Source organism: Poecilia reticulata, linkage group LG4 (genome assembly GCF_000633615.1).
Source record: "Poecilia reticulata strain Guanapo linkage group LG4, Guppy_female_1.0+MT, whole genome shotgun sequence".
Lineage (NCBI taxonomy): Eukaryota > Metazoa > Chordata > Actinopteri > Cyprinodontiformes > Poeciliidae > Poecilia > Poecilia reticulata.
The window spans coordinates 20,756,076-20,817,322 of NC_024334.1; the positions used below are offsets into that span (position 1 = coordinate 20,756,076).

General features: G+C 42.5%; 5 protein-coding genes and 2 long non-coding RNA genes across 13 annotated transcripts in view; 3 read left to right on the forward strand and 4 right to left on the reverse strand.

Moving 5' to 3' along the window:
• The window catches only part of myoc (myocilin), a 13,037-nt gene extending 5,224 nt beyond the window's left edge, over positions 1-7,813 (forward strand). Inside the window, exons 3-5 of the mRNA XM_008407353.2 lie at positions 351-443; positions 5,513-5,724; positions 6,406-7,813. Coding sequence (XP_008405575.1) covers positions 351-443; positions 5,513-5,724; positions 6,406-6,987 — 887 coding nt within the window. The 3' untranslated portion in view covers positions 6,988-7,813. The remainder of the gene's footprint in view (positions 1-350; positions 444-5,512; positions 5,725-6,405) is intronic.
• A 2,911-nt stretch (positions 7,814-10,724) lies between these two features.
• On the reverse strand, positions 10,725-36,952 carry prrc2c (proline-rich coiled-coil 2C). Of its 3 annotated transcripts, none has more exons than XM_008407351.2 (34): positions 36,575-36,952; positions 33,017-33,186; positions 32,136-32,310; positions 31,896-32,005; positions 31,068-31,193; positions 29,768-30,081; positions 29,612-29,691; positions 29,347-29,483; positions 29,155-29,242; positions 27,570-27,735; positions 26,871-27,477; positions 26,627-26,799; positions 25,006-25,258; positions 24,566-24,776; positions 22,012-24,477; positions 20,081-20,244; positions 19,817-19,971; positions 18,290-18,689; positions 17,883-17,968; positions 17,603-17,797; positions 17,261-17,518; positions 16,540-16,632; positions 16,346-16,447; positions 16,087-16,258; positions 15,056-15,283; positions 14,858-14,979; positions 14,112-14,266; positions 13,796-14,027; positions 13,604-13,714; positions 13,327-13,521; positions 12,847-12,947; positions 12,349-12,475; positions 11,510-11,752; positions 10,725-11,421 (listed from the first exon to the last, which is right to left on the reverse strand). In XM_008407351.2, exons 2-34 carry the CDS (start codon positions 33,129-33,131, stop codon positions 11,173-11,175), a joined length of 8,409 nt encoding a protein of 2,802 aa, XP_008405573.1. In that variant the 5' UTR covers positions 33,132-33,186; positions 36,575-36,952; the 3' UTR covers positions 10,725-11,172. The 3 variants fall into 3 exon arrangements, with proteins under 3 accessions (XP_008405573.1, XP_017159941.1, XP_008405572.1); XM_017304452.1 differs by having other exon boundaries at positions 15,056-15,280; positions 29,347-29,492; XM_008407350.2 differs by having other exon boundaries at positions 29,347-29,492.
• A 4,882-nt stretch (positions 36,953-41,834) lies between these two features.
• On the reverse strand, positions 41,835-48,878 carry LOC103463767 (dimethylaniline monooxygenase [N-oxide-forming] 5-like). 2 transcript variants are annotated; one of them, XM_008407347.2, is made up of 10 exons: positions 47,708-48,878; positions 47,146-47,286; positions 46,295-46,483; positions 46,034-46,199; positions 45,014-45,156; positions 44,452-44,648; positions 44,132-44,279; positions 43,843-44,050; positions 42,744-42,816; positions 41,835-42,662 (listed from the first exon to the last, which is right to left on the reverse strand). In XM_008407347.2, exons 2-10 carry the CDS (start codon positions 47,275-47,277, stop codon positions 42,248-42,250), a joined length of 1,671 nt encoding a protein of 556 aa, XP_008405569.1. In that variant the 5' UTR covers positions 47,278-47,286; positions 47,708-48,878; the 3' UTR covers positions 41,835-42,247. The 2 variants fall into 2 exon arrangements, with proteins under 2 accessions (XP_008405569.1, XP_008405570.1); XM_008407348.2 differs by lacking the exon at positions 47,708-48,878 and adding an exon at positions 47,463-47,658.
• Positions 48,879-49,217: 339 nt separating this feature from the next.
• Positions 49,218-55,072, reverse strand: LOC103463764 (dimethylaniline monooxygenase [N-oxide-forming] 5-like). 3 transcript variants are annotated; one of them, XM_008407342.1, is made up of 10 exons: positions 54,965-55,071; positions 53,230-53,408; positions 52,913-53,101; positions 52,658-52,823; positions 52,431-52,573; positions 52,146-52,342; positions 51,269-51,404; positions 50,787-51,006; positions 50,575-50,647; positions 49,218-50,472 (listed from the first exon to the last, which is right to left on the reverse strand). In XM_008407342.1, the coding sequence occupies exons 2-10, from the start codon at positions 53,359-53,361 to the stop codon at positions 50,082-50,084; spliced, it is 1,647 nt and encodes a 548-aa protein (XP_008405564.1). In that variant the 5' UTR covers positions 53,362-53,408; positions 54,965-55,071; the 3' UTR covers positions 49,218-50,081. The 3 variants fall into 3 exon arrangements, with proteins under 3 accessions (XP_008405564.1, XP_008405565.1, XP_008405566.1); XM_008407343.2 differs by lacking the exon at positions 54,965-55,071 and adding an exon at positions 53,760-53,849; XM_008407344.1 differs by lacking the exons at positions 49,218-50,472; positions 50,575-50,647 and having other exon boundaries at positions 50,805-50,948; positions 54,965-55,072.
• Positions 53,989-56,795, forward strand: LOC103463765 (uncharacterized). Its single transcript, XR_533545.2, has 3 exons — positions 53,989-54,315; positions 56,147-56,610; positions 56,706-56,795. It is a non-coding gene; the product is annotated as an uncharacterized LOC103463765 (long non-coding RNA).
• Positions 56,604-60,638, reverse strand: LOC103463766 (dimethylaniline monooxygenase [N-oxide-forming] 5-like). 2 transcript variants are annotated; one of them, XM_008407345.2, is made up of 11 exons: positions 60,611-60,638; positions 60,269-60,402; positions 59,617-59,805; positions 59,373-59,538; positions 59,156-59,298; positions 58,865-59,064; positions 58,132-58,365; positions 57,872-57,993; positions 57,196-57,268; positions 57,048-57,117; positions 56,604-56,969 (listed from the first exon to the last, which is right to left on the reverse strand). In XM_008407345.2, exons 2-11 carry the CDS (start codon positions 60,398-60,400, stop codon positions 56,631-56,633), a joined length of 1,668 nt encoding a protein of 555 aa, XP_008405567.1. In that variant the 5' UTR covers positions 60,401-60,402; positions 60,611-60,638; the 3' UTR covers positions 56,604-56,630. The 2 variants fall into 2 exon arrangements, with proteins under 2 accessions (XP_008405567.1, XP_008405568.1); XM_008407346.1 differs by lacking the exon at positions 60,611-60,638 and having other exon boundaries at positions 60,196-60,281.
• On the forward strand, positions 57,064-57,965 carry LOC108166261 (uncharacterized). Its single transcript, XR_001776571.1, has 3 exons — positions 57,064-57,139; positions 57,633-57,686; positions 57,890-57,965. It is a non-coding gene; the product is annotated as an uncharacterized LOC108166261 (long non-coding RNA).
• Positions 60,639-61,247: the final 609 nt, after the last annotated feature.

The following is a 61,247-nucleotide window of genomic DNA, read 5'->3' on the forward strand; positions in this document are numbered from 1 at the left end:
AAACAGGAGCTTGTTTTGAAGCAATAATTCCTCAATATTCATTAAAAAATACTAATTCCACTGGCAGATTGTTTCACTTGTATGATGGGGGAAATGTTATAAGTGACAACAAATCTGCCAGTTGAATAAAAGCATATTTTAAAAAAAATCAATATTGAGGAATTACTTACACTAAACAAGGTCCTATATGTTGCTGAAAATGTACTTGTAAGTTAATTGTCTTATTGCAAACTTGACTAAAAATACTTGGTAACATTTTTTTTTTCTCAGATGTTAATCCCTAACAATTCTTATTTTAATGAATGTTGCAATTATTTGTATGTAAATCAGTGTATCTCTTGTTGGTTCAGATTCAGCCTGGCCACATGGAGCCCAGGGCTTTCAGGAACTGAAGGCTGAGGTGACCGAGGTGCCTGCACCAGACGCCAATGTCGACAACACAGGTGTTTATTCTTTAGCCTAAAACTAGCTAAACACACGGGATGTTCTCCAAGCGCACCAACCCAAATCCAGCTTTTTTTTTGAGAGAGAGAAAGAATATCATACACAAGAAGCCAATGTGTCCATAAAAAGACATAAAAGAAGCTGAAATTTAAATACAAGCCCCGTTTCGTCCTCCTCCGTTGGTGTGACCGGGCAAACATGACACTCACCCCTCCTGCTGACAGCCTCAAAGCAAATACGACTATTAATACCAAGGCATTCAGGGTGAGAATACCGACGTCATGCCGAACCGTCGGTGTGAGGCGCCCTCTGAGTTTCATGTTTGCCTCATAAATGAAAAGGGAAAGCACCTTTAACAAGGCTGTCGTTTAAAGTAGCTGTTAAGCGTTTCCTCGGGTGGGCTCCCCAAACCACACCCTGCGTCTCCCCTATAGGGGAACGCAAAGAGTCGACGCGGCGCATCTTTCCATCTTAGTTGAGACCAAAGCGCTCCGAGGCAACATAGTAATGGGTGTATTTATAAGACGTATTGCCATCCAATCTTAAATCTGGGGCTACATCCGGAACCCAAGAGGAAGGTGGTATTTTAGGAAGAGATAAAAATAAAGCCAACCATCTCGTTTTCTCTGAAACCCGGGATGAGTTGCGTCACGCAGCCTCTCCTCTGAAGGCGGTGACTCAAGAGAAAACCAAACGGTTGTGTTACCTCCTCGACGCAAGTTTGTTTGAGGATGAAACACGTATTGGCTTAAAAACCACTCTGGTTCCATATTTGGTTCTTAATTTAGAATTATTTGTATATTTATGAATGGAAATTGGGTACAGCATTGACTATTTGTAGAGTATTTTGTGGTTCAATACAAAATTGTGTATATGTGCAAAATATTTGGTTCAATAATGGGTTAGTCTGATCCCGGTCCTTAGCCTTGTTAATTACTCTTGTTGGCCTTTTTTGAAGTTTGATTAATGACCGTTTTGTTGTTTTGTAATTAATTACCCAAAACTTCTCTGGAGTCACTTAAATAAGGTAAAACTAAAGAACAGTGCAGGATGTTAGGATCAGGCTTTATGTCTGTGAGAAGAAACTGTCATGATTTGGTGTTGACGTGGTGAGGAGACCATGCTAACCAGGTAGACATGGTTAAAGTTGATGTTTAATGAGAAATCCAGGAACACAAAAACACAGAGAGCTGACAGACAACATTTGATGAGGACCCGACAAGGAACAAAGATAACAGGTGGACTTAAATACACAGAGAGGGTAATCAGGGAACTAGACACAGCTGGGATCAATCAACAGGGAGGACAGGACATTACAGAGACTCACAGGGGAAAACGGCTCTAGACACAGAAAAACCCCAAACTAAATACACAGAAATACACAGATCCTTTACAGAAAGGTGTTTTATACTGAAACTATGATAGGTCCACTTCATGAACTGTGAACTGAAATAGTAAAACCCTCATAATGTCCACTTTTCCATAGATGGCCTTTTATCTTTAAACAAGAATGTTTGTCCAACAGCAGCATAACGCTCAAATAAAAATAAGGGTAATACAAATTCTTAGTATGATTTTCAAATAAAGTTCAGGTTAATGACTCATTTTCACTAGTCATTATCCTGAACTTCTACCTTGATAACTGGTTTTAGGTTTATTAATCCTATGAATTTAGTAAAATGTTCTTCAAATGTCTGGAAATGCAAAGTTTCGAGTAGATTTTCTTTTAATTTCTGGGGGAGGAGACCACACTAGGACTGTGTCACTCCACAGCTGCTTGTCATTAAAGTTAGCAGATGTTGGCAGGCATGATGTAGTCTTGAGATTCTGTTCCAAACAGAGTTTATGCACCTCTGGAAAACTTCAAAGTTTCTCTGATTTTACTCTTTATAAGTATATGTTTGAGTAAAATGAACGTTGTTCTTTTATTCTATGGATTACTGACAACATGTCTCTTAATTTTGTTTGTGAATGTATGTAAATAAGCAGTTAGATTTAGAAAACTGCACCAACAAATATCTTCTCATGGTGGGAGTGAAGATGGAGGACAGGTGGGAGATTTTCTGGATCTGTGGCTTTTCTTCAGAATCTGAATAGATTTCAGTTCACCTGTAACAAAAACATTTAATTAAAAACCTGCATAATCATCAGCGTGATTTATCCAATCAATCAAAGTTTTGTTCAATGGTACTTGATTATCATATTTCTAAGTGGTCTGTAATACTGTAGTAACTCCTAAACACATTGAAGCAACATAAAGGGATCAAACTGAAGGAAACCATGGACAGCTCTCTCTCTCTCTCTCTCTCTCTCTCTCTCTCTCTCTCTCTCTCTCTCTCTCTCTCTCTCTTTGCAGCTAATAATTCTAATTACTGCCTTACAAAAACTTTTTACCTGATTCTCTTGGGTTTCTGCTTTGAAGTCTGACATCTTCAGCCAGGCAACATTTCTGTATTACTTTCAAGTTGTCACCTGAAATTACGTGAGAAAAAAACAATCATTACTTTAATCAAATATATTAAAGGAAACATTCAAACACAAACATAATAACGTAAATTAAAAAAAAAAAAAAGTATGACCAACTCTGAGCGTCCTCTTCATCAGAAAAACAGTGTCTTCAGTCAGACACTGTAACACAGACTGCTACAGGAGGTCCTTCCTGCTCACAGCCATCAGCATCAACAACTCTTTGAAGGACCTTGAAATAATAAGATAAACATTAGATCTAACTGGCAATGTAACTAACACTGAATTAAACAGAATATCACCCAGTAGTTTGTGCTGCGATACCAACGAATGTTGTGCTATTAATATGTCCAGCTGCATATTATTTTGTAGTTGATGATCCAGAGAGAAGGAAAAGACAGACAGTGTTTACAGTAGCTCAGGATAAACCACAGGCTCAACAACAACATGCTACTGTGGATCAGACTGAACATTTAGATTTTTTGTTCATCCACAAGAAACCATTAACTAGACAACTTCAGTGCTTACTGGTCCTCTAGATTCTGCTGTCAGTTAGATTCCACCTATGGATTAAAAAGAAATTATTAAATTCAAAAATATTTAACTGATCCCAAAGGAAAATTAAATGGTGTAACTCCCATTACCAGCTGCCTCTCATGACTGAGTTGGAAAATGTCAGTAAGCTTTGCACATTTGACAATACAAAGTATTAAACCTCTCTGTCGTTAGGGGACCCAAATTTGGGTTTATTTATTAATTAAATAAAATAATAAATTCATTTATTAATATATTTGCATTTATTTTCTTTAATCTGGCTTTTTAAAAAGGACAACGTAGAACTCAAGTTTTTAAATGTTATCATTTTATGCGCTGAAAAAGTTAATTCCCACTCAGCTTTACTCGTTGCCAGCAGCTGAACTTCTCCTCAATAGTAGACATGCGGACTGACGCCATGATGTTTTTTCCTACAGCCCTCAGTATATGAACGAAGTGGTCCGTCCACAAACTCTCCTGATTACCTGCTTACCAGTTATGTTGACTCGGTGGCTCAGGACAAGTAACATTAGGGAAAAAAGAGCAGGACTCTTCACGTAGATGAATATTTCTGGTCGAGTCAGACTTGAGAAGTCATGAGATAATAGCGCCACGTGCTCGAAACGATGGAGGACGAAGCTTAGCGTGATACAAAAGCACACAAAAGGCATCGGCAACAAATTATGTGGCTTTTTACGCTTTAACCACGTGCCAGGTTAGAAAAAGAGATTTTGTCAGAAATATTAACCACCATAAAGGTTTTAAATATATTAAAATTCGGCGAACGTCAAGTCCGAACATTTGTTTATTTTTTATTAAGACATAGAATAGACATGTGCATTGGAATAACAGCAAGAGTAACAAAAAAAAATCTTAAAAATTTATTTTGTAGGGAGAAATAAAGCTCTTTGTAATGCCTCCGTTTTTTTTTTTTTGTTTGTTTTTTTTAAAAGTTTTTTAAAGCAGCATTTATAAAAACGTCCGGAAGACGTTCAAGAACGCTCAAACAACATTCGGAAGTATGCACTTTGTATAAGAAGTGAAAAAAAAAAAAAGATAAAAAAATAAAAAATAACAGTCATAAAAGTTTTAAAGATATAAAAACTAAATCGAGTGAAATGACAGCAAAAAAGAAAATTAATTGGGAACGAATGTTCAGGGTGAATGTTCAGACAAAGTTTGCTGAACGTCAGGTCCGAACATTCGACGTTCGACTTTCAGACTACGTTCGCGGACGTCGTGCGAACATTTTCTTGCTAGCTGGGTCGTGGCGCGGTGTGCTGCTGTATGATAGACAGAATGGACCAGGAGATGAACTGCAGACCCGTTAGAACCAGATATCAGCGACTCTTCATCCTCAATCATCTCCTGAGGCTGATATGGTATAAAAAAAATAAATAAAAAACAACAACATTTGGCTATGATTGATTCAGTTTCTTATTGTGATTTTAGTTGACTATTGTGGTTTGATTATTTGCTTAGGATGTTGAGTTTGTATATTTAATAACATTAGCCAAAGTAAGTGGCCATTTAAAGAACAAATCATACTAATAGATTAACTGTGAATAGATAAATATTTCCTACATTAAAAGCGTTTGTTAGGACTTTCTGTGTGTTTTATTCAAAAATGTTTATATATTTTATGAATAATTGTTCAGTGGTCATTTAATGTATTATTTAACTAATATTTTATCAATGTGGTTTACCAGTTTTGATCATCTGACTTCCTATCAATGAAGAAAAATCATGCTATATACATATTTTAACCAGCTAAAAGAGACCAGACTTGTATCATCAGCACCTTTATTCAGAAGGCAATTTGCAATGCAAAATATTATGCTTAGTGATTTTTTGCAATGGGCAGTTTTAAGTGGCAATGCATCTATACCGCAGGCCTGCCAGATTCGGGCCATCCAATGAACGTCAAAGTCTTGTAGAGTGAACACCCCAAAGCTTTGACATGATTTAAAACTTGTCTTTCATCACGGCTTCTGTTGACTTGTGACAACTACATTGAACCTCTTCATCGTTCCCCTCTCTCCCACGTCTCGTCTACCTTGCCCTGCAGGATGCGGGGAGCTGATTTCCGTGGGCGAGCCGGTCACCCACAGGAAGGCTGACAACATCGCAGGTAAATACGGTGTCTGGATGCAGGATCCTGAGGCCGTTTCCCCCTATGGGGCCAGCATGCTCTGGCGCATCGACACGATTGGCACCGAGGTCAGGCAGCTGTACGGGTATGATGACATGGATCAGCTCTCCAAAGGCTTCCCTTCCAAGGTACGTGTAGCAGGGCCTTGCAAAAGTATCCATGCTCCTACCACAATCTAGTGCACTACTAAAGCTGTGCACGCTTATGAAGGGGAAGGGAAATTATACGTATGGTTTTCAGAACTACCTATAATTAAAATCTGAAAGTTGTGACATTTGTGTTGAGCTTCCAAACACAGATAACACAACATAAATCTAGCTTGGTAAAGAGCTTAGTAGTGCCAAGCTTTTTAGTACTGCTATGTAAAATGTGTAGTTTTCCTTTGTACATTTCTAACACGATGCAGGTCTTAAGTTTGTTCATAATGGTCTTAGAAAGGTCTTTAATAGCCTTAATTTTGAGTTAAACATCGCCCTGAGCTCTCTACCACAGCAGTGAGACATGTTGGTGGCAGCATCATGGTAAGCAGATGCTTTTCTACCAAAACAGGAAAACTGGTTAGAGTTGCTGTGGAAAATGAAGGCTGCTAAAGGTTGCAATTTATCTGCAGCTGGGGCAGAGGCTCACCTCCCAACAGGACGTCAACATGACATGTATAAAAATACATTGTTGACTCTTATGGCTTTCTTCTGCAAAACCTCTTGAAAACCATGGGTCTCTTCCCTTCCACTTCATAATTATGTCCTAATTTGTGACAATCAATGCGCTCGGATCAGTTCCAGTTATTGCCTCATGTTTTGCTGTGACAGGTCCTGCTGCTGCCAGACTCACTGGAAAGCACCGGGGCCACGATGTACCGAGGGTCCCTGTACTACCAGAGACGGCTGAGTCGCACCCTGATCCGCTACGACCTGGTCTCTGAGAACGTGGCGGCCCGTCGTGAACTCCCCCACGCTGGCTTCCACGGCCAGTTCCCCTACTCCTGGGGCGGCTACACGGACATCGACCTGTCTGTGGACGAGAAGGGGCTGTGGGCCGTGTACTCCACCAGCAAGGCCCAAGGGGCCATAGTGATCTCGAAGCTGGACCCACACAGTCTGGAGGTGAAGAGGAGCTGGGAGACCAGCATCAGGAAGGCGTCCGTGGCCAACTCCTTCATGATCTGCGGGAAGCTTTACACCGTGGCCAGCTACGCAGCCCGTGACACCACCATCAACCACGTGTACGACACAGCAACCGGCCAGCTGAAGGCCGTGTCCATCCCCTTCAAGAACAAGTACGGCTACAACAGCATGATTGACTACAGCTTGGCCCAGAGGAAGCTGTTTGCCTGGGACAACTTCCACCTAGTGTCCTACGACCTGAGGCTGGGTCGTCAGCAGGCTAACTGAAGCCAACGCCAGTGACTGTTTGCTCACCTGTTCCTGCTTCAGAGACTCACAGTTTTAGACCATAACATGAGCAGCAGTAGCAGAAGTTACAAAACATATGGAAAAGCAAAAAAACTCACAAATAGTCCGTTTCCACCCAATATGTGTAAGAAATTATGCAAAAAAAAATCCTTGTTTAATTAGTCAGGGTGATTTAAAATAGAATAAAATAGTGTTTTGTGACCTGATGCTGTTTTCTGTTTGGTAACTCTAGAGGCATTCTCAAGCAAACCAAAAAAAAATAAAAATTTGTTTTGCCATATTTTACAGCATCCTGACTTAATCCATTGATTTTGTACATAATCTCTTAAAGTGAGTCGGACAAATTGTGGCCCTTTTGTCTTTCCATAGAAAGCTAACGCCAGTTCACCTGTAGGAAAACTACCAACCTCCATAAACATTGGAGACACGGTGCCTCCTGCAGGCCTGCTTTTCCTTTATTCCCGTTCCTTTTTTTGCTGTGGCCTGGTCCACTATGTTGTTTTCAGAGGAATTATTTTTGTACCGCCTTTAATCCATGTATGTGATTTTGTTGTTTTCCGTGTAAAGCTATATATTTGTGAATTAAATAAACCACGAATCAGTTTAACCAAAAACAATGAGATGCATTTGATTCAGTAATGCTATGATGCCAGCTCCTGTGGTTTTACGTGCCCTGCAGTGATTTATCAGCCAACATCCCTCTATAAATCTGCTCCAATACAGCATGTATTGAATATCGCATGTTTTTGCACAGTGTAGTCAATATGTGTCCACAATCCTCATAAAATAAAGTTTATCAACGACGGCCCCGTTTATTATTTCACTTTGAGAAATGTATAGATGGATTAATCAAAGATCGGAAACAATTTCATCCAGCAGGTTTGAACAAGAAAAGGAATTTAAAAGATAAGATAACATGCACCACTTTGTATTTCAGGGTAAAGTGTCTGGCAAACACTTAGTTCACACTATGAGTTTTGTTTAGTGGTGTATCTTCTAAGTTTCTGTAATGGTTTACTGCAACTATTTACAAAGTGTTTAATTAGCATTTTGTTAACTGAACAAATCTCAAAATTAACAGCAGAAAGGCGGATTAAATAGAGATCTATACGACCAAGACTCTTTAAATAAAGTGAGACGACCTCAAAACATTTGTCTTTTTAGCCCATATTAATAATATATGTGCTAAAATTCACTTCAAACTTATGGCAAATATTTATGGGGACATGTTTTACAAATGAAACACGCAAAGACCAGAGGACGGAGACCAGGAAGGGAGGAAGACAGATCGCCACAAGGGGACAATATAAATGAAGATGGAGGCGATGGGACAGGAGGGCCACAAAAATGTATTTGAAAGGATAGAGAAGAAAGGAAAGATGGTATACAAAAAGTCAGAAGGAAGAAAAGATGGGGAGGTATATAAAAAAGAAGACAAGGAATAAGGAAGGGAAGGAAAGGATAGAATGGAGCACAGAGCTGAGGTGTGAGGATAAATAGAAAGGAAGGTGAAAGACAAGAATGTACAGAGACAATGAAAGAAGGGCAAAAACAGAAAGTGATGAGGAAGAAAAAGAAAGAGCAAAGGAACAGGTGTAGAGAAAGACAGGAAGTGAATGACATACACCAATGATAAAAGTAGGAATAAAAAGGTAGAAGCAGCCTCTTGGCGACCGCGGGAGCTCCGGCGACACCGCCCGCCAGCCACTGCACACGCTCTCGCGCAGTTTCCGCACCACCGATATGCCGATATGGAGGCGATATGCACCGATGCGTTCGGCAGCGCTGACGACGGTGGAGATCGACTGATGCAGTGAGGAGATATAGCTGATGGAATAACCTCGGGGGGTGCAGTGGAGTCAAATTACTTCATTTCTGTTAGACAAAATTAAATATTTGGGTTTATTCATCAGAACGTCAAGGTTCTCATTGCCGAGTGTGCCTTGCAGCTGTGGTCAACTGTTCACTGCAGATCAGTAGAGAATTCGCCACAGCTGCTGCTGCTCACGTCCCGCCCAGTGAGGAACTGAGCAGATAATGGAAAAGCTCACTTCTTGGGGTAGAACTGAACCAGATATTAAGTGGTTAGTGCACAAATTCCAGTGGAAAAACTCCTTAAAGGTCTGACATGTTTCATGCGAGGTGCCAAAACTGGCGCTTATTGAGCCAATTTCCACCTCTTTAGGGGGGCAGAATCGTAAAAATAAACAGTACGATTACAATAAGCCTTCGCAGCGTTTAGCTGCTCGGGCCTAAAAATATTAACTATGTTAGGAAGGAAGGAAGGAAGGAAGGAAGGAAAGAAGTTTTCAACATATAGAAAATAAAATACAAATATCTTTCCTTCCTCTTATGTTTTAAGATACGTATCCAAATTTTTGAAAAAATAAAAAAAACAGGATTTATGTTATCCCATCCTTAGCCCGCATAAATATTAAGTTTTAGCTCCCAGTCTCTTCGCATCACTGCACATGGCACGCATGTCGATGTGACATAAAGGCACTCTACTGACACCTCGTGGTCAAGTGTGGCACATCCAACAAAGAGAACATAACGCAAAACTCAACAGTATATTATTTTTATTAGTTTCTGTAACCAAACCAAGAGAATGTAAATAAGACCGTACATATCTTAATACAGTGATGAAACCCCTGTACAACAAAAAAAGAAAAAAAAAAAGTCATTACCCTCCCTCCCTCTTCCATTCTCCAAATAAAGGAGTCTCCCCCCAGCTAGGGCAGATGTGAAGGGAGTCCCCTCGCCATCTCGGGGTGCATACTACTATACATTTCTGAAGGACCGTCTTGTGTCTGCAAGCCCCCCGGATGAGAGCGTTGCTGCGGGTAGGACAGCTGGCAGGACCAAGGCAGAGAACGGAAAACAGCGCTGATTGCTCTCATCAGTAGAGACAAAACGAAACAGCAAGTGTCCTTCTGCACAACCGCTTTAGTACTTGTGGCTTTGCATTTCATCTTTTTTCCTTGTTCTTCGTCCTGACCCTTCTCGTTATGAAGGTCAACATGCACGCTCAAAAAAAAAAAAAAAAAAAAAGGAAAAGAAAAGTTAACACTCTGCCTCATTTCCTCTAAACAGCCCTGTCCTGCTAAAACACTAGCTAAGGGCACTGAAATCAGTCATTAGCAGCAGCTCTGGATGCTTTTTTTGTCTCATTACAGTGAGGTGTGTGTATATGAGTATTTTGTGTGACCACACTGGGATGGGTGTGAAAGCGGTGCAAAGTTGTGTGTGTGGAGGACTGCTCCGACAACGGAGCAGCTGTAAATAAACGATCCTAGTTACTGACTCCGTCCTGCACGCAAACTGCTGCAGCGGGAACGAGCGACCCTGCAGGGTTCTGATGTCACCTCTGCGCCGTTTTAACCTTTGGCTAAAAGAAAACACGCGTGAGTCCGGCGCCATGCTTTTCCCCTCCCCGTTGAACGCGCACACACACACACACGCACACACACACACACACACACACACTTCTCAGGTAAGGAGATGAGAGCAGAAGGCAGGAGCAGAAGGCTCACAAATCAAGAAATCGATCATTACAGTCAATCAAATGCTGCAGATTTTCACATTTCCATTCTGATAAAACAAAAGGACATTATTTCTGATTTCATGTCTTCCTGCAGCAACATGTTCCAACCGTTCAGCACAAAATTTTCTGGATTAGTTATAACAGGTCAAACAAGAAGGTGTGCTTCAATAAATGATATCTTAAGAAAACAAATTTGATTTATTTATTCTTGTAAACAAAAACATGTTTCTCCAATAATACGTCTCAAGCTATTAGGTGGGTTGGGGGGAGGGGAGAACTAAAATTCGCTATAAAAATGGCTAACTCAGCAGCAATTCTCAGATTTCTCTCCAACTCTCAGACGGTGGATTTCTATGGAACAACTTGAGCAGCAATTTTATCAGCATCTAAGTGTGATGAAAGTCGCCCCGCCTGCAGCAAGGCGAGGCAGGGAGAGAGAGAGAAAGAGGAGGAAGAAGATTACACTTGTATATGACAGCGCTTCCTGTTCGTGACACCAACTGGTTTGTCCTCCCCCACACCGTCCTCCAGGGCTGATATGAGGCTGTGATTGTGGAAATGGTGAGGGGGGGGAGGGGCGAATAGAGTCTCTCTTCCATCCAAGATGTTCAATCGTCTCTTTATTTGCCCTCTTCTGGTTTGATGGCCTGCGGTTTAATGGGGCCAGTTCGGATGGGCTTGGCCGTGGAGACGGGGGGTTTGTCTGCGTCTGGTCGTTCGCCGCCGGCCTGGTGGTTTGAGGCCGCCGGGTCGAGCGGAGCTTTTCCTCCCTGGTCGAGCCGAGGCTTGCTGACCGGAGGCGCCTTCAGTTGCTGCTGATCTGAGAAGAACTTATGAGTGGACTGAAGAACCTCAGCTCGCTGCTTTGCCTTTAGAGGAAACGAGGAAATGCATCAACTAATTGGGACAGAGCGACGCTTCATTAAAAAAAAAATAAAATCACCAGCAGTGCCTCACCTTGAGGTCCTGCTCGGCCTTCAGAGCCGCCTGTGTGCCTCTGGGTGGAAGGGAAGAACCGGGAGGCCCTCGGGGAGGGTGCTGACTGTGCTGCGGGTGCTGAGGTCGCGGGTGAGGCATGAGGCCCCCGCTCAGGTTGGGTGAAATGGGGGGACCCATGGGAGAGCGCTGAATGCCTCCACCGAAGGAGTTCGCGTGAGGAGGGCGAACCAGAGGAGACACGATGCTGGGCTGAGACAGAATCTAAAAAAGAAAAAAAAAAAAAAAACTGATATTAATGATTCAGGTGGTGAAGAGCACTGCCAGTCAGCTGGCTGAAAGAAAGCAATCAGATATTTCCTTTGTTTGCAAGAAATACAAGTTTGGCTTTTTTTTTTTTTTTGCAAAAACTCAAGGAATTATGGGACTAAATCTAAATGATCAAATTATGTTATGAATGTAAAGGTTGCAGGTTATCAGGCTCTGCTGGACCAGATGGTAAAACTAAATACCGTGCTCATGTTAGCTTGTTTTACTTGCTACGCTACAAAGAGCAGATAATATTCTGCACAATCAATTTAATTTAGAATCATAATTATGCAGGTGTTTATTTTTGATTTCTATTTTGACAATACCAGACTGCAATCCACCTCTGAAGATAAAAAGTCAATTTAATGGTTATTAACTGTTTGTACTACACACCAAATGTATCATGAGATGCTAAAGCCCTCAGAAATATGGTGGGGAAATATACCAGTCAATCATAACCCTTGAGTATCATTTCCATTTCTTTTTTTTTTTAACTAGCCCACAAATAAAAAACACATAAATATGCTGATCCATATTATTTAATACATTACCTGTGGGTTGAACTGGCCAGGGAAATGCTGAGTCATTCTCATGCCTGCAGAGCTGGGTGAGAACTGCTTCTGGTAGAGCATGCTGTTCATCTTACTGGACTGGCTACTGGGAGAAGTGGAGCTGGCCCTGCAGCGAGCAGACAGGAAACCATTACAGTGACACAAAGAGCAAAACAAAGGCAGAGGAAAGGCTTTCACTGGTCTAGTGTGAGGGCTCTGTTGCTCAGGAACTGAGTTTATTTTTATTCTCTTTACATGTAAAAGACATTACAATTCAAATAAAAAACCTGCTTCCTCCAATCTTTAAAACAAACCATCTAAAATGATGAAGAAAAAACTGCATCACGTGAGGCCTCTAGCTACTTCAGGTCAGTGTTTTTGGCAGATCAGGCCATCACTTAAACACAATTCATAATGGACATTTATTTTGAAAGGGAACTCATGAAAAGAGTCCAAGGGAGGTGCTATCCTCCAGATCCACAGGAAAATGATGATTACCTGTAAGGACTGGAGGTGGGTGTGGTGCTCCGGCCACTGACCGGAGGAGTTCCTGGCTTCACGTCCATCCCGCTGCCGAAGAGTTTGAGATCCATGTCCAGCTGCACAAAGAAAAAAAAAAACAAAAAAAAAAAACAGAAACTCATTAACCTGATGCCCAAACTTGGGCACTTGCAGGTTTCACTGATAAATTTAAACTTGGGAGATTAAACAAACAAAACAAAAAAAAAGCTAGCAGGGCTGTCTTAGCAGCTAGTTAGCAGTAGCTGCTATTGTATTGAGTCACAGAACACACTGAAGAGATCTACCACAGTGAAGTCCTGCAAGAAAACAAAACAACATGGAATAAAGAGATTACATAGTTCTTCTACCCCTGCATTTAAGACCAGTGATTAATGTATTTAAGTACAATTTATTGTTTTAAAGACTGTTTAATGGTGTGCAGACACTGCAGGGTGAGACCCATACAAAGCACAGCACCTTGCTGGTCGGCGGCTGCATCATGTTATGGTTGGGACCCATGATGCCTCGGTAGGGCTGAGAAACGGGGGGCTGCCGGTTGATGTTGGGAGGCTGGGCTTGGGGAGGAGTAGGGGGCAGAGCCAGCAGGGGCTGACCTCCCCCCGACCCAAAGTTAGGCAGAGACAACTGTGAGCCTGGCAGAGGGACGGTCACCTGCAGAACAGAGAGAAATTAACGACCTGAAAAGAAACGTAGCAGCTTATCTGACAAACAGTTCAGTTTATAGCTGCATTACCTGCTGCATTGCAGAGCTGGGAGACTGCGTGTTGCTGTAGTAGCTACTCTGACCGTGCTGCTGCACCTGCCCCGAGTACATGTTCGAATGTTGATTCATGCTCTGTCGAGCCTGAGCAGAAAGCAACGCTTTAGGTGGAGGAACGTGACGACGTGCAGCAGCAGCTTTGCGACACAGTAAGGCGAGGTTTACCTGCAGCAGGTGGGTGTCGATGAGCTGGGAGCCTCCCATCCCTGAGGCCTGATTGAGCTGCGGCTCAAACAGAATGGGAATGTGCTGGGTGGAGGAGTGCTGCTGGTAGGCCAGACTGGACTGAGGCTTGCCCAGTTCGGGAGCTTGCACTCCGGGGTAGCTGTGCAGGGACGGGCCGGAGACCATCATAGACGGCTGAGACAGGCTGCCCTGCATGAACGCCTGCTGTGACCTGGGAGAGGACGGAGCGGAGGGATCAGAGGACAGAGACGATCAAGTCTGGAGGAGCCTGAACTCGAGAGGAGTGGGTTTTTACCTGTAGGGCTGAAGCGAAGAGCTGAACAGGTCCTGTGGCTGGGAAACCGGTGGACCGGTGCCGAGTCCGAGCTGAGCCTGGTGGGTGTGTTGGTGCTGAGGCTGGCCTTGCAGGGGAGCGTAGATGGGAATGGGAATCTGCTGCACTGCTGTTGGCTACGGAAGCAACATGTTTACATTCAGTTATTTTAGTTAAAGATAATCGATTGTTCTGGATGGGGAAAAAAAGGGCACATTCTGCAGATGTTTTGTTTAACCACTCGAGCCTTTTTATACAATATTAGAAACATAATAAAAAGATGCAAATAATTCAGTTCCTTTTTTAAAGAAAATTAATATTTTAGTGTCTGAAATGCAATACTACAGTATAAGCTTAATTATCTTTAGCAAAGGATGCATCTGCAGTAAAAAAAACTAATTCCAACATGTGAAAACCTCGACCATTTCTGCTTGATTTACCAATATAATCTAATCTGCTCAACCACTTGAGAAAAAAATTGGTTATTTTTTGATGAACCAATTAATAAATGGATTGCACAAGGTGCTTAATATGAGATAACTTGAGAACATATTTACAGACAAGGTTAGATTTTTATTTTTATCTTAAATGGAAAATGTATACATTTGTTGGGCAGTTTTGTCTGTATGCTCCAGTTAATGATTATTAAATTAGTTGATTATTTTAACAACTGATTCAGCACACTTAATCATTTCGGCATTGTAACTGTGAAGTGATAAAAGTCCCACCTGCGAGAGGCCAGGCTGAAAGCCCTGCTGCTGAGCCAGCGAAGGCCCCGCCAGACGGGGGTGCGGGTTACTGAAGAGGTGGCTAGTGTCCATGTAGAAGGCTGGAATCTGAGCTGCAGAACCTGAACAGGCAATCACCTGGTCACTAGAAGCACCCAATATGCAGCAAACTGCATTCAAGAAGCTGTAGTTTCTCACCTGCTGCAGCCTGGGAGACGTACACCTGCGGCGTCTGCTGCTGCTGGGGCAGGAGCGGGGGCACGCAGCCGAGCTGGGAGAAACTGCTGCTACTGCTGCTGCTGGTGGAGGAGGACAGGCTCCCGCCCTGCAGCTGCTGCGGCTTCACCTTGCAGATGTTAGGGGGGTCGGAGGCTGAGGTGGTCTTCGTGCTGAGAGATGAGGTGGTGTAGGTACCAGAGCCCGCTGTTTGGAAAAGAGGCAGCATACATAATTTTATTTATTTATTTATTTTTTTACAGGTAGGGAAAAGCTTTTTTTTTTTGTGGACATCTTCAGAATGAAAGCTCAGCCTATTTTACAAAGCAGCTCAAGTTCAGTCGTTCAGATGGAGAACGTCTGCAACCTGCAGCTCTGGAGCCACAAGCGGCTCTTTGGATCTTCCACAACAGCTTTTAGTAACTGGATAAAAACTAAAAGGAACCAGTTAAAGTATTTAAATACATATGCAATAATGCAGCTATTTAACAGCTTATTTTTTTTCCTGCAATATGTGCATTGAATTATCACAAGGAATGACACCAAAAGTACCAGTTATATGTTTAAGGATGGGCTTTCCTTGTCATTAGGTTGGAATCTATGATTAAAAACAAAGATATCCTCCTATTTTTTATTTATTTTAAATCCTAAAAATAGAAATAAAACCGTTTCTTTTTTTAAACATGACAAGAAATTTACTAAAGCAGATATTTGTCTAAAAATTCACATATGGCGTTTGAAGCTCTGAGTTTTATTTTGCAAACCGCAGAACAAAATTGATGTTTAGGCTTTAAAGGTTACAGATCTTCTGGCTCAGACTCATTTTCACATAATAGATTTAGGGATCTAGGGCTTTGACTAGACTGTTCTCCTAACAAGTGTACAGGCCTTCTTTAGTTCTAGCTGTACGTTTAGGGTTTTCCAGCTAATTTCCCTGTGTTTAGCTCTGACGAGGTTCTCCATCTGAATCCACTAACCAGGCACTGCACGCCCTAAAGTGAGGGACTCGTTACCTGACAGTGAGGTGCTGGGGGTAACAGAAGCCACGGGGATCTGGGGCATGGAGGCCGAGGAGAAAGACGAGTACGAGGAAGCGCAGGAAGTGATGGGCGAGGAAGAGGAGGTGACTGGGGAGCTTTTCTCCAAACTTGGGGAGTTTTCCCAAGCTTTCCGAGCCGACTCCATCTGAGGAGGGGCAGCAAAATGAGTCCTCTGTGACATTTCATTAGAGAGCCGATCGTTTCCTGGTCGAGGCCAAAACGATTGCCTTACCTTTAGTGTTAGGTCAACAGTAGCAGGAGAAACTGTGCTGAGGCTGGAGCTCTGCTGTAGGGTCTCTCTGCGTGGAAGGGGCAGTGAGTGGGGGAGAGCAACCTGGGAAACAAATTGCAGTCAATACACTACCTGAAATATTTATACTTTTTTTTTTTGAGAAAATGTGTGAAGGAAAAAGGATTTGTACCCACATTAGCCACTAAGCTCTCCTCCATTTTGTTGCCTCCTGTGGGAACGCTGTCAGCCAGAGAAGAAGAGGGGGCGGTGTAGTCGGTGACAGACTCCTGGGAGAACAAAAAGTGAAACAAGATTCAATAACTTAAGGAAGTTTTCACACCTGATAATCTGGTGGACTTGGTTTAACCGTGGACCAAAGCTGCAACATTGTTACATTTTCAACCGGTGTGGTTCGCTTTCATACTGCACTGGGTCAAACGATGTAAACTAATTGAAAGACCTGTTCACCCCCCTCGCCTGTGTTGCACCAACAGCTACTGAAGGAAATCACAAAAACCTCTGAAGACGACATGAGAACAACTTTCTTCTTTGCCAAATGTAAACAAACATGAAGTAGCATCAGTTTTTAGCTTTTGTAGGATTTCTCCTTGGTAAACGACCACAAGTCATTTCTCCCACTAGCGCCAGGCTTGTGCGTTTGTTTTGGTTGCATTTAACCAGAATGCCATGTGCTATAGTTCGCTTCCTACTTTTGAAGTAGTCTCCAGTCTGCTTGCATCCACATATGCATTCAAACTGAGACCGAGAGAGTTTGCTTTCACATTCACATCTCCTCAATCAGACCAAACTTTCCGGACAAAAGAACTAGAGTTTGATTAAAGCAGACTAAACGGGGCTGGTGTGAATGCACCCTAAATGTATTTATTATTTTAGGTGAACAGAGGCTCTACTTACCTTAGAGTTGCTAGTGTACTCTGCTGAGGGGACTGTGATCATCCCCTCAATGTCCCCTCCCAGTTCTGGCACTGTGGTGTCACTGGTGGGAGGACTGGAGTCCGTGGCTCTACTGACCCCTCCTCCAGTCACTCCTCCCTCCATCCCTTCGGCCTCGGCTCCACGTGCGTCTTTGGCCTTACGGTTCTTCAGAGAGCGCTCTTTACCGATTGGACCCGGCTTGTACTCCTTGGGTTCTACTGGCTCCATCTCGGGCAGCTTAACCAAGACAGGTCAGATGTTAAGGGAGGGGCCAGATGACCGATATGAATCCACATTATTCACCTGGAAATTGAGGGTTACCTTTTGGGTTTTGATTGGACCGGTTCGAGTTTGTTTCTGTCTTTGTTCTTTGGGAGCAGGCAGTTTGCTTTCGGAGACCGTCTCCAACAGCGCCGGTCCTCCGTCGCTGTCGGTGCTTCCTGCAGACGACGGGGCGCCAAACTGAATACTGTCTATGCCCAACTCCACGCTGCCGTCAGCACCAGGCTTCCCACCCTGCAGGGAGACAGAGAGACACGTTAATGAGGAATATCAGGTGGAAGAACCAGTCAGAACAAACCAACTTATTTATTCAACCTACCTCAGACGACACGGTGCCTGTGAAGGAGGTTAGAGGTTTGTTCCAAGCGCTCACAGAGGGCGGCTGTGGGGGGCTAATGGGGCCCACTGGAATAAACAAAGCAACATTTCACACATGCTAAGTTGATAAATCCTATCAGCAGAAAAGTAAAACCTTCACAGTTAAGAGATGCAAACAATTAATCGAGTTATGATTGTCATTTAATAGTTAATATTTACACCTGACAAGTTTAAGTTTCACAGAGCTCATTGAGCCGAGATGCAAAATGGAGAAGCGTCAACTTCTCATGTGCTACGAACGCGAGGATGTGGTGAAATAAAAGCAAAACGCAAAAAAATTGAGTTGATCAATAAGACAAATCAACTTCAGATAAACTCACTAATCGATAACTTTCATCCAACACTTACATTTCTTGACATCAGTAAGGACAGTGGAGCCTGCCACCTTGTTCTCCCACAGTTCTGTACCGAGAGCACTGTGCGGCTGTGCAGGCGCAGGGGGGAGGCTCTTTGAGGCGAACTCCACGGTCGCCATGGAAATGGAGGGCAGAGGAGCTGGGGGTCCGTCCATAGTTTGAGAAGCAGCCGGTTGTGAGGGAGCGTGGTGGGGATGCTGTGCAGCAGAAGCAGCCAATGGCTGCTGCTGGGCAGAGGCCGCTGAGGCTGCAGGAGGCTGAGGCTGCGCCGCTTGTTGCTGTGACGGCTGCTGAGGATGCTGCTGCTGGGACGACTGCTTTTTGGCAAATCTTGGTGGCAGCTTTCCTCCGCTTCCTCTGCTCTTCTCGCCTGAGCCTTTCTTACCCCAGTTCTGAAGGAGAAGCAGCAACTTTACTTTCAGGCTTGATGACAATATCAAGGTTTCTACAAATTTCTGCATCTACTTTCCCAGAATGACATTTCTAAAAAGTTTTTACTACTTTTTTTTTTTTTTACAGCATTCTGAAATACATACCTAGCTGGGTTTTATACAGCTACACAATACTCAGACACCTGGATTAACAGTGTTTTAGAGCAGTGATCCCCAACCCTGGTCCTCAGGGACCGCTGTCCTGCATGTTCTGAGAGTCCGAACTCCAGCACAGCTGATTCATATGATTGCATCACCTCCTTTGCATTCTTTCAATTGCTGCAGAAGCCAGTTAATCACCTGTCCATTTAACCCAGGTGTGCAGCAGCAGGGATACACCTAAAACCTGCAGGGCAGTGGAGGACCAGGGTTGGAGACCACTGTTTTAAAGGATCTAAGCCCGAGTTCAGCTGTGATGCATTTAATATCCAAAACACTCACATTTATCAAATCTTGACTGCATTACCCTACACAACAGGTGTCAAACTCCAGTCCTGAAGGGCCGCTGTCCTGCAGTTTTTAGATGTGCCACAGATACAAAACACTGGAATGAAATGGCTTAATTACCTCCTTGTGTAGATCAGTTCTCCAGAGTTCTGCTAATGACCAAATTATTCTATTCAGGTGTGGTGCAGCAGAGGCACAGTTAAAAGTTGCAGGACAGTGGCCCTCCAGGACTTTGACACCCCTACTCTACACTAAATATTGATTCTTTCAGGCAGTTTGTAATCTTTGATTCTTAGTGAGCAAAAAATGTTTGTACTTTTTGGCTATTTCAATAGGACCAATTTTACAAACTACAGTTCATGTTTAAAGCCCAAATTTAAACTTTTAATCGGTGACAGGCCCATGTTTGTCTTTTGCATGGATTACTTCTTTCAGTGGGATTCGTCAGGAAATCCCCTAACCCCCCACTCCCCCCCCCAAAAAAAACCCACACAAATAAACTAAGAAAAGATGACAAAAAGTAAAAAGAAATCCTTTAAGAAAAGTAGAAATTCTGGAAACTTCAATTAAAGTAATGAAATCTAATTTAAATACAGACATTTTAGAAGGTGACATTTCTTAATATTTCAGGAAATCCTTACTTGAGATGTCTGCTCCTCCTTTTTGCGTTTCTCTTCATCCTGCAGCCGTTTCTGCTGCTTGCGGGAAACGACCTCGGTGAAACCATCGTCGTTGGCACTGGACTGTGGATCCTCTGTGGTGGTCACCTCAGGATGGTCATCAATAATCACAACACCTGCAATAAACAGAAATATGCCTTTTAGCCCTTCTGTGTCCATCCATCCAAAGCATGCTTATTTTACTGGTAAACGGAACGAGCCGGTTGAAAAACGGTGTTTACTGACTTGCATAATTGTTGAGGTCGAACTGGGAAAGAGCATTCTCCTTTGGCTTCTTGGCAGTCTGTTTGGCCTCATCCTTGCGTCGGGCAGGCTGCTCTTTGGCAGCCCGCTGAGAGGTCCCTCCAGATGTTGGGGCTGATCCGTCAGAGTTCTGCTGGGCTGGAGGGCTGTTCAGATTAAAAAAGATTCAGAATAAGATAAACCTGTAAATGTTTTGGACAGTAGTAATTTACTTTGGTAGAATGATGATGCACCAAGTATTAGGACTGCTCTCATCTAATTTCTAAAATAAAATAAGCAAAAAAAGTAAATAAGATGTCACTAAATATGATTCAGAGTATTAACAGGTTTAATGTAAAAAGTTCCAAATCTTGGATTATTATTAGATAATTAGATATTATATAAACTCTGGAGATGCAAATATTGCTCTATAATTAGGCCTGTCATGATAAATTTTGCTGGACGATTGTCTAAAAAATTATTGCGATAATCGATTAATATTTTTTCAAGACCGTTTGACACTGATTTAATGGAAATTACGTAATAATGCATGCTATTTCCTGCCATAGATATACACTTTATTTTCAAAAGAATACGTAACACTATAACTGATAAACTAAATAAACAAAACAACCAAAAACAAAAATAAAATGGATTTTCAGTCTCTATGAACAAAAAACGTACTTGAATAAAAACTAAACAAGATAAAGTCAAAATGGAAATAAATACTGCATTCAACCAAAAGAGTGCAGATTATGAAGTCTGTATACTATATTCCTCTTCAGTAATCACTAGATTTAAATAGAAAAGACGGGCACATCCGACTACCTAATGCAGTAGTTCATAATGCACAATTTTTTGCCCCTATTTTCCCTTTACGAAAATCTTAGAAAGTTGGCCAATCTAAGATTGTCGCTGGTGATTTCGTAACCGATCATCGCTCCGATCTAAATCGGGGGTTTTCTCCGACTGGGAGCTCAACGCTGAATGTGACAAGTAGCTAACCAGAAAGCGTGGATTTTCCTCCGTGCTTTCTGAGGGGAAATTACGAGAGGAATCCCAAACAGCTGACACAGTGCAACCTGAAATCCAGCGGACATCTGAGATGATATGTGGAAACAACATTAATATTTATTCAACATTTTGTGCAAAAAATATAAAAAATGACAAGGAGTTGGAGCCAAATTGCTACTGCAGTTGATAAACGCGATAGGTTTGCAGCTGTTCTTTGTTAACGTGACATAGACAGGTTATAATGATTTTCATTCAGTCAGGACTTTGCTGACTCTAGCCACATGCATCACAGGTAGATTCTAGTAAAGCATTGATTAATGCCCGATTTTAAAAATTAGTTAACGACTTGTAGCCATTATTTAGTGCCCAAGTGGCTGGACACCACACGGCACAACAAACTCGATCGAACCGTTATACCTAGGATTTCTGTCGGCTAAGGTGTCTCAGGTTTTGAAAATGGGCCGACAGTCGGCTGACAACTCGTGTAGTTGGACATTACACTAAGGAAACGAGGAAGGGAGGGTCAGTGGAGAGTGGAGGGGTCAGTTGAGCCTTTTTTCATTCAGTGTCATCAATAAAGAAAAAAAGGCAGGAAGAGACAATAAAGTCGATAATTAAAATGAGGTTGATAGGTTTAATTTATCGTGCGATTAATTGATTTATCGTTTATCGCGACAGGCCTCTCTTTTTTTTTTCTTTTTATAAGAAAATACTCCAATCAAATTCTCCCTCCCACAGATGTTTGGGTTTGGTCTGCGGTAGTCAGCGCTGATCTCAATCATGTAGCCCAATTTCACAAAGGTTTATTGTTTGCATATATCAGTCTGTGGCACACCGTTTCATCGAGTCAATTTCTTTGTGCAAATGCTAATGGAAGAACACAGACGACAGCAAACAGAGGCCCCTTGTTTGAGACTCACCCTTTGCGGCCAGCCTTGCCACCGCCTCTCCTCTCCCCCTTGCCTCCTGCGTAACTCCGGCCGGGTTTGGCGCCGCTGTTGCCTCTGCGATTCTGCCTCTCCGTAGGCCTCTGACTTGAGAAGCTCCTCTTGGCTGCCTGGGACCCCTCTCGCTTCGGAGTCACACCTCCGTCCGGCGGACTCTTATTGGGCGTCAGTGTGCCCTGAGAGGGAGCGGGTGCTGGGGCCGTGGCGGTGGTTGCCTCGTTGGCAGCCTCCAGCGCTCCTTTCCTCTCTTCCCGTTCTCTCCTTTCATTGAAGTCGCTGCTCTCGGAAGCGGTCTCCCACTCCTCATTGGCTTGATCCGAGGAGTTCTGGTTGGACAGGTCAGGGGACTTGCTGCCCACTGCGGTGATGGTGGGGCTGCTGGCCTCAGGCCGGGAGGCTTCGACAGGAGACGTTTGGTCATGTGCAGATGTGGTGGCTGCCACCTCTGCAGGCACAGTAAGAGGAGTCCCTGGAGCTCTGGACATTGTTGGAGAGAGGGATGCTTGAGCGGGAGCAGAACTTGGGGTGGCTGAAGAGGGCACAGACGCCAATGTCGCAGAAAGACTTGTAGCAGGATCTCCGGTGCCCAACACGCCAGCCTCCCGCTCTTTCAAGCGTCTGAAGCGAGGAGGTTTGTCCTGCCTTGGGGGTCGGGCCGGTCGAGATCGACGAGGCCGCTCTCTGCTGCCCTGAGGAGCCACCTCTCCAAATTTCTTTCCTTCCAACTTCGGGGGTCGACGGTCAGTAGGGGGATTGTTGTATCTTGTTGCAGACTCTGCATCCTCCGGCCTGAACGTCTCCATCGGTTTGGAAGGCCACTGAGAGGAAGAGTCTCTGGGTCCTGGCCTTCTAAGGGGGGCTGAGCGAGGACCGCCACGCTCTCTTGCGCCGCCTCGTCTGCTATATAACCCTCCTCTTCCTCGCCGGGAAGGCTCCCCCTTGGGAAGAAACCCTGGTTTGGGCCGGCCGTCGTCATCCCCTCTCATTCCACCTTTTTCACCGATGTGAGGCGGATCGAAGCTCAACTTGTGGGGTCCTGAACGCCCGTCGCCGGGGAGATCTCTTCTTACCGGACGGCTAGGTTTAGTGCTTGGCTCCCGGTCGGAAGGTCCGGTGTCGCTGGCTGATTCTCTCCCGCCTTCGCTTTCAGAGTCCGTGTCTGAACCGCGCCGCCGCCTACGTTTCGGAATGACTTCAAAGTCCGAGCTCTCGCTACGTGTTTCGCTTTCCTCCCTGTTGCGAAAGGCAGCGGCGCCTCCAGCGGAGGGTAAATCAGAGCGCAAGCGCGGCTCTCGGTAGGGGTACTCCGGCCGGCTACGACCGCGACTCCCTCTGCTGCGCCCGCTGTAAGTTCCTCTGTAGCTCCGTCCTCTGGAGTAGTACTCCCCTCGCCCGCGTCCTTTGAAACTGGAGTCAATGGGCCATTCCCTCTCCTTGTCGGCCTCCTTGTCCCGATCCCGATCCCGATCCCGATCCCTGTCCCGTTCCCTCTCCCTCTCCTCTCTTCTGTAGGCACGCGCAGGAAGATGCGACTCTTTCCGACTGGGTAGTTTTGGTTCTGGATGCTTGTCGTTACTGGGCAGTTTGTCCGCTTTCTCCTCCTGGGAGGATGAGGTAGGAACCCCCGAGGAAGGCTGAGAGTCTCTGGCCCTATGGTGGGACGCCGGGGCTTCGTCTGCCTCTGCGGGTTCCCTCTTTCCATCGCTCTGAGCTCGAGAGCTTTCGGACACCACTGCAGCTGCTGACGGAGCTTTGGCCGACTGATCCTTTTTGGACCGCTCGCTTTTATCCCCTCTGTCTCCTCTCTCGTGACGCTTCTCCCGCTCCTCTCGTTGCTCCCGCTCTTCTTTCATGTCCCTCAGGACGGGCTTTTTAATGGGGCCCGACCTGCGAACAGGTCTCTCTCCTCCCGGTCCGTCTCTGCGACCAGACCCGGATCTCCCGCCCCAACGCAACTCAGCTTTCTGCTTGCTGGGAGCTGGCAGAGGGAGCTTCTCCGGTTTGTGTAATCCATCTGCTGGAGGAGTCGCCCTGTTGCTAGTAAGGGCAGCCTGGGAGTAGAGCTCGCTTTGGGGCTTATCAGCGGCCCGCTCCCCTGCGTCCTGGAGCTCTAGTGATTTTGTTGCTAGCGGTAACCCGTCAAACCTGGGCTCATCCAGCTTAATGGAGTGGCTGGAACCCTGAGAGACACTTCTCTGGAGCATGGCATGACCAAGGGCCTCCACCTCCTCCCCACTAGGCAGGCCTCGCTCATCGGCGTCAAAGGCCAAGCTTACGGGCGCCCTATCTAGAGGCCCCGGCACATCCTCTGGGCCCTGAGTAAACGCAGACAGGGAATCCGAGTCCCGAAAGAAATTATTTTTCATTGAGTCCACCGCACCGTGATCCTGAGCGTAAATAGCTGGCAGACCCTTGTCCAGATCCAAACCAGAGTCCATCCTGAAGAGAAGAAGAGAGTCTGTTTCACCAAGCTTGACCACACTGTCACAATAAACTAACAGCTCTAATGTAAAATGTTTTGCCATACCGTTGCTCCTTGTTATCCTCACGTGCTTTTGGAGGAGTTACAGATGGCAACGGTTCTGACGGAGGGTATGGGTCCGATCCCCATACCATCCGTGAGTCAGAGGGGAAGCCATGGTCTCGAACTGGTCGGGACAGGTGGTCAAATGAATCGGAGCTGGAACTGGAGTTGTCACCTGGTTCTCTGCGGACAATCTGCTTCTGAGGCATTCGCCCTGAAAACGTTGAGAGCAGAGCAAATCTGCTCAGCTGATCTGACAAACATCATTACTCTAAGACAAGGCAGACTGCCTTTTCCTTCGCTCAACGTCTAGCAATTTGTGCACACACCTTTAAAACAGGATTATCAAAATTATGTGAATTTGCTGAATATCTCATTATTGTGGCATTTTGCTATGTAAAAATCATTTTTCAACCACTTTCCCCAAACTTATTTACGCTCACCAGGGTGAATATTTGCAGGGATGTCCATAGGGGGGCGTCCCGACATCATACGGGGGTCCATGTACGGCTGCATCATGAGCCAGCGGGGGTCGAACCCCATGGAGGGCAAGTGCTGGTGGTGGGGGCCCATAGGTTGATACATGGAGCGGTGCTGCTGCTGCTGGGAAGCTGCAACGGTGCTGCCACCTGACGGAGACACAGTACCTCCACTTTGCTGCTGCTGCTGCTGCCATTGTTGCTGCTTCATCTGCTCCTGGGGAGACAACGATTTAACAACACACTGATCCATTTTCATCAGTGACAGACACGTATAAATTTTTGTAAAGAAGATTAGGCTTTCCTTGTAATGATTAGATCACCATAAACAACACAATGTAGGAATCCACTGAATAATGCTGAGTTATGTTAACATATGAATGTGATCCAACAAATCTGACAATTCCTCAATAATTTTAGAAATGTGTAAATAAGAGGGAAAGCTTTGGATGTTTTTTTTTTTTTCCACTTCTGATACCAATGCCGATATCTGAAATTTAGCATCAGCCGGTAAAAAATTGATAAAGAAAAACAGCAAAACTGACTTAAAACGTTGGCTTTTAAATGCACACATATAAATATTGAATTACAAATTTATTTGATATCTCTGGTCCAGAACAGTTCACTTAAATACATCAACAGCTTCACAAGCCTGGTCAAACATGTAAAAATAATCTGCAAGAGATTGTTAGCTGCACCCTTACAATGCAAACATTTTGCTGATTGTTTTTTTTTTCTTTTAAAAAGGTACTGCTACTACTATGGGCGCTCCATTACAGCTTTTTCACTTCCAATACAATACCAACATTGCAGTCTGAATATCGGTCACTGAAGATATTAACCCAATTTAATATTGGCATGAATCATAAATACTTTTATTACTTATTTTGTAGTGTGGATGTTAGAAAACGCTCGCCCAAGTGAGATTACTCAAACAGAAAACGATAGGTATGAGAACAATCGATCCATTAATTATTAACCAATGAGTCTGTGTGAGGGTTGCAAATGCTGCTGGATAGAAATGCTGGGGCGGGGTGCGTCAAGAGATTTTAGGTGCATGGGGAATAATCCGATACAGAAACAAAGCTTTTCAGTGTCAGTGAGGTGATAAATTGAAGGAAATCTTTTATGCAATGCTAAAGTAGTTAAAATGAGATGAAGTTGATTTCAAAATGTCAGCCTTTACCATTTTAAAATAAGATCATGTTTTCTTCAGCAGCTGTTCTCACACCCACAGTTCTTAATATAATCATTGATAACTCACTGCAGGAAAACTAATATATATATATATATATATATATATATATATATATATATGATAATCTTATATTCTAGTATTTAATGACAAAGAGGAATCAGTTACAATTGGCATCTGTGGATGGAAGCTTAAACAAAAACTAATAAATCCACCATCACTTTGTTTCACTCAACCCTCTTGAATTATTAAAGAAGTGAATCATGAAAGTTCCTGTGACCATAAATTTAAAACAGCTTCTCTTCTCCACATCTTGAGCCATCAGCAAATAAAAATGTCATAACTGCATCTTCTTGAAGAAATCAGTGCGGCCGATTGAGACAGTTTTACCTGTTGTCTGAGGAAACGCGGAGGCAGAGACTTTTGAAACTGTTTGGAGTAGCCTGAGATGACAGAGGGACGCATAGCAGCGGCCGCCTCTCCTTCCAACTGTGGAGGAGCGACGGAGACTTCGTCCCCTGCAGGAGGCTCCATGTGAGACAGGGACAGGTGGGGCTCATCCACTGCAAACACATCACAGCCTAAGACCAGGAAAGAATCAGGATATTAAAACATCTGACAGGACTTGGCCTACCTCTGTTGTCCTCCATGTTGAAATAGTCCCGAATGGGCGCTGCGGCCCGATCGGTCTGGTTCTCCGGCACCAAGGGTCCGACCTCAGCCAGAGAGGTCTCTCCGTCGCCTGGAGGGTCCGGGGCTACAGCTACAGGTCTCTGGATGGGGGGACTGGCCTGACGGGCCAGCTCAGGCTCTTCCTCAGCATTTGTTTCCACTCGTTCCATTCGCTCCATCTCAGCTTGAACAACTGGGAGCTCTGGCTGTGGGACTGGGACCGCTGGTACAGGGCTGGACGCAGGGACAGATGCCGACAGGACTTCCTCCCCAGCAGCTCCCGCTTCTTCATTAGTGGTCTGATCGCCAACGGCCGGTTTGCCCTCGTTGGCCTGTCTGTGTTTTTCATTTAGACGCTTTAGTTTCTCAGCGCAAGCAGCGAGCCTCTGTTCCTCCATGCGCCGCTCCTCTTCTTCTCTCCTCCGTCTTGCTCGCTCTACCGCCTCAGAGACTTCGGACTGCTTCTTTCGCTTCTGTCGCCAAGCGTCAGAATCCTCGTCAGCTGCTGGTGCGACGGCCTGCGGCTTGTTCCCCCGTGGAGCGCCACTGCCGACGGATCGAGCGCCGCTCTACGGACAAAAACAAACGAACACAGTGTGAGAAACCATTGAGGAGGAGTGAGCACCTCATGGTGGGTTCATGCAATCCAAACCTGCTTTACCTGGTAGTCCTGTGAAGCAGCTGATTTAATGTACTGCCCCACACTGCCAGGTGAGGGCGCTCTAGGATCACCGCAGTCGGCCCAGGAGGTCTTGGAGCCCCCACGGTCTTCAGGTCCCTCCTTCCAGCCTTCTTGATTGTCCGATGTTCGAGCTCTCATCCACTCCCTTAGAATGTCATTAAAGAAGCAGTCAACTAGACAGTCTTCTCACCAATCTCTGCTCTGAAGCTTCAAATGCAACCACACAATTAACTTTATATTGTGGCTGAAAAGTCTCTGGTAATTATGGAAAATCCTGAGACCCCATTTAGGTTTTTATAGTTTGCAGCAATTTAGTGAAATATGCAGATTTCTAGGGTGATGAACAAAGATCTGAGCTGGTAATTGGTCATCATCTCTTTTCTGTGTGCCAAATCACAGCAGGGTCATTGCTATGGGTAACAAAGCCATGTCAGTGTGGAAGTTCAAAACATGTTTTAAAAGAGTGATATTGTGCATGCTCCAGGCACTTTGTGTCATTTTATAGCACAATCAAGTAATTAAGTGTGCTTCAATTGTTATAAAAATGCTGTAGACATCAAACCTAAAATAAATCTATCTCCTTGAAATTGGGCCTCCGTCTCTTTAAGAGGCTACTTACTGCTCTTTCCAACACTCTGCCTTCCGCAGTTACAGACACTCGGGAGAGTTGGACTCAGTAGTAATTCCTACAATGCGCTCAGCAGACACCCAGTTCCATCAGATGTTTGCCAATTGCTGCTGGCTAGTCTGGAGGAGCTGAGTGTGGGAGTCCGAGCAGAGGTGTGCTCTGTGAGGTGGAAGCTCGGCTTGGAGACCGCAGCTCCAGGGAGGAGCTTTGTGGAAACAGGTGCAGCTTAGTGAGAGCAAACGCTTTGCAGACCTGAATGGTTGTCACGGGAGATTCAAGGATTCCTCAAACATGCATGAGGGAATCAAAGCAACACTCCCTGTGTGTTTTTGATGAGGGAATAACATTATGACAAAGCTAAAAAAAAAAAAACACAATAACCCTCTTTAAATTATATTTTTGGTAAGAAAGGGGTTGTTCTGAAATAACATCTGAACATTTAGGTACATTTTGTTGCATTATTCATGAAGATCTCTAAAACAAGACTTTCACAGACATTCTCTCATGTCAGATGCTGCTCCTCATACTACTCAAGTTTAAAACTGGTCGAATCAAAATCTGGCCATGCTCTCTAAAAAAATAATAATCAAAGAATCGCACATTTACAAACAGATTTGAAAGCCCTCCAGAAAGCTTAGAAAATGGTTAAGATAACTCAAAAATAATTAATTACCAAACAGTGAGTTGTCTCCAGTATTTAGACAGCAAAAAAAAAAAAGCTTTTACTGTAGTTTCAGAGAGGGACTTGTAATTCACTGCATTGTTCTTCTCACAATACAATTTAGCAAAGATTCTCAAGCACATTTCCAGGTTGGAGAAAGATTCAAGTTTCTAGAAGCTTTCCGTTCTTTAAAGCACCTGCTGCTGAAGTTACAGGTAGAAGCAAGCTCAAGAAGTTTAAAACTATAAAACTGAAAAGATGGCTCAAATCCTCACCAGTTTTCTCCTTTTTCTTTAGCAGCTTGGTTTTCCTCGTCGTCGCTGAAGTTCAGTTTCTCGGTGTAGTCGACCTCCATCTGAGCTCCTGAACGGCACACGGGACGCAATCCGTTAAAACTTGAAATGATCTTTAATCTGCCTAAATGTGGTTAATGAGTTGTAAAAACGAGCCAAGCCAGAGCTACTGACCTGCCCAGCCTTCATCAGCGTCGGTGTCCAAATTGTCGAGTTCCTTCAGTTCTGTTGCACTGATGATTGAGGGTCTGTCGGGGTCTTGGAGCCAGGACTGGGGGGGCGCCTGCTGGGGGCGGCCTGAACGAGGACCCCTGAGGATCCAACGGAGGATAAAGCGGAAACAAGCTTATATATTTTGGTTCAAGCAGGAGATTAATTGTGCCATATTAGTGCAACTATTAAAAGTAATTTAAATGATAATGAATAGAAAAAAACTCACTTTCCCCCATCTTGTGGCACAGGGTATCTGAAGTTACCCTGTCCCGGGGCAAACGACATTTGCGGGTAGGCATGGAACATCTACAACAACAAACATTGTCATACAGGGTAAAAACAAACAAAAAGTTACCGATTTTGTTGCCAAATTGAGACTTACATAAGGTGGCATCATGCTCCTGAAAGCCGGGTCAAAGTGGGTTGGCACCCCTGCAGGAGGCTGCTGCCCCCCGTTGAGTTTAGGCTGAGAAGCAGCGGTGGCGACGGCGGCAGGGGGGGGGAACCTCTCTCGGGTTTCCCTTTTCTCCCTTTGAGCATCACCTGCTGCGTTTCGGCCGGGTTCTTCAGCCTCCGCGGGGGGCGTGGAGGTACCGAGGCTCGTGCTGCCCTCCTCCTGAGGCTTGGCGTCCATCTCAGGGGGGCTGGACGCACTGTTCAGATTCCTGCCTCCGCCCTCACGCCAACTGCCAACGTCTGAAATCACAAGGAGGAGGGAGGTGATGGACATTTCCCGTTTGTGAGACAGGGCCACATTAAGCAGACTTTGGAATCATTCAAACGTATATAAATGTGTGGTTTAATTGAAAGCCGTCAAATTCAATTTCATTCCGGGTCACATCAAGATCACGAATGTCCTCAAAGGGCCGGATGTGGCAGAATGCATTGATAAAACTGCGCATCACCGAACTATTAAAATATTAATGAATGGCGTCTCTACATTACATTAGTACTTCTTAAAGTTAAATAATGAACATCTTTGCACATTGATGGAATCTGGCGGTATACAGATAAAAAGTACTTTGCTTTGATAGATAATACATGATCTCTTAAATTTTATCCTGACAGTTGCTATGGAAGTGTCTGAAAGAAAGGAAGGATGGCCAGATTGATGGATCAAAAACAAATAAAAATGTAAACATTGATAAAAGGTCATGAACGGATAACAGACAATGAACTATTTCATGGAAAAATTAACAGACGGGCAAGTAAAGAATGAACGAAACGGACCATATATCTAAGACAATGGAACCGGGAATAAGCCCTGAAAACTCAAAAGCATCCACTTTGGTGTTTCAATCATTTCCCACAAACAACTTCAGCACAAAAGCTGACAACTAGAAACAAGCCTTAGAATTTCGGAGAGATTGTTGAACGTCACATAAGGAATAAAGTCAAACAAAAACGCCAAAGTCATAATAAGACAGCATTACAAATCTCATAAATTGCAGTACAAGCCAAAGTTTGTTTATGCGGAATGGAGGAATGAAAGACTTTTCTTCTGTAAGGTGATTCAAACAAAACTTTAGTGTTTCCATCTGGGCTACAAATACAACATAAACTGAACTTTGAAGACATTCCCTCTAAGGGGGGGTTACTCTCCCCCAACCTTCCCTAAGCTTCCTCTTTAAACCATTTGGTCCAACACAGCCTCGTGTTTATGTGTGTGAGTGTGGCCCTACTTTGTGGTCTGAGGCTTGGGCCTGGTCCATAGGGCTCTTCATCTTGACCATCGCCTTTCTCCGCTTCACCAGCTGCCTGCAGGCTGGGAAACTCTTGGTGAAACTGGGTGCTTACGCGAGGAGATCCTTCAACAACGACAAAAAAAAAAAGCATATCGTTAGAAAATTTTACAGATTATGGAGGTGAATGAAAGCTGTAACCAAAGAAAACAGGACAAATCAGTCATTTTAATTCAGAATTAGCAAAATGTACGTAAACATTTTGAACTTTTTCACACAGCAATCACAGAATTAAGTATGTCTTATTAATATGTCAAACAAAAGGCACACGTTAAAATTTTTAGAGAGAAAACTCTTAATGTCTAAATCTGGAGAGATCTACGACTCAGACGAGAGAACCGCTAGAAGACAATCAGCCATAAACTTTAAAGAAATAAGGCTTAATGAATGAATGGTGACTGAAAAGAAATCCAGTTTAATATTTCCCACAAGTCATGTAGTGGAAACCCAGGAAACTGAGAAGTTTGTCCAGTCACCTGATCTAAAAATGCAACTTTTGGGTTAAATTATTGGGAAACTGAGTAGTGCATATTACCATGCCTCCACGGGGAAACATGGCAGTGGCAGCGTGTGAAGCTCTTATGCAAAAACTTTGCTAACATTAAACCAAAGGTCACATTTGAGATCATTTACCAAATTCGGTCTTAATAAATCTCATCAATGGGGAGAGTTTGTATTGTGTTTAACAGTAACAGATGAAGCTGAAACATAGAAAGTTTTATTTTAAGTAGAGATAAGACTTTGGGAGCAGATGGGAACAATATTTACCATCAAGCTGTGGCTGCTTGTTGTTTGCCCAGGAGCGGCTTCCCCCGGTAGAGAGCTCTTGAGGCTGGAGTGGTGCTGGTTTGTTTTGGGGTGGGGGCGTTTCCTGCTGCCTGTTGAAGATAATGGCATTTTTAAGTTTTTAATTAAATCGCCGACTTTTATTTATTTTTTTCCCCCATTATCAGCTATGTTCCTTTTTTTAGCCGTTTTTTTTTTTAACCAAAGCAAACAGAAGCGTACCTCTCGTCTCCTGCCTCGGCTCTGGACGCCCAGCCGCTGCCGTCTTTGGGGACGATGTTGACGTTGGGGTCGTTTCCCTTGTTCTCCGCCTTCAGGCTGGGCAGGTTAGCTGGGGGGGGCATGCGCCGGCTGACAGCAACTTTGCCCAAACTCTGGAGGCCATGTCTGGCAGCCACTGGAGGGAACATTTCAGACATAAGAAAAGCATCAATATCAGAAGCTTTCACACGGTTTTCAGAAAACGAAAGGTCAACACAGGACTTTCAAAATGAAAAATCACTGATCAGCCAATTGAAGCTCTTTGACCTTAAGTTATACAAAACAGGACATTAAAAAAATAAAAAAAATCCATTACGAAAAAAAACTAGTTTCACAATTTCCTCTTTAGGGTTCGACAACATAAATATCATATATGCTGCGTCCAAAAAGCTGATTGTAATTTCCTGTATAACACTAGTTATACTAGTTATAAGTAGGTAAGTCACGATAGCAAATTTTGCTGGATGCTAAATTGTCCTAGAAATTATTGTGATAAACAATAATATTGTGGTTTTGAGACAATATATTCAACTCGTATAAAGATAATGGCATAATAATGCAAGTTCACCATCTCAGATTTTGTACAGAAATCTTCACACTGGAACAGGAAGACATTTTAAATAAAACACAACAACCCTAATAAAGAAAAAGGCAAAAAAGATTACACACAATCAAATAATTTAAAAAAATTATCATGAAGTCTTTAAACAAAATTGCCCTTCAAAAAAAATGTCAGAATGGAAATCATTGGGCTCATTTTCATTTAGGCGATTAATTGCAACAGGCTTAGTTAAAACCAGCATTGTTTAGTTAAAACAAAGCAAATGACGGCCGACTCTTACCAGCAGTTTTCTGGGTCTCCAGAGATTTGCCTTTGTAGGTGTTGAAAAGGCTAAGGGTTGCATACTTTGTTTTGCCATCCTTTGCCTTGGTGCTCTGCCCTGACTTCTCTGACATTTCGCTGGAAACTCATTGAGTCTGGTCCTTTGGCCTCGCCCCCAGAACCAGCCTCCTGCATGAAGAAGAAGAAGAAAAAAAAACATCTCAAATGGAGCAGAAGATTTTTTTTTTTTACAATATTGAGCTTTGTTGCTGATTTTAAACAGACATTACAAGAGAAGGTGAATTTGACTCAGTTGCAGTTTTATGTTAACAGCAGGAAGGAAACAAAAACACGGTCTTTGAAGGGAATGTTGCAAGGCCCAGAGTCCAGAATGCGGATTTAAAAATGTGGATCGTCTAAGACAAGAGACAAAGCACATTTTGGGACTGCAGTCTTTCCCAAGCAACACAGAGGTCATTTATTATTAACAGTGGATTGGTGAAACAGACCTTGTGACCGTTGTAGCGAGTTGAAGTGTGTGTTATGCTGAAAAGACCCAACAGCTTCGATCAGTCAGGGCTAAATGTTTGAACTCGCTCCTTAACAGGCAGAAGGAACATTTCCCTAAAAAGAACGGTTCACAAAGTTACCGTATTCATAAAAGGCCTATTTAGCTTCGACCAGGCAGCCGACTGCCTGGTCGAGTCTGGGTATCAAATGGTCCAGCAAAATTATAACTGAACTAACCGTATATGGTTTTAGCAGTAGTACGAACAATTGCTGCGTTTCCGTTTTAAAGTAAAATTTCATGTTTTTTTTTAGTGGGAATGATGTGATTTAAAACTAAGATAATTTTACTCTAGCTACAGCCGAGGCGACTTCCTGCTTCGACTCGTCCTCGTCTTTTCTTACGAGGAACTACGGAAGAAAAAGGTCAGAAAAAAAAACAAAAAACCCGTTTACATCTTTTATATCATGTTATGGAACACCTTTTTGAGCAACAGACGATTGATATTATTGCAGATAACGTCTTATCAAACAGAAAAGAAGCAGAGCTTGTGTCCGAGCACCACTACGTTCACACCTCTCTCTTTAATAACGGGAACAGAAATGTCTGCAGAGGAGTTTCTTTTTAAGGAATTTGGCTGGAACAGGAATCGGCGAGCGAGAGGAAAGCAAGAGAAAAAGCAAACAGATGTTACCAGTCAGTAAAATGTCAAAAGCATAAAACTGAATTTGCAGTACATGCAACTGATCTTCTTGTGATCTTTCCAGCAAAACTATTGCTGCTAATATTTCAATCAGTGGAAGTGTGTGATGCAAAATGGGGGGGGGGGGCTAAAATAAAGTTGGAAAAGTGCAAAAAAACAAACAAAAAACTTTTCTTTTTTTTACTATAAACAATGAGTCAAAATTCTCAATCCCAATTAACCCAAATGCTCTAAAAGCAAGACGGAAAAGTAAACGGTTTGATGTGGAAATTTACAACGAGACAAATCACTCATCTCAGGGACAAAATAAAAGGGCAAACGCAGACGTACAAGCTACTGCTAATGACAGAGAGGCACGAAGGTGACAGGATCAAACATTCAGAAAGCAACACCTTCGAAAGGCGTGAATCAGAGTAAATCCCATGAGGAATTCACTAATTTCCTCCCTAATGAAAGGTCAGCACAGGAAGACCGGGACAAAGACGGACCATTAAAGTCCGCAGATCCGTCTCCAAGTGCATTAGGACGGCCTGTCTTGGCTTTTCAGCTGCAACCGTGGTTGCCAGATGTCATCGAGCAACATCTTAATCATGGCCATTTTCTACCGTGCGGACGGACAAACTCCATCCAACAACTCGGCAAACGCAGGAGCGACTGTGCGGCTCGAGATTAAGATTAAAGACCTGTACAAATCAGGCATCCGTTGAGTATCGTGCTCTTTAAAACAATTACTCCTTCGCTGATGCAGAACAACCAAACATCCTGACGATAATGGTTTCCTATACTGCTAATTGAAATCTTGTGTAAAGAAAATGCTCCGGTGACCAGATACAGCAAGGATCAAATCTCCTTTTCAATTAAATACAAGAAGAAGGCATACGCATCTTTGCAATCATCATGATTTTCCAGACCGTACAGTCGTCAAGAGGGATTTGCAATGGAGATGATGTCAAATTACTGTGGTTCAAATCAGGTTGTCCAGTCAAAGAAACTATAGTTTCGTCAGCCTTAAAGAGAAGTGGATATCTTGAAGTTTACAAGTGCAAATACAAGTATTAATTAACGCCTCTTACGTGTAGAAAGTAGAACGTAAAGTCAGACTTCACCCATGTCTGATTCTTGTCAGAAGTCAAAGTATGACTCCTGAACATTCATTTATCAAAAATAAAAAATAAAAAAAATCAACCCTCTTGTCCAACAAGACATCCTTGTTTCCCACATATTTTTCAGAAGACTCCTCACCTTTCTGGTTCGCAAACACTTTTACTTTTATGAAGCTACTGCAACAAACTTTAAATCTGGCACCTGCAAACATCCGCTGTGAACAGGACGAAAGAATTAAAGATGATGACAAATGAAAGAATACCATAAAAGATAAATGGATGTCTGGACAAACCAAAGGTTGGAGCAGAAAGGAAATATGAATGGACAGACTGAATAGATGGAGGACAGACGATTTGAGAGAAGGATGGAGAAGTGAATAGTGGACAGGTTTAAAGATGGACGGATGGACAGACGCGTGGATTGATGGGTGGATCGCTGGACAGATGGAGGAATGGATGGGTCAGATCGATGGCTGGATGTCAGTACAGATGAGCTGAAAGTCTGATGAGTATTCAGATGGATGGATGCAACTTTAGGAAAATGTGAGGCTTAATAATCCTCAACCCATTTTGATTTTCCCCATGCTGATCCAGACCTGGGAAACTACTTCCATACTTTTCCATGAGCCCCGTCATATGTCGGACCAGTCGATGGATAAGCAAAGCTTCAATCGATACCTGAACAGCTTCCTGCTCATTAATTAGTGTTTGTGAATGAGCAAAACCCATAAAATCATTTACTAGTTTCACCAAAAAAAAGCCATTTTGACTTAATTCATAAGTTACTCACAATTCAATCTAAACCAATAATAACCACAGGTTTCGCTGCTTGAACAAAGTACATTTAGCAGCTTTCTTTAGGTTTTCAGACCCACTGCCGCTGATGGGTCAACATCCTTTTCTATGAGTCAAACAACGGGCAGGGTGGGTGGCTCATACCGGCAGGGGGGTACAGGCCTTCTTCCCCCAGAAATACATCAGAAAAGAAGCAAATGCCACCTCTTAAGTCAACAAAAGCTGTACTTAAAAGGTGCTGTAGTGTCCTCGGCAGCTCGACCCGACATGTGGAGTTCTGAACGTGGTGCTGCAACAGAGCAGGCCACAAGCTCGCATCGTTCAGCGTAGTTTCGTTTCCTCACTGGTCGCCATCACCTCCACTCACAGCCCGTCCGTATGCTAACCAGCTAGCGCTGTGCGGTGTGTGTGTGTGTGAGCGAGAGAGAGCAGGGAAGCCACACACTCCAGCGTTAAACGCAGACCCACCTGCCACCGCCGTTGTGTCCCTTGTCCTCTGCAATGTTTCGCGTCCACCACTAAAAATCCGGTTTCGGCCTGGTCGGAGGTGAACGACTGTCTGTCTGGCCGGCGGATTACAAAAGCTGGCTAGCTCTGTTTAGCTCTGGTCGCTAGCTGCCAACAAGCCGCTGTCCACATGCAAAAGGGGGGGGTTGGTTGCTTTGTGCGTGCTCCGACGCTTCTAGCCCCCCGTCTGTCCTCGTGTGCTCGGCCTTTGAAGCGGGAGCCGGCGCGCTGTATTCCCGGTTGTCCCGTGGCTCCGTTATCTCGTGCCAGACCGTTTTTCTGGTTGAGTGAGGCCCCGCTCGCGCCGCGGCCTGTCCCCAAAAAAATCAAAGATGGCAGACGTTTGTTGCCAGATTTATCGTCTGCTATCCCCCTTCAGAGCTTCCAACGGTCTGCGTTGGAGCTCAAACATGTCTAGCTAGCCACGTTTGCTGTCATATCAGGTAAGCTTCCTCTTTGAAGCACTCATTCAAATAAAAATAAAGTCATATTCAAACAAATTCATTTATTGTCACTTCATTGTGAAGCAAAAATAGTATTTTTCCGGGATTATGTGTGTAGAAAGCACATCACACAGAGTTTAAAATATCAGCAAAAAATATATTGTATTGGTTTTGAAGGTCTGTCCCAACAATCCCTCTCCTACTCCAAGACATTGTCCCAAAGCATGATAAATCCCATTATGATTTTTGATTCAATACCTAGAACACCAAGAAGAAAACACCCATCTAAAACTTTATGAAGGTGCCTATCAGAGCTCTGTGCTTGAAGGAATTTAATGTTATCAACTTCAAGTGTATGGTTGCTGTTGCTCAGAGATGTGTGCTGAGGTTCATTAAAATGTATACAGAAAATGTATTAAAGGTAATTAATTAAAACGTAAAAATAATACTTGATTTAAAAACAGCAAGTGTAAACTCTGTATAACCTTATGAATAAATGTAGCAACTGATGAAGCAGAATGATAATTACTGTAAGGTTAAAATGGTAGACTGGGGCACACATTGTTTTCAGTTCTTTTTGTGTTTCTTTATATATATTTTTTTTTACAACATAAAGACCTTGTTGGCTATTTTCTGTTTGACATCAAAACATAAGAAAAAAATTTGTCAGACTTTCACTTGCTTAACTCTGGAAGAGGCAAATATTGCAACAATTTCAACAGTTTGGTTTTAAAATGTTTTATTTATATATATATTTTTTTCCCCCTTTGGCTATCCAAAAAACAATCAGTGTGTCAAATGATATCTGAACAATTTGCAAGATCATTAAGATTAATTTGATTACAAAACGCCTTTTGCCAAGGATTTGAAAATATTGGCTTTAACATCATTAAATATCATTGAGTTGGAGGTCTCATTAACTTTAGTTTTTCATTTGGCTGAAGATGATAAAATCTGAGCAGAACCTTCAGATTTGATATCATTGATGGTTTTCATGCTATTTTTGCTACTCTTTAAGACAGTGGGTGCTTTAATAAATAATACCTTCCAATGAGGTCCACACCTGGACCTGATCAGGCCTCTTTTCAATTATTTTCCAATTTGTAAAAATCTTTCCATAAGAAAGACAGCAACAGGAGGTAACCTTTTCTCGAGCTTGTCATTTAAATCTCCGTAATTTACATAGTTTATCATCTAGTTTATAAGAATGCCCCATAATCTCTCTGCAGCTCTACCACATGTTCTAACAAGTGTTGCATTGCTACACGAAATAAAACAAAGTAAGGTCCAGCCCAGGACATCAAAAAGTCAAGACAACCTGTGGATAACTTTTTTGAATACTTGAAAATGTAAACCTGGCAACCCAAACTCCCAGGAGTCACGCGTGGACGAAATCTGTTTCCGGGGCGTACCGGCGAATCACGCGCGGCGCAATGTTTGAACTTTACAGATTTACTGAATCAGTGTTGATTCTTCTGTCCGTCTGTCTATCCAAGACTTGATCCAACTAAGTGTCTCTGATCTGAATGTCGCTCTAAGCGTCGAGTCAGTGTGAAACAAAGAGCAGATCTTACTTTATTCGACGGGAATTAAGGAATTTATTTGCTGCTACACATTTTCACATTTTGTAAATTAATGACACTTTATGTGGTGGACCAATACAAAATAGTGCATCATTTTCAAATTTCATTAATTGTTTTCAATTAATGTATTTTTTTATTTTTTTTGCGAATCAGAATCTTAAAAGCGTTTTGTGTATTCAAACATTTTCAAAAGCATTTTGCTGTTATTGCACCTGCTGTGTGTGTATATATATATATTGAAGTCATTCTCCAGATTTGCACATCTATCCTTATTTCTTTTTAGTCCATTCTTTCTTACAAAATACCTCAAACTAGATGGGGATAGTCTGTGAATTCTAAAAGGATTCTCAATTTTATTCAAGTCTGAACTTTGACTGGACCATTCTAAGACCTTTGACATTGACATACAATCCAATCAAATATCAATCAAATATTTAAATACATTGTATAAAAAAAAGACATATTTCCCAGTCTGCCAATAAATCAGATGACATCTTCTCTGTTTTATGATAATTACCAAAAATATTTTCTATTTTCAAAATATAAGAATAAGTGAAAGACAAGTTTGTTAAATATAGCTCAATCCTTGTCTCATCTGCCCATCAAAGAAGAAATCTAGTCTTGATTGTTTCTTTGTTTTTCTCACTCATTCTGAGAAACTGTCTTTCGTTTGAGGGCGACCGTTTGGATCAGATAGTTGATATTTTGGTTGTTTTGACAGAGCAATGGCTGCAAACTACTTGCAGTAGTTTAATGCAAGTAGCATAAATAATTTTGCATTAAAAAAATTATTTTCTGTATTTTGGAATAAGGCCTAATGATTTCAGGAAGATATTTGCTAATTATAAAAAAAAAAAATAAAAAAAAAAAAAAAAGACATCTCTGTTCCAGCAAGGCAGTTGAACTCCACCAAGTCTGGAAAAATCAGAGGCCTAAAAACACGACCTGAATTATGCCAGAATATTTACCCCACGACCTAAAGAATGACTAACACTGGGAGACTGCTACATTTCTCAAAAATGGAGGATCATTAAGGAAAATAATCTTTCTGACTGTTTCAAGAAAACTAACAATCAACACATCACCTGTACCAGGGAATTTGATGGAGGCATAACCACTGCTACATGCATCGTCTCCTTTCCCATAATTACTTATACCTGAGGAAAACAACAAAATTAACTTTTACTCTGTTCCATCCTGCATTGCAGTTGTTCCACATCTGAGTCGGTTCCCAGCGGGAACTTCCTCTCACATGCCGACAGTGTGACGCGGTGAACCACAACAACCCCTGACCTTTTCACACCGAACTCAGGCTGCAGTCTGCACTCACCGTTAGATGGCGCCATAAGCAAATGAACAACGCCTAAACCCGATGTCCACCGTGAAAACAGACTATCACACAATGCAGATCTGTACACGTTTCTATTATTCTTTTATATATGAACTCAACAGAGGTGTCAAATTCAAAGTTTAAATATTAGTTTCTCTTTAAATCTTTTACTGTTGCGGACTCTAAATACAAAAAAAAAGCAAGCAACTACAATATGCCAAGTCAGGATTTTTGAATATTGTCATCTGTTTCTGTTAATGTGTGTTCAGGAGATCCCTTGATAGAGCTGAAAGGATGTTTGTTGACCGTCCATAACCCAGCTACAGCCGACAGAGCCAGAGGCCCGATCAAAGGTCTCTTCAGTTTCAGCTAATCACAGAGCCTTCTCTGTCTGCTTCTTCCAACTCTTTCTCCAACTCCATTATATATTTTGTAGAATCAAGCGTTACTTTCCAGAATATCTGCGACAAAAATCAAAGCATTTTTTTTATATATATATATATATTTAAAATATTTCTGTCTCTTTAAGATATTGGTGTGCAACACTTTGAGGGGACGGACAAAGGAAAGTGTCTCTGTGTGAATGCAAAACAGTCTGAACCTTTAGCACTGTGTCAACGCTGTTTATGGATAACTTAATCGGAGCTTATCAATGTTTTAAAAGCTGATTTTCTTTTTTGTACCTTTGATAATAATTGTAGTACCATATCAGCATGACATTATACAAGGTTGTGTCTTTGTGTCACTGTGAGACAAATGCGCAAGAAAAATACGTCAACAATGATCATAAAAAGCTCGGCGTTGACCTACTTTTGGCTCCTTATCAAAGGCCTGCTGGCAATAAGTAAACAGTTGCCCAGTTGCTCCAGCCCCTCATCTCATTCAGAAAGTGTTTGGTTTATTTCACTGATGAAGTGGCTTTTGTAATAAAATAAAAAAAGAAGAAAAAAAGAGTGTGTACATTTTATTCCATTACAAGCTTATAAAAAGTGATATAAGTAAAGAATTTGTGGTTAAAAAACAACACTTTTTATCTTCTTTTCCTGAAATGTAACTTATTAAAGGGTTTGAGAAAAGTTGCCAGAAAGCTGTTAAAAGATGACTAGTTACATGGAAAGGTTTTGTGAAGCAAAGAACAAGGTCCTTTGGCTTTAAATACAAAATTGTTAAATGTTTTCAGCTCAGTTTGACTTCAGTCTGCCGTTAAATACATAAAAATCTATTTTTATGCATTTAGTTTATTAAATTAAGATTTTCTGTGTCAGACAAACACAAAGTGAGTTATATTATATATAAAAGTTGAAGGAAAATAATACTTGCTTTTCAAATTTTCTTTTACAAACAAAAGTCTGAAAAGTGTGGTGTGCATTTGCACATCTATAGATTTTCTCTATGTTTTCTCGTGCATTCTGAGTCAGTCCCTCACAGAAATCCTTTTTGCTGCTGTTGCAGCTGCAAGTATTTTTGTGCTGTCGGTATCCGTTTGAGGCTTTTAAAGATGGCAATTTAGTCTATTTATGTCCTAAAGCAGATTAAACAGTTTAAGGTCTGCACTTTCCTTGGGTCACTACTGTTCATTGAACCAAAACATCTTCTTTCATGTTTGCTCTGTTCACTACATGGTTTGTGGCATTTTCCCATCTTGGCAGGATGAATAATTAGTTGCACTAGATTGTATCCGAGTATCTGAATTATGAATGCATGCCTCACAATTGCCCTTCATTTCACAACTATTTACTATTTTGTGTTGGTCTACCACATAAAAATATAATGAAATGTATACTAAAGTTTGTGCTGTAATGTGACTAAAGGCTCAGGATGTATTTTGGTTTCTGTCTGTAAACTTGGAAGAAAGAAAGAAGAAAAAACTTTTACACAACCTTTATTAGATGCACTGCATACATGCTTTCAAGAGAGGGTTTCAGAGTGTAAGAATTAAAAATACACACTATATTTGGTCTTAAATGGATGCATGGAGGCATTTCAAAACTTAAAATGAGAACAAAGGCTGTAGGTGTTGCAACAGATTTATAAAATTATATAAACCAAGGACTACAGGAAGCTAACTATGCAGAAAGGCTCTATTTGGCCAAAGAGAGAATAAAGTATTGTCAAGTTTTAGTTTTAGCCATTTAAAAAGATCAGAAGTGAAACAGTATGCAGCAAAGTTTATGAGTTAAAACCGCAATTAAAGGCAAATGTAATCAGTCATGGCATGAGCTTCAACCCTGCAAGGACAAGCGGGTAGAGATAATTGATGAACGGATGGACATTAGCGTCATTGTGTGGGGAGGGAGGATTTCACTCTGTCCAGCAAGGCAGCAGGATCCTGCAGAAACGCAGGGAGGCTGCTCCGATTGTAGTAGGCGGCCAATCCCACCGCCGCCGCGGACAGAAGCAGAGGGAACTTCAGAGATCTCCGTCGCTCTGGGTCTTTGCACGGCCTGGTCTGCAAGGGCTGAGAGACTCTCTCCCACTGGGTAAGGATGGCCTTGCGGGCGCCGGCCCACTTTCCGGGTCCCCTGAGTCGATACTGGTAGGGGGTGCAGGGGCCGAACAGCACTTTCAGCCCCAGCCTGGGATCGGTCAGGAGCAGCCTGGAGACTCTGGGTCGGACTCCCACCAGGTTTGCAATCTCATCCATGTAGTCCATGTAGTCGACCTGGATGGTGTGTCTTTGACTGGTGACGTACCTGATAGCAAGGTTCGAGTTCAGCATGTGAACAGCATGACGCGCACAGAGGGTAATAAAATAAAGGTAAAATAACTTTTACCTTTTGGCCATGGCTTCCTGCTTGCACTGGATGTCTCTTTGCATGGTGGATAATGAGGGGAGCTTTATGCAACCTAAGCCAAAAAAAAAAAAAAAGATATTTTATTAAGACGTTGGAAAAGACACACGCGCAGTAAATATATTGGTAGCACATTTTTTGCAGATTTCTGACAACTCTGAACTGATTGCAGCTTTTTATGATTTATCTATAAGAACTATAACGTAAGAAGATGTAAAAACTGAATTTTAAATACGTTTTTCTCGCCTTCCTGCAATAAGCGGTTACAAAATAATTTTTGTTTGCTTGTCTTTAGCACTGTAAGTGCAGTTAAGAGCAGCAAGCATTACTAAAACCTCCCCAAATGTGTTCCAAAGAAAACATACATTTTTAATGTAACTTAGCATTGCCAAAAGCCTGTCAATATTTCTAAAATCCAGCATGATTCCTGACAGGAGGGAAGAAAATCAGGAAACATTTCTGTGCTCCGTTCAATCTCCCAGTTATTTGCTGAAAGTCTTGCTCTCGCTCTCCCCCTTGCGGCAAGAATTAACAACAGACTTGTCTCGTCATTGAAAGTACAACTTCCTACAGAGTTTGTACTTCAGCTTCTGAGCACCTCGCTGATGCAGAGAATAACAAATTAACAGTTTTCCTCCCTTAGTAACGACTTCTACAGTGAGAAGTCGTTACTAAGCCGTCCCTTCTGTGCGGGGATTTCACTCGCTCTTCCCCATTTAGCCTCTGTCAGATTTGTGTCCATTTGCAGCTCGTATGCCGTTCCTCCCTGTTTTACAGGTCCCGCGTTCACGCCCATATTCACGCACATATTGTGAGGAACACAACACCAATGGACACATCCAACTTGGCTAAAACCAAACTAGACATTAACTGGCTAGAGTGAGACGTGACAATGGAGGAGGGGTTAACGTTACTGTCAGTGCAATGGAGGAATGTTTACATTTTGGAAAAGATATCAGATTTTTCAGGTTTAGTTCAATTCTGTTTTCCAGCTGTTTTCTTAATTTATTTATACTAAAAACAAAGTTATTAAATCAAATAAAGGTAGTCAATATATATTTTTTTGTTTTGTTTTTTTTACCTTTGAAGACCCTTGTAGCCCATCGAGCCTGCATTTCACTGATGGGCATGACGGCTCCCAGTGGTTGCACCAGTCCAATGATGGCCAGCGTGGGGCGGTCCAGGTCAGGTGGAAACACAAACTTGTACAGAGATGCGTGGTTATCAGTCACTGGGACCACATTAGAGGCCAGAAAAGGAAAGGAAAACTTGTAACCTGTTGCAAACACCTTCAAGACACAAAGAGAGGTTGTCAATCCTTGTCCCAGTGCTGCCACTTTTTTTTTGCACAAAAAGACAATTAAACCCACCACAAGGTCAACATCGTCCACTACGCTTCCATCGTCAAACTCGACAGAGGAGCCATGAAATCTGCGGATATTGGGTTTTACTTGAACTGTTCCGGACAGGATGCGGTTGGGAAGGTCATCGTTGACGGTAGGATGTTGACTGAACAACCTGAGAAACAGGAGGCACAAAGGGGCTAAATTCACAACTTAGCTGCAGGAATCATAAGGATTTTATTGATAAGGCCTGAAGTAAGGCAAATTCAATGACAGTTGCATTGGTAAGGTTCAGTGTTTTTTTTTTTTTTTTGCATGTTGTAATAGAATCTGCAAACATCCAGTACCTGTGTTTGGGCTTTAGACTGTACAGAGCATGGTTCATTCTGCTGTTGAGTTGTTTCTCCACAATGGAAGATATATAGTCAGAGGGAAAGATGTGACGCAGAAGATACATCATTCTGTTATACAGTAAATCAAGCGGCATCCCATTGTCTCCAACTCTGTGCAGAATCCAGGCTCCCCTTCGAGTGCTCAGGTAAACCTGAAAGAACAAAAAGTTGCCACTTTTAGGAAATCTTCATGTAAATACCACTGAGAGTTTAAACCAAAAGGGAAAATATATTTGTTTTTCTTTTTTGCTTGTAAACCAAGCACAAACCCTCAATTTTTAGTGGAGAGTTTGTGCACAAAGATTTGTAAAAACAACTTCCATCACTTTCCTTTCACTTCATAAACTATTCAGTGTTGCTCTGCCATTTGAAATCCTAAGCAAATACACTGAATTTATGCTTGTGTCAAGACAAAATGTGAAAACATTCATGGATGTGACGGTCTTTAGTTGAAAGCTTCATAAAGTTCATCTCGGTTTAAAGACGCGAGTTGGGTCCGAGGTGATTTCAGTCCCACCTGCTTGGCGAATCTGCTCAGTTCGACTGCAATGTCTCCCCCGGAGTTTCCTATTCCGATCACCACCACCTTCTTGTTTCTCCACTGCTCTGGAGTCTTGTAGTCTCTGCTGTGGAAATACTCTCCCTTGAAAGTCTCGATGCCTGAGACAAAAACAGAAGATTTTTATTCGTCATTATGCTGCTAGAAAACAACAAAATTGCAGTGGTCTCCTCGGTGATATAGAAAAAATAATAATATATGTATATAAAGAAACTATGAAAAGGGGAAAAACTCAGGAGAATATAAAAGACAAATTAAAACAAGTTTGTACTGAGAGTTGAAATTGCACTTGTAGGCATTTTTACGCGAATGATAAAGTGTGAAAGCAACAATAGCAGCAAAGGCCTGAAGCAGAGAGAAAATAAAGAGTAGTGGACCCGCTGCAAACGTCTAGCAGTTTTAAGGTGCAGTGAATGGGTGTGATTGTGTCTGCAGGGGGCAAAGGTGAGACATAGGGGCTCGGGGGGTTAGATAAAAACTAGGTGTTTGCAGGTTGCAGACACTATAGTATTGCTCGGTGTTGTTGCTGATAATAAACCACTTTACTGTTCAGTAAAGAGTTCCCACAACATGATAAGCTAAGCTGTTTCAAAGGTTGCTAGGTTTTGCAGTTGTGCTCAACATACAACAGAAGGTGTTAGATAAAAACAAGGTTATTTATATGTTCACTGCCCTGAACAGAGTTATCCGTTTTGTTTGTTCCTTTTTAAACCTTTTGTTACAGAGCAGACACAAATTTCAACATGCTTTATCAGGATTTTTTTAAAGGGGCAGGGATGGGGTGAATACAAATGCACACCACAATTTTCAGATTTTCGCATCTGCAAAAAATAGAAAACCTATATCTCCTTTTTCATTTCTCATCACAAATATGCTCTAGTATTATGCTGGTGCGTCGCCTAAAAGTACATTCAAGTTTGTTGTCGCCACTACGAATGTGAAACAGTTTGAAAGGTGTAAACCTTTCCGAGGCGTTACCGGGGAAGTCATGGAGAGGCAGGTGAGGGTGGCAGTGATGTCCGATGCAGATCATCACAGCGTCAAAAATGTGCCTCTCCTTTTTGCCGTCCTTGTTCTCCGTTTCGACATCCCACTGTCCCGAACGGGAAAAATCGGACCTCCTCTTTATGTTCACGACTCGGGTCTGGGGGAAACAGAAAGACAGAGACAGTCGGCCACGGAGGTCGACCACCGCACGCGTCGGAGGCGGAAGACTAACGTTGGCAGTCGCGTCCTTACGTGTAAGCGGATGTGCTTGGTGAGCTGGAAGTGGTCCGCATACATCCGAAAGTAGTCCATGATGAGAGAGTTGTGCATGAAGTTCGGAAAGTGTGCAGGGATGGGGAAGTCACTGTAGCACATCATCTCCTTGGAGGTGTTGATGATGAGTGAATTGTAGATGCTGGCGCGGTCCGGCTCTGGATTCTCCTGCAGCGACAGACAGCTGGGGCTTAAACAAAGTCCACTGAGTTCTCCATGCTGTGAAAGTACAGCTGCATCTCCACTCCAAAAAGTTGAACTTTAAGCATATAGTTTTGATAATCTACATCATTCTGTCTTATTGCTAATGTAAGCCCAAATTTAAATTTTTCAGAAAATGTGAAAATGACATGGAAGCTCAAACTGTTCCACCCACCCACTTAGATTTTTTTTTGCCACTTCCCCTTTTCCTCCAGACGCTTGGGACATTGATTTCCAATTGAAATTTTACACATAATTGATCAGATTTTGCTTTACAATTTTGCAAGCAACTGGGAATATCACAAGGAATGCTCCTGCGGTTTTTCCTTCCACTGAACGTTCCAGCTATATGCTAGGACACGGCTCTCTGAACATACAGCTCACCAATTACCCTTCACGGGGCAGTTCTTGCAGATTTTTTTAGTCCTGTATCAAATTTTAATTCTCTAAAAAAAACTGAAATTTGGGGCTTCATTAACTATAAGAAAGAATAAATGACCCCTGGAATGGACACCGCTTTCTGTGTAATGAATCTGCTGTACTGAACTCACCCCGCCTCCACCACACAAAAAAATATTCGATAATCTGATTAACCGAGGCGACCCTCGCTTCAAAATGCGTGCACCCACCTTAAACCTCCAGAGACCTCCGATGTCATCGCTGCTCTCGAAGCAGACGGGCTCCAGCCCCTCGTCCAGGCAGCATTTCATGCAGGCCAGACCCGAACTCCCCGCTCCGACCACGGCCACGCGACGACTCATGCTTCAGCTCTGCGGAGCGGATCGTTGAGGAGAAAGAAATTCTTATTATTACAATTATTACCCTGCAGAACATCAACACGCATCCGTGCAGAGACGCGCGTCACGAAGCTGCATTTTAATTCTGCGTTATCTCATAGTTCAAGTTTAAAAAAAACAAAAATCTACAAAGCCGTACACACACACACCTCTCTCGCGTCAACACTTGATTAAACGACTCAAGAATCACCAACCAAATTAAAAACAACTTTTAAATTATTATTTTTTTTATATCTAGTCGAAAAGAGTGCAAAGCGTGACGCTCCTCCCTCCCTGAGATATTCAAAACAACAACAACTTTTGCTCCGAAGCTTCATTTTTGGCGCTTTCATTTCCAAGAAAACAACATGCATTCTCCTCTAAACGTGCCAAAAAGTGATCTTAAATGGCGTACCTTTTTGGTTCAATAGGAGGAAACCCGTTTCCTTGGTGTTTTATATAACTGCATGCAGTGGGTGGAGCGCAACCTGGAGCTTCGTCTGCAGACTGAACCTTTGCTTCTTCACAGAGACAGAGAGGAAAAGTAAACAGACTTCCTGGGCTGGGAAAAGCTTTAATACCCGCTACTTTAAACAATCATTAATCATGCTGCTGGCAACAACACCAACTGGAGCGATAGCTTACAGACATGACACAGAAGCTAAAAGACGAACGTTAAAAAGATGAGAGTTATTGATGAGGATATTTTGACTTAGTCGGGGTTTTTTTTTAATCATTTGCAGTTGGTGACATTTTAGACGCAATGCGCTCGGTTTTGAGGCTTTGCGTGTTTTAAAAATACTCCCACAACCTTGTTTGAGAACGTGCTGTACGAGAGGAAGCTTTTATCCACGCCCTTAATAAATTACAGCCTTTTGTCCTGTACAGCAATACAGGACAAAAGCCACATTTTTTATGGAAAAAGTTTCAAAATATGCTGTTTGATTTATTGGTCCTGTTTTACTGACTTGAAATAATGGTACATTCAACCAATCAAATTTTCTTCTTGACTACCAGCTTTAGATTAAAATATCACATACATGTTAAAGAGCTCACATTGTTTCATTTTGATATGTGTTTCAGATATTTAACTGCTAAAACTAAAAMTAAAAAACAACAAGCAAGAGTCCAAAACCTTCCGCTTTTAGCAAATAATTAAGTCATGAATTGTCTTGTGTATCTGTAGTTGATGATTAAAGCATCAACTTTACCTTTAGTCCAGAACTTTCTAATCATTCATTATTGTCTGACAATCACTCTCATACCCCAGTCTTAATGTTTGACCTTTGTGTTGTCCTGGATTAATTTTTATTTTTTTTAGCTAAAGAATAAGCACAGAATATTGTACTTTCTGTACAAAAAGGCCTTTATACAACTCCACATTTGGCCTGAAATCAACTCAAATACTCATTGAGCAATTGCTAAGCAAACAAGTATTCTTGTTGCAATGAAAATCTGAAATACGTTTGTTCAACTATAATTTCAACAGTATTCCGAGTCAATATTTTTGTAAGGTAAGGTAATTTGATTTATATAGCACATTTTCAGCAACAAGGCGATACAAAGTGCTTTACAGGAATTAAAAGGAAATACAAACAAAAATAACAAACCAAAGAAGAAGAAAAAAAATCTAATGTTGATCTAAAGTATGTAAACTATGTGCTAAGTATCCTCTGCTCTAATTCCATTTCTGGGTTGGAAGAACAGGAGTCTAAAAAGTAGCCTAATAATGTTGATCCAGAGTATATCAACTAGATAAACTAGAACAAAACAAAGCAAAAGTCACAACCTAAATATAGAAACACATAATTTTTTTAATGCCCTCATTTCTTTTCAGAATAGCTCCAGTCCTGTCAGATTGGAGATGGAGGGCACGTAGACATTAGTTCCCAATTCTCAGTTAGATTTAGGTCTCGGAATTTTACTTTTTTTCTTTCCTTATTTCTTTTTTTTGTTTCACATTTATCTAATAAATTGTTAGATTTGTTGAAATTGACTACCTTACACAAAACTGTCTTTACAAAAATATAACTAGTTAGCAAATTTATGGTGTTAAAAAAAAGTCAATTCACTCTTAAACTCAATCGCCAATGTTGCAGCATAACTGAATTGACAAACTCTTAATAATTACAATCCTGGTTCTTGGCAATGCTTCAATTATTTCAAGTATTGCACAGTAGACAATGCTTTAAAGACATTGCTGGTAAATCATGTGTGTGATAAAACACATAATTCATTTTTTAATCACCTCCAGGTGAACAATCAGTTCACTAAATCTAAATTAGCTGCACCACATAAAGTGTGACTACCTGTTCTAGAGGAAGTCTCCATTAAGGATTCCAATCAGGTCTTTATAATTATGCAGAAGTGCTTTAACTCAAGCAGCTCACGGTCTAGTGTGCAAAAATCTTTAAAAAATTTTTTTTTAAATCACCTTCCTACTCAGACTTAACTGTTAAATGCTTCACTTTCTCTCCAAAGCCTGAAGCTTGGTTATTTACTCATTATTTACTTAATTGTTTGACGGTGGCAAAGGAGCTCATTATTAGCTGCGTCTCCATTGTTAACCATAAAATTGAAATTTCAAAGATAAATTCTCTTAAATTGGCTTAATAGAAATGTTTATTTTTCGAGCTACACTATAATGGGGTGGGTTTGTGGTCGTATCCAAATAAATGTATTTTGCAAAACTGCTATGGAAACGCTTTTTCCCCTTGTTGCGTGATCGATTGTCGAACGTTACTATTGGCGAAACGTCGACGAAGACGTTGTACCACGCCGTATGTTGATCAAAGTTGGGGGGCTACGGAGGGAAGAAAAGGAAGGTGCCAATTGTAGATTAAGTAGCACAGCAGGGCAGCTCCTGCAATAAAAGCCAGGAGGATGCTCAGAATAGAAGAGGCCTCATTTCCTGGTTCTTCTGAAACCACTCTGGTTCTGAAAGGACGAGTTATCCGCTGCTTCTGCGTGAAGATGGCTTGACGGGCTCCGGCCCACTTCCCTGGCCCACTCAGGCGGTACTGGTACGAAGTGCGGGGACCCAAAACGACCTGCAGTGCCAGCGTGGGTTCTGTGAAAAGGAGCTGCAGTATGTTTGGCTTTGATCCCACCTGCTCAGCCAGAGAGTCCGTATAGGGTATGACGTCCACCTGCAGGGGGTTCCGCTCAGAGCACACAAACCTGACGGAGAGAGAGTCCAATTAGTTCATGTTTATTGCAATGATCAGTTTTAGCACCAACAATAAGTCTATATGAACAGCTGTGCGATTTAGCAGGAGTTACTTCTGGTTCATTGTTGCCGTTTCTGTCTCAATTTCCTTCACCATGATGTCTTCTGCTGGGAGGGATATTAAACCTGCAGGCAAAACATTGAAAGAAAGTGGAAAAAAAAACACTTTCCAGGGGTGCAACATTTACGTTCCAGAGATACCTATAACTTTTTTCTTAAACCCAGTGGTTACAAAACTTGCAGGAAATTTAAATCACGTGTCTACCTTTAAACACTCTTGTAGCCCAGCGGGCCTGCATCTCCGCCATGCTGTTGATGGCACCTAAGCCGTGGATGAAGCCCACCACCGCTAGAGTTGGGTGGGCAAGCGTGGGTGGGATCACGTGCTTGTAGAGACGCAGCCTGTAGTCAGATTTAGCCTGAAGATCTGGGGGCAGGAAAGGGAAGCTGTAGTTGTACCCTGTGGCAAACACCACAGCATCCACCTGGAATACACGCAATATAAACCTGTCACAACGCAGTAACGCGCGCCGCTAGTAAAACTGTATTAAAACCGTCTTTGCCTTTCAGAATCCGGATATTTTTAAAGTTTCCGATAATGTTCTGTGAAAGCGAGACTCTATTGGTTTCCGCAGCTTCCTGTCTGCGCTGCCTGGAGACTTAAGACGTCCACAGTGCAGAATACAAATGATGTTTGTAATCCTGGCCGACATTAAATATATGCAGGGTTTTTAAACACATATCTACCTTGTCTATGACGCTCCCATCAGTAAAGACCACGCTGGTCTCCCTGAACTCCTTCACGTTGGGCTTCACCTGGATACGGCCGGAGATGATCCGACCTGGAAGGTCATCGTTTATGACAGGAATCTGTGCCCAAAAGCTGGAGAAGAAACGTTAAAAGTTTGGAGGAATTTATGGATCCCATTTGACACAAAGCAAAGTATGTATGCAATCTTTACACAACCATAAAAAGTCCCCAGCTCTGAACCTTCAGAGCCACATTAAGACAGTTACAAAGTTGGCCTTCTGTCACCTGAAGAACATATCCCGGATTAGAAGACGAATATGTCACAGCACAATCTAGAGAAATTCGTCCATGCGTTTATGTTTAGTCGCATCGATTACTGCAACAGCATCTTCACAGATCTGCCTAACAAATCAATCAAACAGCTGCAGCTGATCCAGAATGCTGCTGCTCACGTTCTCACTAAAACCAGGACGATAGAGCACATCACTCCAGTTTTAAAGTCCGTACACTGGCCAGGTCTTCTGGTTCTGCTCTGCATCAGAACCAGAACCAATTGATTCTACATTGCATGACTACATTGCACTTTGAAATGCCTTGTTACTGAAATGTGCTATACAAAGGAAATTTGATTGATTGGAATCTTGAAGCAAAATTTTGATTATGTTAAACATAATTGGATGCTTCTCGCAAGGTAATGATCTGTCCTGCAGCGCCACCACCAGGTCAAATATTTCTGTAATTCAGTACAACATGCAGGGAGAAACTAATGCGTAAAAAACTCAGTCCCAAGATTGAGAAAAGAAGGAACTCCTCATAAATCATCCATGCCACTTTTTTTTTTTTTTTGCAGTGACTTATAATGTTTTATAATACTTGTGTTTTGGTTTGAGGCCGTATAACTTGTGGTCAAAGAATTCATTCAGCTTCCTCTCCAACATCCAGTTGCTCCACGTGGGAAACAGCGAAGCCAGAGTCACAACCAGGCGACTATTCCAAGCTGCGTCAAACGGGAGGCCGCCTGGTCCAACACGACCGACAACCCATGCTCCGCTCCTGGTGCTCAGGTACACCTGCACGTCAGAGCAGCACTCAGTGGGAGGGTTTGATTTTTTTTTTTCCCTTTGTGAGACTTTTCATAAATACACGTGTATGCTTTACCCGCTCAGCAACTCGACTGATATCCACAGCAATGTCACAGCCACAGTTTCCAAATCCAATCACCACCACCCTCTTCCCCTCCAGACCCTTGGCGTTGCGGTATTCCCAGCTGTGGAAATACCTCCCCTTGAAACTCTCAATACCTGAGATTAAATGAAGAAAAAAAGAAAAGAAGTGCGCCCCAAACATTAAAAGCTGAATTAACAGCAGCTGACGACGGGTTTTACCTGAAAAGTGGCTGAGCGGCAGATGTGGCTGCGTGTAATGTCCGGTACAAACCATAACGGCGTCAAAAACATGCGTCTGCCTCCGACCGTCTGCCGTCTCTGTCTCCACGTCCCACTGTCCTGTCACATCGAAGTCCGGCCTCCGCCTCAAGCCGACCACCTTTGTCTGAGATAAACATTTTAGGTCAATCTGATGAAAATCACCCTGCTTGTGCAGTAGATACTTTGATTTCTGCAAACCTTTGGCTCACAGACCTGCAGATGTATGTGTTGCAGCAGGTTGAAGGTCTGAGCGTACAGACGGAGGTAGAGCAAGACCTCGGTGTGGTGCATGTTGTTGGGGAGTTCTGCAGGAGGAGGGAAGTCGCTGAAAGCCATCATCTCTTTGGAGCTGTTGATAATCACACACTGGTAGATGTTTGTTCGCCCAGGTACCAGCTTCTCCTGAGGAGAGGAAAAAACACTTTTCTTGTCAGCTTTACAGCATATGAGAACTATAACGATAGTAGTAATAAAAAACAAATGGTGACGTTAAGATGATTTCTGGTTGATTATTAATTATCGGGCCTCACTTTATATCTCCACAGCCCCCCAATGTCGTCGCTGCTTTCAAAGCACGTTGGCTCCAGGCCTTCATCCAAACAGGCTTTAATGCTGCTCAGACCACAGGGGCCGGCGCCGATCACTGCCACCTTCTGGACCATGACGGAAGAAGCGATGCAGCAGAGGAAGCCTTGACCCGCAGATTAAACTGCAGGAGAAGCAAGACAGGAGGAGAAAAAAAAAGTCAGGGAACATGGTCTGATTTCTAATCAGAATTATAGTGTGTGCACCTCTAATTTGTCTGTGCAGAAGGTTCAGTTGCTTTAAAGACTTGGCTGGGCCTGTTTTGTCATTAAAGACCATAAAGCAGTGTCGGAAGGAAGATTTGGATCAAATAAATACATTTTAAAATATTGAGACGTGTGAAAATGTCATCTAGTGTACCTAACACTTTCTCACATTCAGCTTTTGAGTTTGACAACAAGAGATTAATACTCCTGCCCTTAAATTAATGTAGTCACAAAAGCGAGCGTCGCTCCTTCACCCTGACGTTCCTTACCTGGGAGGAGGGGGCGCCGATCTATGTTTTCGCATCCACCTGAATAATGTGTAGTTGCGCCACTGCCCTGGGTGGTTGACTTTATCAGAAACCGCCACTGCACGGGACGTTTTAGTTCTGCCATTTCCAATGACAAAATTTTGGATTAGAAAATGACACTATATAAATAAAATCAAGTGTTTAATATCCAACAGGTTTTTCTTCGTTTTCTTTGGTTGCCTGCTGCTTCCTTCCCCGTCCACCAGGTGTCACCGGTTGACTGAGCCCCTGGAGAGATGCGGTGTCGACCCCGTAGACACACCTGTGTCTAATCAGGAGCTGGCTGCTGTGGCGTGTTTATGGAGCGGCTGGCCAACACTTCAGTTGCTGAGTGTTTGCATACTATAGTAAACGTTTCTCCTCGTCGGCCTAGAACTAACCTCTGAGCATTTCTTTGTTGTGCTACTTCCTCTGAGTAACTCCTCATTATGTTCTCTTAGTCAAGTGTTCCCCGTTGTCTGCCAAGATCTCCAGCGGACGCTGTTGCCTCCTGGATCTCACCTTCACGACACCATAGGTATTACCGATCAGTCGCCAAGCTCCGTGCACTCACCCCTCCCGGTCCTACCCCAGCGGAATTTCTTCGAGACGCCACAGGTTGTTCCTGTAGGTTGCCTTAGCCCTGGGCTTAAGATCAGTGGCGCAACTACACATTATTCAGGAGGATGCGAGAACATAGATAAACAAACTGTTGAGCTTAAAGTGGCTTTAAGTTCCAACCAGGGTCCTCCACTTGGTAAACGTGGCTTCATTGAACTGTCAATTTTCTCCTTGCACAATAAAATCACCGTTCCACCGAAGCAACACACGGTCTGTCAAAAATTATACAATAGTCATATTTCTAGAGGAACGTAGTGAACTAATTTCAAACTCCTGCATAAAACCATTGACAAACACTGAAAGTCTTAGCTTTACAAACTAAAAACCACAGCGAAAAGTGCTGACTGACCTCCTCCCAAATCCCCCAAAACAGATGTAACAGTTTAAGATAATTATATTAAAGAAACTCTTGATAAAGCTGCACTTTGAAGAGTAATTTTATATAGCAACCATCTTAATCCCTTTAATCTTGGACTCAGAATATCCCTTCTCTTAGTATGACTTCAGTTTTCAATAAAAAAAAAAATCAAACAAGCTAAATGTTTAGCAGAGTTGACCAACCTTACCTTTTCTCTCCTGGGAGAAAGTAGTTTAGAGAAGCTGCATGTCCTCTTATTTAATCACTTGGTCATGTTTCGGCTTGCAGAAATGCAGACAGGGCTGCCTGAAGATCAGATATGATTTCATCAAAAACGGATCAACAGTGTTTGGTCAGAGGGAGGGGAGGGTAGAGATCTGCAACTTTCATAATCCAAAGAGCGTTTCCTGATTAGATCTGCCTGTCTTACAGAATTAAATTACAGCTTCAAAATAATTGCTATTTAAAAATCTGCCTTATATTAGCTGGAAAACTATAAAATTGCCGGCATATTAAATTCTGGTTACGACAGGATGGATTACTGGGAAAGGGAGACGGGCAGCTCTAACCCTTGTCAGGAGCATTTAGCAGGTGCTTTTTGCAGCAGTGTTTCCCAAACCTGCCCTGAATGTTTTATTAGGTGATTTAAGACATCTGATTGAGACGACTGCAGTTCAGCGAACACTTGTTAATCAGCCATGCATTGAACTCGTGCTTTAAAGAGGATAACATCTACAATAAGCAGCGTGCTTTGAGGATCAGGGTTAAGAACCGTCGTTTTAGAGATGCTCGTACTGTCAAATGGTTCGTTCACAATAACCTGGTCTGAGCTTTGTGATGTAAACATTCAGAGATTCCCGCCCCCGTACTTGTATCCGTTAGTCTTCCACAGTTTGAGTTTCTGTACATTCCCAGGATCAACCTCTAGTGTCTTCTGTCAGAGTCAGGCGGCAGCCGACCCCAAAAGTGTGTTAGTTTACACTCGTCCCCAGAAACCTCAGCCTTATTGAGCTGGGGTGTCAAACTCATTTTCGACCACGTTCAAAAACCAGAATGCTCTTAAAGGGCCGGTTATGCCAGAATGTATTGATAAAACCCAATAAATAGTTAAAATATCAATAAAAAGCTGTTCTTCCCGGATTTTTTCTTTTTCAGTCAAAATTGCAGATTTTGTGGTGCCAATTTAGAAATGTTTGTAAGGAATTATATTTGTGCAAATGTATGACGTTAAATGTGACTTATTACTATCCATATCAATTACACTATAACATGACATCAGGTGAGGCTTCAGTAACTTAGACTAAATGTTTTCGACCAATTTTGAGAAGATTTGCAGTAAAATTTGAAAAAAAAAATGTGGAGATTTCTTGATTTTGTGTGAATTTTGCAGATTTGTTAAACACTGGGAGAAGTTATTGATGTCATTTGGAGTCTAAAGAACCACATAAGATAAGTATTACCAGGCCTTTAACTTGACATTTAAATTTCATTTGCATCAATACTGTAACAATGTTGCTATCTGGGCTTTCCAGTTGTGATGCTGCACATTGTCAAATCATTTACAGTCATTCTCTGCTAGAAATTATGCATGCTACGAAAAGGCAATATTGGATAATTAATAACTTAAAATGTTCATACACAAATTTAAGACAAATATGTATCACTTTACAAGGGTGTGATTTTTTTTTGTCAGTTATTATCTTGATTATCTTAGTTTGACATTTGTATGTTCTCGATAAAGAAACATAAAAGACAAACCCATGTCCAGATTATCTCTTATTCCCTGTGACGTCTCTTTGATGCAGCTGACTCTACATTAGCTCTTCTAAGTGGCGATTATTTCAAGTCTTTGAGGTTAGTCAGTGAACCATAAATCACAGAAAACCTTTACTCCTGCTCAACGTCTGGGTGGCACGTTGAACTAATGGGACAATCTTATGTGACAAAAGCAAAGCCATGACCATGGTTCCTGCACACGCCGTTAACCAAGGAGAACACAGGAAAGACCTCCGGACCTCTGGCTCTGGTACCGCTCTGCTTCTGAAAGGCTCAGCAACCCGCTCCCACTGCGTGAGAACGGCTTGTCTGGCTCCTGCCCACTGACCAGGTCCAGCGAGGCGATACTGGTAAGGAGTGCAGGGACCGAAGAAGATCTTCGCCCAGAGGACTGGGTCTGTTAGGAGCAGTCTCCAGAGATGTGGTTTAACACCAATCTGTGAGGAAAAGCTTATCAGTATTCGGTTGTCTGTGTCTTAGATGCTGGGAACTACAAAGTGTTAGGAGCTGCTCACCTCCTTGGCCATGAAATCCAAGTACTGGATGAAATCAACTTGGAGGACGGCTTGTTGTGGGTTAGGGAAGCTTAAAAAACACAAGAAGGAATGTAAGCGAACTTATTTTGGCGTAAAAATCAACTTTGAGTGTGAGAATGACAGCTACCTGTGCATGTTTCGCCTCCTATCAGCTTCAATGACTTCAACCATTTTCTGCATCGATGGGAGACGAGTCAAACCTGAAACGTTAAACATGTCATCTTCTTCATCCCCATATTAATTAACATTGTTTTGCAGTGATATTCAGAACTCTTGATCTTTTTTAGATATCTTCTAAAAACCACAAATTTAGATCAATAATATAATAAATGTTTTGAACTCATTACAAATTAGCTCAACCTAAGAATGGAAAACATTTGGGGACACAAAAAGTGCTGCCAGGATTTTTCAATTGCATTCAGTTCTGGGCTTTGACTAAACCATTCTAACATGACCGGAATTTGATCGAAGCCCTTCGTTGCAGCTGTGGCTGTATCTGAGGTCGCTGATGTGTTGAAAGGTGAACCTTTGCCCTAGTCTCTAATCATTTGCACTTTCCGACAGGTTGACTGTGGAAGGAAGACGGAGGGAGAATCCCCACATGCATGTGGAAGAAATGTATGACACACTTTCAGATTTTTATTTTTTTAAATTCTGAAAAACAACTTCACAATTAGGAATTACCTTTTGTGGGTCTGTCACACATAATTATTTTAAAATACGTTGAAGTTTGTGAGGCTAACATGTCAAAAGGGCAACGAATACTTTAGTAAGTCACTGTTTTTGTACATATTGTGTCTTACCTGAAAACACCTTAACAGCCCAGCGGACCTGCATCTCTACAATTGGCATGATTGGTCCCCTTACTTGGAAAAGACCCATGACGGCCAGCGTGGGTTGTTGCAGAGATGGAGGAAACACTCTTCTGAATTATGAAAAAAAAAAGGAAATAAGTAATCTTTCATAATATAAAGCACACGCTTTACGTCATGTTCTGTGACGCATCTCGTCTGTGCCCCTTAAACACTGAACTTTTCCCGTTAATTGTTCTGCTTTGACTTACTTGTACAGTGTCAGCTCACGGTGTGGCCCTTCAGACAGAGCAGAGGGCAAGAACGGGAAGATTCCTTTATATCCTGTGCAAAAGACCACGGCGTCAATGTTGTCTTCAACTGTCCCGTCTTCGAATGTAACTCCTGAGTCCTTGAAAGCTCGTATGTTGGGCTTCATGACAAGAGCGCCCTGAAGAATTCGACCAGGAAGATCATCGTTGACCAGAGGCCGTTTGTCCAAAAATCTGTTAAATAAATTGCAAAAGAGATGTTTATTGACAATTATTTGCAGGCCGCTGTGCAATAGCGCCTCTAAATTTTTATTTTGTCGTTTCTGTATTTTCTATATATTTTTGGGTTTTTCCTTCCCCCCGCCCCAGATTTCATGTCTGGTGCTTGACCTTGCTTTATGTTGTGTATTACTGTAAGGTTTTTACTTTTTCCTTGATGTTTTTTTGTTTTTCAGCTGAACTTATACGCCATATTGTGAGGTACATTTGAGATGCCCTTTCACCTATTGACCGGAAAATCTGGTGCAGCTCCCACATTGCCCAACAGTCTGGTTCTGAATGATCGCTTGATTGACCTTGTCGATTGGAGCGTTAGTGCCAGAGTGGTCCTCAGGGAGTTCCAGTTGGTATAAAAGGTTTTGCTGCGTGCTTTGCTAATTTGTCTGCGTTGAATTCAGCTCGTGTTGCTTTTGAGTAACAGTCAAAACTAGTGGGTGGAGTCAAACTGTGATACCTGTGTCTGGGCTTCAGACCGTAGAGTTCATGGTCACATTTCTGGTTCAGTGCTCTCTCTCCTGCCCAGTTGATTAACGTCGTGGGGAGCAGCTGCAGCAGCAGGATGTTGAACCTGGTGATCAATGACATATCCACAGGCAGGCCGCCATGGGCCATTCTGCTAATCACCCAGAACCCGTCCCGAACGCTGAGAAACGTCTGAGGAGGGTGGAGAATGTTAGATGTCGTCGTCGTCTCTCTTAGCTTCTCCAACAACGTGGCAGTTCTCCTGCGTCTGTCCTGTTCTCACCTTTTCTGCGGATCTGCTAATCTCTACCGCAACATCCCCTCCGGAGTTCCCAAAGCCAACGACCACCACCCTTTTACCCCTGAAGGAATCTGCGTCTTTATATTCCCAGCTGTGAAGAAGCCTGCCAAGGAATGTTTCGTGTCCTGTAGAGAAAACGTAACAGCTCAAAGGCAAAGGCTTTTATGATAGAGTGAATTTACTGAAGTAATCTTAATACCTTGAAAATCAGACAGGGGTAAGACCGGATGGGTGTAATGTCCTGAACACACCAGGACCGCATCAAAGATGTGTATTTCTTCCTCATTGTTTTTGTCTGCGGTCACTACATCCCACTGACCAGACACTGAGAAGTCTGGCCTTTGTGTAACGCTCCTCACAGTGGTCTGAAGTGTGTGCAGAAACGCAAGCATTAACATAGAGATCAACTACCTTTTCAAAGACAACAACGGAAGGGGACGGACCTGAAAGCGAATGTGTTGGAGCAGGTGGAAACGCTCAGCGTAGAGCCTGAAGTACTGCAGCAGCAGGGAGTTGTGCATGTAGTTGGGATAATCATCAGGCATGGGGAAATCGCTGAAGCACATCAGCTCTTTGGAGGTGTTCACCACCAGAGAGCGGTAGATGCTGGATCGATCTGGTTCTGGAGACTCCTGCAGGCGCAGAAAAAAAAGAAGAAAAAAAAAGACGGGAGCTGTTAAAGAAAACCATTACTGTGCATTACACGCTTACAAACACAAAAGACTTCATGATTCTGAAGTGGAAGAAAAAAGTGACACATTGAGTTCAATGTTTTTGTTTTTGTAAATAAGAGGGTTGCATTCCTATTTAACTCCCTTTAAAGTGAACCGTTTAGATCAAACTCAGTGCGGCTGACTGCTTTCAGAATCAATTTAACCAAACATTCGTGTGAAAGAAGGCCCTCTGGTAAGACAGAGCAAAAATCAAATCAAAAACTAAAACTACACATCAACCTAAACCCAATTCTCTAAACTAACTAAAAGAAAAATAAATAAATGCCTGACTTGAAAATTTATGCTTACCAAACAGCCTTAGGTTTTTCTTGAGTAGCAGCTTGACAAACAAGTTCTAACAAAATTACTCCACCTGTCCCACCTTAAATTTCCACAGGCCACCAATGTCATCACTACTTTCAAAGCAGACAGGGTCCAAGCCCTCCTCCAGGCAGACTTTGACACAGGCCAGACCCGAACTGCCTGCACCGACTACTGCCACACGGCGAACCATCGCTGAGGGGAAACAGGATTGTCAGAGGTTTCATCTTGCAAAGCAACGTTTCAGTTTTGCACAACGAAACCATCTTCACGCAATCACTCTTTTCTGTTTCAATGCAGTGATTCTTGAAAATAGGGACAAAACAGGTCCTATGGAGAAAGCACAAAATTTGAATAAAATATACACAAAATATAAATTTTTCAAATATCTGACTAAACTAACCTGGGTCATGTGAGCACAACAATATATATTTTCCTGGTGTTTGCTGAATATCTTTCTAATTTTAAACATTGTAGTCGGTGGATGATGCCTGTAAAAACCCTTGTCCAGGAGCAGAACTCAATATAATAGTTTAAAACAAATAAAGAAATACTGAAATTATATATTATGACAATTAATTATAAATAATTATAAAAGTATCAATAAATTGTATTAAAATAATTTTTATATATTTTCCAACTACATTGAAATTTGTCCCTAGTTTTTGCCAACACCGTCAAAGAAAAAGAATGTAAAAAAATCAGGCATTATTGGGGGGCACCAGAACTTCTGAGGACCCCATGATCTCTTTCTTGAGAAGGTCCTCGCTGCAGCATGCAGAAAGGGGCGGGGACGGACCACTGTCAGCCTCATACCTTATATGGAAATGGGACCATTGCACTCCGGAAGTGAAGGGGGCGCTATTTTCCTAATTTCTAGTATAAATACCTTAAAGAAGCGGGTTTGAGATGCCGATTGAAAGAAKTTTGAGAGGGTTCATGTGTTCGGCACACGATCCAAAATGGAAAAGGCGCAAAGTCAGCAAAAGGTATTTTTACCTTCTTTAAAATTTTTATCACATAGTAAATCAATACGCTTT

What these genes read in the sequence shown, in the direction of transcription:
- prrc2c (XM_008407350.2), bottom strand. Translation starts at nt 33,131, where the DNA reads ATGTCAGAGAAGTCAGGGCAGAGCACCAAGGCAAAGGATGGCAAAACA. An exon ending in CGCTGATGAAGGCTGGGCAG is followed by an intron (nt 29,243 to 29,346) that starts GTCAGTAGCTCT and finishes TGTGCCGTTCAG; the next exon opens with GAGCTCAGATGGAGGTCGAC. An exon ending in AGGAGAGCTTAGTGGCTAAT is followed by an intron (nt 16,448 to 16,539) that starts GTGGGTACAAAT and finishes TTTGTTTCCCAG; the next exon opens with GTTGCTCTCCCCCACTCACT.
- LOC103463767 (XM_008407347.2), bottom strand. Translation starts at nt 47,277, where the DNA reads ATGAGTCGTCGCGTGGCCGTGGTCGGAGCGGGGAGTTCGGGTCTGGCC. An exon ending in CCAAGCACATCCGCTTACAC is followed by an intron (nt 46,200 to 46,294) that starts GTAAGGACGCGA and finishes TGTTTCCCCCAG; the next exon opens with ACCCGAGTCGTGAACATAAA. An exon ending in AGTCTAAAGCCCAAACACAG is followed by an intron (nt 44,280 to 44,451) that starts GTACTGGATGTT and finishes CCTGTTTCTCAG; the next exon opens with GTTGTTCAGTCAACATCCTA.
- LOC103463764 (XM_008407342.1), bottom strand. Translation starts at nt 53,361, where the DNA reads ATGGTCCAGAAGGTGGCAGTGATCGGCGCCGGCCCCTGTGGTCTGAGC. An exon ending in GGGGGCTGTGGAGATATAAA is followed by an intron (nt 53,102 to 53,229) that starts GTGAGGCCCGAT and finishes TCCTCTCCTCAG; the next exon opens with GAGAAGCTGGTACCTGGGCG. An exon ending in GGCCTCAAACCAAAACACAA is followed by an intron (nt 51,405 to 52,145) that starts GTATTATAAAAC and finishes TTTCTTCTCCAG; the next exon opens with CTTTTGGGCACAGATTCCTG.
- LOC103463766 (XM_008407345.2), bottom strand. Translation starts at nt 60,400, where the DNA reads ATGGTTCGCCGTGTGGCAGTAGTCGGTGCAGGCAGTTCGGGTCTGGCC. An exon ending in TTAGCAGATCCGCAGAAAAG is followed by an intron (nt 59,065 to 59,155) that starts GTGAGAACAGGA and finishes CACCCTCCTCAG; the next exon opens with ACGTTTCTCAGCGTTCGGGA. An exon ending in CGTGAGCTGACACTGTACAA is followed by an intron (nt 57,994 to 58,131) that starts GTAAGTCAAAGC and finishes TTCATAATTCAG; the next exon opens with AAGAGTGTTTCCTCCATCTC.